The sequence below is a fragment of the Heloderma suspectum genome, chromosome 1, assembly GCF_057233095.1.
Source record: "Heloderma suspectum isolate Gila_16-S chromosome 1, 16-S_ref, whole genome shotgun sequence".
In the NCBI taxonomy this organism is placed as follows: Eukaryota; Metazoa; Chordata; class Lepidosauria; order Squamata; family Helodermatidae; genus Heloderma; species Heloderma suspectum.
Genome location: NC_139458.1, coordinates 246344599 through 246416687, shown reverse-complemented (window position 1 = coordinate 246416687; position 72089 = coordinate 246344599). Strand labels below are relative to the sequence as shown.

The 72089-nt window shown below is 44.1% G+C and overlaps 1 protein-coding gene across 3 annotated transcripts; it reads left to right on the top strand.

Annotated features, from left to right (window-relative positions):
* The first annotated feature begins 32884 nt into the window (after window positions 1–32884).
* On the top strand, window positions 32885–38462 carry TMEM17 (transmembrane protein 17). Of its 3 annotated transcripts, none has more exons than XM_084822991.1 (4): window positions 32885–33416; window positions 34412–34515; window positions 34788–34901; window positions 36597–38462. In XM_084822991.1, exons 1-4 carry the CDS (start codon window positions 33275–33277, stop codon window positions 36948–36950), a joined length of 714 nt encoding a protein of 237 aa, XP_084679117.1. In that variant the 5' UTR covers window positions 32885–33274; the 3' UTR covers window positions 36951–38462. The 3 variants fall into 3 exon arrangements, with proteins under 3 accessions (XP_084679117.1, XP_084679107.1, XP_084679097.1); XM_084822981.1 differs by lacking the exon at window positions 32885–33416 and adding an exon at window positions 33450–33630; XM_084822971.1 differs by lacking the exon at window positions 32885–33416 and adding an exon at window positions 33450–33657.
* Window positions 38463–72089: the final 33627 nt, after the last annotated feature.

The following is a 72089-nucleotide window of genomic DNA, read 5'->3' as shown; positions in this document are numbered from 1 at the left end:
GCCACAGTTTGTTGTGATCCACACAATGAAAGGCTTTAGCGTAGTCAATGAAGCAGAAATAGACGTTTTTCTGGAATTCTCTTGCTTTCTCCATGATCCAGCGAACGTTGGCGATTTGATCTCTAGTTCCTCTGCCTCTTCGAAACCCAGCTTGTACTTCCTTCCAGTAGTTCTCGGTTCACATACTGCTGAAGCCTAGCTTGTAGGATTTTGAGCATCACCTTGCTGGCATGTGAAATGAGCGCAATTGTGCGGTAGTTTGAACACTCTTTGGCATTGCCCTTCTTTGGAATTGGAATGTAAACTGACTTTTTCCAGTCTTGTGGCCATTGTTGAGTGTTCCACATTTGTTGGCATATTGAGTGCAGCACTTTAACAGCATCATCTTTTAGGATTTTAAATAGCTCAGCTGGAATGCTGTCATCTCTGCTAGCTTTGTTGTTACTAATGCTTCCTAAGGCCCACTTCACTTCACTCTCGAGGATGTCCGGCTCAAGTTCAGTGACCGCACTATCATGGCTCTCAGGGACATTCAGATCTTTCCTGTATAGTTCTTCTGTGTCTTCTTTCCACCTCTTCTTAATCTCATCTGCTTCTGTTAGGTCCCTGCCTTCTTTGTCCTTTATCATGCCCGTCTTTGCACAAAATGTTCCCTTGAGATCTCCAATTCTCTTGAAGAGATCTCTAGTCTTTCCCATTCTGTTGTTTTCCTCGATTTCTTTACATTGTTCATTTAAGAAGGCCTTCTTGTCTCTCCTTGCTATTCTCCGGAACTCTGCATTCAGTTGGATATATCTTCCCCTTTCTCCCTTGCTTTTCGCTTCCCTTCTTTCTTCAGCTACTTGTAAAGCCTCCTCAGACAGCCACTTGGCTTTCTTGCATTTCTTTTTCTTTGGGATGGATTGAGTTGCTGCCTCCTAACAATGTTACGGACCTCCGTCCATAGTTCCTGAGGCACTCTGTCTATCAGGTCTAATCCCTTAAATCTTTTCCTCACCTCCACTGTATATTCATAAGGGATATGATTTAGGTCATACCTGAATGGTTTAGTGGTTTTCCCTACGTTCTTCAATTTAAGCTGAAATTTTGCAAGAAGCAGCTCATGATCTGAGCCACAGTCAGCTCCAGGTCTTGTTTTTACTGACTGTATGGAGCTTCTCCATCTTTGGCTGCAAAGTACATAATCAATCTGATTTCAATATTGACCATCTGGTGATGTCGATGTGTAGAGTCGTCTCTTGTGCTGTTGGAAAAGAGTGTTTGCTATTATCACCGTGTTCTCTTGGAAAAACTCTGTTATCTTTTGTCCTGCTTCATTTTGTACACCCAGGCCATGCCTGCCTGTTATCCAGGTGATTTCTTTATTTCCTGCTTTAGCATTCCAATCCCCTATGATGAAGAGGACATCTTTTTTTGGTGTTAGTTCTAGAAGGTGTTGTAGGTCTTCATAGAACCCATCAACCTCAGCTTCTTCGGCATCAGTGGTTGGGGCATAGACTTGAATTACTGTGATGTTGAATGGTTTGCCTTGGATTCGTACTGAGATCATTCTGTCATTTTTAAGATTGTACCCCAGTACTGCTTTTCCCACCCTTTTGTTGACTATGAGTGCTACTCCATTTCTTCTAAGGGATTCTTGCCCACAATAGTAGATATGATGGTCACCTGAATTAAATTCGCCCATGCCTGTCCATTTTAGTTCGCTGATTCCCAAGATGTCGATGTTTAATCTTGCCATCTCATGTTTGACCACCTCCAGCTTACCTTGATTCATTGATCTTACATTCCAGGTTCCTAAACAATATTGTTCTTTACAGCATCGGATTTTCTTTTCACCACCAGACACATCCACAGCTGAGCATCCTTTCGGCTTTGGCCCAGCCGCTTCACTCTTTCTGGCGCTACTTGGAAATACCCTCTGCTCTTCCCCAGTAGTATATTGGACATCTTTCGACCTGAGGGTCTCATCTTCCGGCGTCATCTCTTTTAGCCTTGTGATACGTTCCATGGGGTTTTCTTGGCAAGAATACTGGAGTGGGTTGCCATTTCCTTCTCCAGTGGACCACATTTTGTCAGAACTCTCTGCCATGACCTGTCCATCTTGGGTGGCCCTGCACGGCATAGCTTATGGCTTCACTGAGTTACGCAAGCCCCTTCGCCACAACAAGGCAGTGATCCATGAAGGGGACCCATCCAATACCATGACTTATATTTCTTTGCTACCTCTTGCTAGCAAAACTGCAAATGTCAGTATTCAAAAGGTAAGTGAAGAAAGTCTGTGAACCATTAACTGGATCTGCCCAGGACCCTGGTGAGAAAGTATTGCATTTGCTAGTATAACTGAAAAACTGCTTTTTTCAGACATCCAAGACAAGAGGGTTTAGGATGGGGTGGAGGCTCCCTCCCCTCTGATGGTGGGCAGGAGTTTCACTAGCAAGGAGGCATCTGGCCCAGAGGCCCCATTTATGCCACAGAACGCTCCACTGGTGCAAATCTACCACCAGCGGTGGGTGGCGGAAGGCCCCCAAATGGGATGTTCTGGAGGTGGGTCGGGGGTGGGACAGAGGCAGCCTTGGACCCACTGGAACTAAAGCCCCTTTGCCCACTGGGGGGCCCTAGGATCAGCCCCCCAAACCAGCATGGAGCTGATGTAACTACATTCATCCCCATTGGAACAAATTAAGAGTTGGTGGGAGGAGAAAAATGGTAACAGCAGGGCAGGAAAAAAGGTAATTCTGTCCCTTGCCTGGTTCACATGAGCCAACAGGAAGCACATGTGAGTCACTCTCTTGAGGCCCCCTCTCCACTTTCCCTATATGTGTACAAGAAGAAATAAAATGTGTGTGGCTCTGAGCATCTTAGAGGATACAAGCCTAATACATGCTGATTAATTGCAGTACTCACCTACCTCACAAGAATTTTCTCCCTTCTGCTTCTGGAGGGGAAAAAAAGTGGGGGCAGGGGAGGTGTGATGTAATGGCTAAAGTTTCAAACATAGACCAGGGAGACATGAGATCAAATTCCCGCATAGCAATGAAGGGTGAATTTGGGCCAGTTACTTGGGCATCAATGGATACTTTTTTGTAGCCATGCTGCCCCCCCCCCGCACCACACATACCAAAAAATTTGGTTCTGATTATGCTGGGGAGGAAAGAGTTAATCCTCCCATCTCCACTTGTAAGGAACCCCACCTCAGTGTGCCTGTAATTAGGTGAGGAAAAACTGGATATAAAGCTGCATGTTAAATATAAATACAGTGTTTAATTTGGCCCTGTTATTTCTCAGCCTAACCTATCTCACAGGATTGTCATGTGACTACAAGGGGTCCAGTCCAGGTCCATGTGTGTGGCTCTGAACATCTTAGAGGATACAAATCTAATAAGCACTGATTAATTACAACACTTGCCTACCTCACAAGAGTTTTCAAGAATTGCTGAGAGAAATAATGCATGTGAAGTGCTTTATGCATTTAGGGTAAGTGCCTTATTAATATTAACAACAATAACGACGACAACACCAACGGGTATTCTGGAACACAGGATTAGACCGGTATTTTCCTTTACTGCCTCAGGAGATGAAACTCAAGAGACAGCAGCAATGAAGAGAGCCGGAGGAAAAAAAATGGGAGAGAAGGAAAAGTGAGGCGAGATAGTTTATTTCTTTCTTTAAAACATTTGTAAAAAAAAGGTAAAGGTGTCCCCAACCAGTCGTGTCCAAATCTAGGGTGTAGTGCTCATCCCCGTTTCTAAGCCGAAGAGCCAGCGCTGTCCGAAGATGCTTCCGTGGTCATGTGGCCGGCGTGACTGAACACCGAGGTGCACGGAACGCTGTTACCTTTCCCGCCGAGGCGGTACCTATTTATCTACTTGCAATTTCTTGCTTTCGAACTGCCAGGTTGGCAGAAGCTGGGACTGAAGACGGGAGCTCACTCGGTCACGCAGCACTCGGGTCTCGAACTGCTGTCCTGCCGACCTTCCGGTCTGCAGTTCAGCGTCTTAAGCCACCGCGGCCCATTTGTATCCCACCCTATATCATTAAGATCTCAGGGCAGTGTACAGATAAAATGAACTTAAACAGTAAAAAACAATAAATAATTTAAACATCTATAAAAATATTAAACCATTAAACAAGCTAATATCAATTAAAAAATCTGAAACATTAAAACAGTTAAAACAGTTTCTCAGGGAGATCATTAAACATTCCCCTTCATGGATCATTGCCTTGTTGTGGCGAAGAGGCTTGCGTAACTCAGTGAAGCCATAAGCTATGCCATGCAGGGCCACCCAAGACGGACAGGTCATGGCAGAGAGTGCACCTTCAACACCGTCTAGAACTAACACCCAAAAAAGATGTCCTTTTCATCATAGGGGATTGGAATGCTAAAGTAGGAAGTCAAGAAATAACCGGGATAATAGGCAAGCATGGCCTTGATGTACAAAATGAAGCAGGACAAAGGCTAATAGAGTTTTGCCAAGAGAACACGCTGATCATAGCAAACACTCTTTTCCAACAGCACAAGAGGCAACTCTACATATGGACATCACCAGATGGTCAATATCAAAATCAGATTGATTATGTCCTTTGCAGCCAAAGATGGAGAAGCTCCATACAGTCAGTAAAAACAAGACCTGGAGCTGACTGTGGCTCAGATCATGAGCTGCTTCTTGCAAAATTTCAGCTTAAATTGAAGAACGTAGGGAAAACCACTAAACCATTCAGGTATGACCTAAATCATATCCCTTATGAATATACAGTGGAGGTGAGGAAAAGATTTAAGGGATTAGACCTGATAGACAGAGTGCCTGAGGAACTATGGACGGAGGTCCGTAACATTGTTCAGGAGGCAGCAACTCAATCCATCCCAAAGAAAAAGAAATGCAAGAAAGCCAAGTGGCTGCCTGATGAGGCTTTACAAGTAGCTGTGGAAAGAAGGGAAGCGAAAAGCAAGGGAGAAAAGGGAAGATATATCCAACTGAATGCAGAGTTCCAGAGAATAGCAAGGAGAGACAAGAAGGCCTTCTTAAATGAACAATGTAAAGAAATCGAGGAAAACAATAGAATGGGAAAGACTAGAGATTTTTTCAAGAAAATTGGAGATCGCAAGGGAACATTTTGTGCAAAGACGGGCATGATAAAGGACAAAGAAGGCAGGGACCTAACAGAAGCAGATGAGATTAAGAAGAGGTGGAAAGAAGACACAGAAGAACTATACAGGAAAGGTCTTAATGTCCCTGAGAGCCATGATAGTGCGGTCACTGAACTTGAGCTGGACATCCTCGAGAGTGAAGTGAAGTGGGCCTTAGGAAGCATTAGTAACAACAAAGCTAGCGGAGATGACAGTATTCCAGCTGAGCTATTTAAAATCCTAAAAGATGATGCTGTTAAAGTGCTGCACTCAATATGCCAACAAATTTGGAACACTCAACAGTGGCCACAAGACTGGAAAAAGTCAGTTTACATTCCAATTCCAAAGAAGGGCAATGCCAGATTGTCCAAACTACCGTACAATTGTGTTCATTTCACATGCCAGCAAGGTGATGCTCAACATTCTACAAGCTAGGCTTCAGCAGTATGCGAACCGAGAACTACCGGAAGTACAAGTTGGATTCCAAAGAGGCAGAGGAACTAGAGATCAAATCGCCAACATTCACTGGATCATGGAGAAAGCAAGAGAATTCCAGAAAAACGTCTATTTCTGCTTCATTGACTATGCTAAAGCCTTTGGTTGTGTGGATCACAACAAACTCTGGCAAATTCTTAAAGAGATGGGAGTACCAGACCACCTTACCTGTCTCCTGAGAAACCTGTACGAGGGTCAAGAAGCAACAGTAAGAACAGTAAGACATGGAACAACCGATTGGTTCCAAATTGGGAAAGGAGTACGACAAGGCTGCATATTGTCGCCCTGCTTATTTAACTTATATGCAGAGAAACGCCAGGTTGGATGAATCACAGGTCGGAATTAAGATTGCCGGGAGAATTATCAACAACCTCAGGTACGCAGACGATACCACCCTAATGGCAGAAAGTGAAGAGGATCTTGTTACTTTTGAAGAAAGTAAAGAGCTTCTTGTTGAGGGTGAAAGTGGAGAGTGCAAAAGCTGGTTTGAAACTCAACATTAAAAAAACGAAGATCATGGCATCTGGCCCCATCACTTCCTGGCATATAGAAGGGGAAGAAATGGAAGCAGTGACAGATTTTATTTTCTTGGGCTGCAAGATCACCGCAGATGGTGGCTGTAGCCATGAAATTAACAGATGCTTGCTCTTGGGAGGAAAGCTATGGCACACCTAGACAGCATAGTAAGAAGCAGAGACATCACCTTGCCGACAAAGGTCCGTCTAATCAAAGCTATGGTTTTCCCAGTAGTAATGTATGGCTGTGAGTGCTGGACTATAAGGAAGGCTGAGCGCCGAAGAATTGATGCTTTCGAACTGTGGTGCTGGAGAAGACTCTTACGAGTCCCCTGGACTGCAAGGAGGTCAAACCAGTCCAACCTAAAGGAAATCAACCCTGACTGCTCATTGGAAGGACAGATACTGAAGCTGAAGCTGAAATATTTTGGCCACCTAATGCGAAGAGAAAACTCCCTGGAAAAGACCCTGATGCTGGGAAAGATTGAAGGCAAAAGGAGAAGGGGATGGCAGAGGATGAGATGGCTAGATAGCATCACCGATGCAATGGATGTGAACTTGAGCACACTCCGGGAGAGAGCGCAGGACAGGAAGTCCTGGCGTGCTATGGTCCATGGGGTCACGAAGAGTCGGACATGACTTAACGACTGAACTACAACAACATTAAACATACTTGTACTCAGGATAGCCCTTCCTCTTCCATAAGCAGGCAGGGCCAACATCTTGCTGGTCTCCTCTAGAGGAGGCATATTCTGATGTCCCAGACCAGCCCTGCCTACTGGCAGCACAACCCAGGGCCTCAAGTGAGCTCTGTGCTCTCTGCGTTAATTGCTTTTTTTTTTAATTGTCTGGTCTTCACTGCTCCCCCCCCCCACGACAATTAGTTAGGGCAGGGAAGATCACATAGCAAAGGACAAGGGAACACTCATCGAATTCTGCTGTGCTTTCTGCATGTCCCCTTAGCGGGGCTGGCAAGGCTGCAGCAGGGGTGATCTGTGCCTGTGCCAAGAGGCCACGTGCCCCTGCTGACGTGGGCCTTGCTGCCTCTTCTCTGGGCAGGGCAGGCAGGCAGGAGCCAGACTCTGTGTGTCTCTCTCCCTCCCCACTGAGCATGACAGAGATGGAGACTGAGTGATCCCACAGTGCTGGAGACTTGGCAGCCACCAGCAGCAGCAACCGAGACCGTGGGGTGCTCCAGAGCAACAGCATGGAAGTGGAGGGGGTGAGTAGAGCTGCTTCCCCTCCCTCTCCCAAACCACCAGATCTAAGTGGGGATAGGGCACAACCTGGCTATGTTTCCACCAGTGATTTACTCCAACCTGGTTGTGGTGTAGTGGCTAGAGTGTTGGACTGGGAGCTGGGAGATCCAGGTTCTAGACCCTGCTTGGCCATGGAAGTTCACTGGGTGACTTTGGGCCAGTCACAGACTCTCAGCCCAACCTACCTCACAGGGTTGTTGTTGTGAGGATAAAAATGGAGAGGAGGAGGAGAATGTAAGCCACCTTGGGTTCCTTGCAAGAGGAAAAAAGGCAGGATATAAATGCAATAAATAAAGAGAGAGAGAGAGAGAGAGAGTGCGGTGAGGTCTCTGTGTTTCCATGATGTCGTGGCCATTCAGCACCAGCACCACATTTTAACGCAGAAAAACTGCTTCTTCTGAGACTGCTTATAGTCCAACTTTTCCAGCTTACCACAGCTCCATTACTGACCCGTTTCTACAGCCGCACTGGGTTTGGTATCATAGTCTTGCCCATGGGGTGTGTAGCCTGGCCTTTGTGGGGTGTCACTCAGACCTCAGTGACCCAACCCTTTCCCTCCCTGTTTTATAGAAGTTTCATTGCTGTTTTGGAGCAGGGTGCCAAGGGACCAACTTTTAAAACATCATTGAAAATAAGCACTAGAACACAGCCCACGACCCCAGTCAAGGGGTGTTTTCTCCCATTGTGCTGAATAAGGTTTGCCCTCTCAGTGACCTCAGAAATAACAGAGAAGCCCCTCAATTGACACAGCACATATCAAAGCCCTCAATTCCATAAATGCGATTAAGCGTGATCTCGAGGATCCAGTCCATTGCCTTAGGACATAACTCATTCACAGCCTCCGTACAGAGATCCTGTGCATTAAAATGGGGACTGGTTTCAGTCTCTTTCCCACAACAAACCCATAGTGTCTCCTCAGAAGTAACTCCCATTGTGCTGAATGAGGCTTGCCTTTGAATGCCCACATCAGAACTTACAGAGATTCCCCCTCAATTGAAGAGGCACACTTTTAAGCCCAACTCCTTAAGTGCGATTAAGTGATCAAGTGGGATTTCGAGGCTCCAAATAATTGCCTTAGGAAGAAAGAACTTCACAGCTTCCTTGTAGATATCCTGTGGGTTACAATAGGGGCTGGTTTCTGTCTTTGTGTTATTGCTCTCTTTCCCACGACAAACCCATTACTGTCTTGTGAGAAGTAACTCCCATTGTGGTCAATGAGGTCCTCTGGGTTAAATGGGGGCTGGTTTCCCTCTTTGTGTTCTCCTCCCCTTTCCCAGCACAAGCATATGTGGGTCTACTTGGAAATAACTCCCATTGTGCTCAATGAGGCTTGCTCCTGAAATGCAGGTGCATCTGCACTTTCAGGGGAAAGGAGAAAGGGGGGAGAGGGAGGAAGCCTCTCTTCACAGCAAAGCTGATTCCTTTTTAAAAATCCCGTACTCCTCCATTGGCTTCTCCTTCCGTTGTCCTGGAAACACAGCTGAGGAGGCAGGAACACTGATGAGGGAATCAGACCCAACCCAGACTCCACTCAGACTCTACCAGCCATCAAGAAAATAATTCGATTAGAGCTCAGTGGGAACAGCACAGAGCCCCAGGCTACAGCGATGATAAGCCAGGTCTTTAAGGGCTATGGAAACAGGAAAAAGAGAAGATGTGATTGGGGAAACATCACAACAAAGTTGCAAACAAAGTGAAGCTGATAGCATGGAAACACGAGTTCATACAGTCGGTGCAAGACCTAGTCCTCAAGGAAGTGCAGGGGGCTATGCAGCTTGGGCGGAGAGCAGGCAGAGAATCCTCCAGAGAATCCTCCTGTCCACCCAAGAAGGCTCAAGAGGGAAAGAAAAGATGTAGATGTAGCCATTCTAGAGGCAGATATCGTCACAAAATAAGAAGGGTCGTAGATCTTCTCCCTCTTCCTCCTCCTCCCCTTCCCCCTCCCCCTCTCAGAGTCCCTCTCTTAGACAGTCCTCCTCACAGACTCAAGGTCTAGCAGGGAGAGCAGGGGAGGCAAGCGCAGGAAGGTTCCTCAAGAGTTTACAGCAGCAACTGCTCCTAGCCCCAAGGCAAATAAACCTAAATCTCTTCCCACAAATGTGTGGGACAGGACACAACAAGGTTGTTTCTCAGGTCCTTTCTCAGCTCTCTCCTAATAGCTCTGATGCTAAACCTGACTCTGAGCACAGGGAGGAGGGAGAATTATCAGACGAAGATCTGACTCAGATAGCTCCCAAAGTTATCAGACTTTTCCAGCTGTCTCACTAGCCAGAGCCTGCCGGACCAAACAGCTCCCTGGAGATAAGAAATCTGAGACAGAGGGTGAAAATATCCCATCCCAATCAGGATCTATTCCTCGGGAATAGGTCCAGCCAAGGCCAGGGCTTCCAACCAATTAGCTAACAAGACATACACACTTCCTCAGGAACTCATGGATCAGCTCAAGGTGCCACTGGTGGATGCACCTGTGGCAGCACTTACTTCCACGGCAGCTATTCTTGCAGAGGGAGAAGGCGGACTGCGAGATCCATGTGACAAGAGGGTGGCAGTGCTCCGCAAAGACTTTGCGGCCTTAGCATTGGCTTTCCGCGCAACTGTCACAAACTCCACGTTTGCCAGGGCAGTTTACATTTGGGCACAAGATTTGGCAGAGCAGGAATCCATTCCCAAACCTGTGAAGGATGGGTTACGTAAGGTTACGCATAGGGCAGCGCTCTTGGCAGATTCATCCATGGTTGCAGTCCAGGCTCAGTCTAGAGCTATGGCAGCTAATGTGGTAGCTGCGCAGCTGGGACGTGGACCCAGGCTCCCCGGATAGATTAGCAACCTCTCCCTTTGCAGGGGCAAAACTTTTTGGAGAGCCCTTTGAGAAAGTCCTCGTAGAGGGAAAGGACAAAAAGAAGGTGCTTCCCTCTTCCAAGAAAGAGGAGAAAAAAAGCTAGGGCTCAGACTAATTTTCATCTCTACAAATCCTCCAATAGGTTCCAGGGGTTTTCAGACCACAAGACCAAGTGGCCATGAGCCAGAGACTTGTACAAAAAGTGGGCACAGCCCACAAATACATCAGCAAGCAAGGCAAAGGGACAAAGAAGTCACATTCCTCCTGATGCCAGAGGCCCCATTGGGGCAGACTTCTTCAGTTTGCCCATTGATGGCTATCAACAACGATGGGCGCATGGGCATTGGAGTCCATGTCACAGGGGTAGGCGCCACCCCAGGAACAGATACTGAGTGACTCCAAAGTCCAAGAATCCAAACAAAATCAGCTATTCAAGCTAGCCATTCAACACCTGCTGGACATCCAAGCAATCGAGCCTGCCCCACAGGAGCAGGAAAGATTGGGGGGGTCAACTCCAATTTTTTCTTGGTTACCAAGAAAAATGGGGATACAAGAGTCATATTGGATTTTAAATGGCTCAACAAATTCATCTGGAAATAACACTTCAAAATGGAGACATTGGAGCCATAGTTGCAGCCAGAACGATTTTCTGACATCAGTCGACCAGTCAGAGACCTATCTACATGTGCCAATCAGGTCCTGCATTTCGTTTACCACCACAAACATTACCAATACAGGGTGATGCCTTTCAGGCTGACGTTAGCCCCAAGGGTCTTTATGAAAATTCTTGCCCCATTGCTGGCATACCTGAGACAGAAAGGAATCTACCTAGATGACATCTTAGTCCACTCTACAACCAGAGAAAAGGGGATGTAGAATGTACAGACTACTCTGAACTATCTTCAGGCACATGGCTTCATTGCAAACATACAGAAGAGCTCCTTAGTGCCAACACAGTGCTTGGAGCAGCTGGGTGTAATCCTGGACACAAAGGAGTACAGGATGTTCCTCACAGAGGACAGAAGTGCAAAATTCTTCAGATGTTGGAGGAGGGCAGCACAGACAGAACACATGGATTTGATGGCCTTGGCACAGCTTTTAGGCCTGATGGTGTCCTGCCAGGAGATAGTGAGTTGGTCGAGTTTTCACACCAACCTCTGCACCACTTACTCCATCCCTTCCAGAGCCACATAGCATGCAGGGGACACCTACAGGTGGAGATTTCCAAGGAGCTGCAGACAGCATTAAGTTGGTGGATGGAGCCCTTCTGGCTGAACCGTGGGATGTTGCTTGCAAACCACAACGGAGTCGTCATCACCACTGATGCCAGCCTGTTTGGCTGGGGGGCTCACACAGGGACACTGGTGGCTCAAGGAACATGGTCAGCAAGGGAGGCAAAGAGAAGCATAAACCTACTGGAACTGCGAGCCATCAAGCTGGCGCTGCTGGAATTTCAAGAAAAAAATATGGAATCACCACGATCTTGTGTGCACAGATGATATAGCTGCAAAAGCCTGTGTTAATAGACAGGGTGGAACAAGGTTGGGGGAGTTACACTTGGAAGTGTCTGCAATTCTAAGCTGGGCAGAACACAACCTGGCATTAGTCAAGGCTGAGCACTTGGTGGGGAAATCCAACCTCTTGGCTGATTGGCTCAGCTGAGAAGTGGTGTAGGAAGCAGAATGGGCATTGCATCTGGAGGTTTTTCAACAGATTGTCCAACATTTCGGGCTACCAGGCATAGACCTATTCACCACACTGCAAAATGCAAAACTTCCCCAGTTCATGACCAGAGACCCTTCTCCAGAAGCAGTGGGAAACTATGCACTAGCGAGGCCATGGCCTCAAGGGCTCCTCTATGCCTTTCCACCACTGCCATTGCTACTACAGGTACTTCAAAGGATAAGGAGTTAAGAGCAGAGGTGATTCTGGTGGTGCCCTTTTGGCCACACATACCATGGTTACCGGATCTAGTCAACCTCTCCACCCAGGAGTGTTGGAGGCAAGGTCCTGTGACACATCCTCAGCTACACATCTGACAGCTTGGAGGTTGAGCGGAATTGGTTGCAGGGACTAAGTTATTCATCAGAGGTCCTTACAACTCTCTTAGCATCTCGCAAGGCCTCTACTAATTGGGTGTATTTCAACACTTGGAAGGCATTCCTGTCCTGGTGTAAGAGGGGAAAAAAGAATCCTGAATTGGGGCAGGTGCAGCATATTCTTAATTTTTTACAGGCAGCCCTTTCAAAAGACTTAAGCACTAATATCCTGAAATGGCAGGCTGCAGTCTTGAATAGTGTCCTGGGGTGCAGGAGTGGAGAGGGTCTGTCTTCCCATCCCCATGTCTACTGATTCCTTAAAGGGGTGGTGCTGTTGAACCCTCCACCCATCCATAGGTTTCCTTCATGGAACTTAAATTGGATTCTGACAGCTCTTATGAGGGATCCCTTTGAGCCAATGGGAAAAATTCACCTCAGAGTTCTTACTTTAAAAATTGTATTTTTAGTAGCTGTTACATCTGCTTGCAGGGTGTTGGAGTTGGGGGCTCTTTCTTCTAATCCTCAGCTATGTGTATTCCACAATGGCAAAGTGTTGCTTCACCCTGATCCATCGTTCTTTCCCAAGGTAAACTCAATATTCCATAGGTCCCAAGAGATGGTTCTTCTTTTTTCCCCAAACCCAAACATCAACAAGAGAAGACTTGGCATATGCTTGATGTGTGGAGGGCTCTGCATTTCTTTTTGGATAGGACTGCAGCATTTAGGAAATCTGAATCCTTGTTTGCATCCTTCATGGATACATCCCTGGGGGAAAAGGTGTCCAGGACCACCATTTCCAGATGGCTCAAGGAATGCATTCAGGCAGCATATGTTAGCCTTGGGAAACAAACTCTTCAAGGGGTGACTGCTCATTCTGTTTGGGGAGCAGCCACAGCTGCTGCCCTGTGGGGCAGGTCTTCCATAGAAGACATCGGTAAGGCTGCTACATGGGCATCTATACATACCTTTTCTAAACGTTACAAGGTGGACAAATATTCTTCTGCCAATGCAGCCTTTGGGAGGAGAATTTTGCAACGGGTTGTTCAGGTCTGAGGTTAAGCCAATTGGACTCCCACCCAGGGATGGAACTGCTAAGGATAAGAATATTGAATGCCCTCTGTGAGTCCTGGGAAAAAGGAAATTCTTACCATGAATTTCCATTTCCAGGACTCCCGGAGGGCATTCACCTGCCTCTTCAGTCCAGTTTTTGAGCTGGGGTGGGGTGAAGATTTTTAGGGCCTCTGCCTCCGCCGCACACGTGGGGGTGGCAGACAGTTTTTCTTGGGGGAAAATTCCCATTTCAACTATCGTCTTTTAGTTCTCAAGCTGTGATGTTAACATGCGTGGATTACCCAACTGGTGTTTTTTGGGCAGGAGTTGATGTTAGTAGTATTCTAACTTTATGCTTTCTTGTTTTGGAGGTGGTAGGGTTTTCTGAGAGTGCCTTGGACTGCAAGAAGATCAAACCAGTCCATACTCCAGGAAATAAAGCCAGACTGCTCACTTGAGGGAATGATATTCAAGGCAAAACTGAAGTACGTTGGCCGCATAATGAGAAGACAGGATACCCTGGAGAAGATGCTGATGCTAGGGAAAGTGGAAGGCAAAAGGAAGAGGGGCTGACCAAGGGCAAGATGGATGGAGGATATTCTGGAGGTGATGAACTTGACCTTGGGGGAGCTGGGGGTGGTGACGGCCGACAGGAAGCTCTGGCGTGGGCTGGTCCATGAAGTCACGAAGAGTCAGAAGTGACTGACCGAATAAACAACAAAAAGGGTTTTTTCTGCTTTTCTAGTACCAGTCTGGAAGACCAGGATATCCCTCCTCTAGAGGAGACCAGCAAGACATTGGCCCTGCCTGCTTACAGAAGAGGAGGGGCTATCCTGAAGGATAAGAATATTGAATGCCCTCCGGGAGTCCTGGAAACAGGAATTCACGATACGAATTTCCTTTTTTCTGACATCCCCTCTTCAACATGGTGACAGGCTTTACCTGGAAAGCCAATTGTAATTAAAAACTTAATTTTAAAACTTTTTTTGTTCTTGATGCCAAGAGCAGTTTAGCTCTGGAGCATCTTCCCTGCTGGGCTGAGGGTGACGGTGATGCACGTGTGGCAGGTCACTTTGTCCTACTTCATCCATTCCTGCTTCTGGCTGGACAGCTGCTTTACAATGACTGCACACCTGTTTGAGTCACTCAGGGCAAATATAGCTTTCGGGCACCTTATTATTACTGAAGTGGAAACTCAACCGACATGAATGTTTGTTCCTGGCCATAGGAATTTGTCCAGCCATTATAGACTATGACTCTTTATGAACCTGGAGCTTACGTAAGGAGACATTGAGCCAGTGTCAGTCTGCAACACTGTGTCCCTGCTTTTGGCAAGGTCTGACCAGACACACATGCCCTTGGTCCATAGACATGCCTTCTGCTTTTGCATAGCACTGTAAGGCCACTGTCCTTTACTGAGGTAGGATCCAGTGAGACACTGAGGCTAATGTAAATTACATTGAGCTAGCATTGCGCAAGTGACCTCTAGTGCAACCCCAATAGCATTAGTTAGTGCAACGGGATTCCCTGGAAAACTCCAGAGGTCGCTTATGCTATTGACATTGTGCTAGAGGTCCCTTACGCTAGCATAATGTACAGTCAGGGCCAGAAATATTGGAACAAGGATAACTGTTTTAGCAATTGGCCTCTGTATACCACCACATTGAAGTTGAAAGGAAACACGTCCAAATGGGAGCGAAGTCAAGACTTTCTGCTGTAATTCAAGGGGTTTGACAAAAGTGGGGCACTAACCATTCGGGAAGTACAGCCAGTGGCATACACACACACCCCTTGAATTACAGCTGAAAGTCCTGACTTCGCTCCCATCTGGGTGTGCTTCCTTTCAACTTCAGTGTGGTAGTGTAAAGAGGCCAATTGCCAAAACAGTTATCCTTGTTCCAATATTTCTGGCCCTGACTGTAATTTGCATTAGAGCTCATGTCGCATTAGATCCTGCCCTTTGTATGTATTATAATAGTTCATGAGAGAACGAGATACAGATCCTTCATCGCTTCGAGTCCTTCTCCCTTTGCCAAAGCAACAAGATTGATGTGGCAGCTGGTTGCAGACTGTAAGCAATCCCACCCACCCCTACCCTTCCTCAAAGAAACGTATATTTCATATTGAAATATCAGCATCTTGATATGACAGCATGACAGCATAGGGCGGGGAGTACTCTAGCTGACAAGACATATGTTTTGCTCCTGCCTGCAACACAGTCACTGGCAGAGACAGGCTGGCACTGTCTCATTGATTTGATGTATGCCACATTTTCCCAGATGAATACCCACAGACGCTGCCATGTTTCTGGTTCTGCAGCCTAAACCGCTTGCTGACATGTGTTGGGCGCTCACTGGGGACAGTAAGCACTTTTGACACGGAGATAAATGCTTTATCTTAAGCTTCCTAACAGTTGCCTTTCTAAATGAGCCCAGCAACAGAGTTTTCAACTGAAGCTTGGAATATAAAGAAGCCAGTTTTACAATTATTGCATCAGTAGTTTTCTGTTATAGGACACCCATAATCTGTATGATAGAGCAAGAGTATTTCTTTCTTTGACTGTTGATAAGTACTAAAATATTTTAAGTAACATTTTAGTATGCAAGATTCTTCACAACATATATTTCATGAACCCTTGTCTAAATTACACTGGATTATAACAGGCCCTGGGGTATTCAGGTCTACAAGGGGGCCATGCCTCATTCTGAGATGAGTCACACCAGTGAACACCACCACTGTTTTTTAAAAGAATTTTTTTTAAAAAAAAAAGAAAGATGGGGGAGAGGGCGAGAGGGAAGTCAGATATATATAGCAAAAAATATCAGTGGGACCTGCAACAAAATGTTGCAGTGTAGAGTGTTCCTGTTCAGGTCCCATCCAGCCACTCAGACACCTTTCCAGGATACTCTGTTCCCTCCACCACCCCTGTTTCCCCCCACAACAGACATTTAGTGTTCTGTGGCCACTGAATAGTCCTAAGTCCTCATTTGGTTGTTTTGGGGGCTTTTTCTCCCATAGGGTTTCCCCCCTAAAGTTAGAATATAAAGAATATATATTTAGAATATAAAGCAGTCTTACCTAAACCTGCACCCTCCAGATGTTTTGTACTACGATTCCCAGTTGATTGGCACTATTGCACATATCTGACAGGAACTATTTGTAGACCCAGCTAGAGTTGAGGTGGGGGACAGCTATTGTGTGCAGTTTGTGCAAATTAATATATTGTAAACCCAGGCCAAGTGTTGCTTATGATAAACAAAATATTTGCAAGAAAATGGAAGATGGAGAGTAGAAAAACAAATTATGAAGAGCACAGCGATATCATAAAAGAAGCAGCCTTTCAAAAGGGAGTCTTCAGGTTTGCTATATTTCTAGGGCAGAGGACAATTTAAGAGGACAAAAATATTGCAGACAATAATATCATTTTGGGGGCATGTTTTGTGATCAGGCTTCCCAGTAGTTACCACTTGGCTTTTGAGTGTGGAAGAAGATATATACATATTACTAGTTTACTTTTTATAATCAGGCACTGTATGAAATGTAGTCATAAAAAGCAGTGGGAAAATTCAGGACACACTTAACTGGAGTGAATCAGCAAGCCTATTTGACAGTGAGTTTTGAGAGAACGATACAAGAGAACAGCTCCACTCTAAATACAAATATATAATTCATTACCAAAATGGACAGAGAATATTGCTTTATTTGTAATGAAGTCCTGAGGATTCCAAGAACTCTTAAGGGGAGCCTAACTTCATCCCAAAGACAACAACATCATTATAGTGTATATTATTGGGAGAAAAAGAAAGCTTGGGTCAGATTCAACAACAACTAACACAAATATTTTTCAAGTGTGTGAAGGGCCATAGCTCAGTCGGTAGAGCACCTGCTTTGATTGCAGTAGGTCTCAGGTACAATCACTGGCATCTCCAAGTAGGGCTGGAAAAACTTCTGCCTGAAACCCCAGAGAGCCACTGCCAGTCAGTGTCAACAATACTGGGCTAGATGGACTCAGTGTCTGACTCAGTATAAGGCAGCTTCCTATGTTCCTTTCTAATATGTGGGGCACAACTGGAACTGGAAACGTTGTCTAGGATGAATGATAAGCTTTCTGGTTTTGGCATGGAGACTGCTTTACTAGCCCTAGTGAAATAGACCAGAGGAATATCTCTCTGTTTCTCTGGACGAACCTCTCAGCAGCTTTTGAAACAGGAGACTTCAGAATTCCTCTGGGTTGTTTAGAACATCTGGCAGCCATCTCAGGCAGTGTGCTGCAAGGTCTCAGACATTGCCTTTAATAGCAATTCTGACTAACTCAGGGTTGGGGAATGTTTTTTGGTCTGTGGGCCAGATTGCCCCCTGGACCAAGGAGGCAGGCCAGATGACATCAGGGGATGAGGGCCTGCCTGCAAGCCCCACCCAGATGCCCTGCCCCCTTCACTGACAGTACCCTGCCCATTTGGCCTTCCTCTGTGCAGAGAGAGGCACAGAGCTCCATGCCTCTCTGCACAGAGAAAAGGACGGTGCCTGGAAGAGCAGCTCCTCCAGGTGCCAGTCCAATCAGGTGCCTCCTTTGCCCACTACTCACTGTCAGTGGTTGAACCTGGAACCTTCTGCATGCAGAACCTGTGCTCTAGCACTGAGCTACGGCACCTTTCCCCCAATGAGAGTAACTTGAATCTTACAAATTTCTACTTTCGCCAGTAAACAAGACTGAAAACCCCACAAAACCCTTCGTCTCATTCCTTTAGAAAGAGCAGCAAATTAATGCTTAGCAATATGACATTCTAAAACAGCCATGTACTTGGCAGGTTTCCTCCGCTTGGTCAATGTCTTTACTAAGGCATCTACACAGTTTGCATCAGCAGCTTATTTGCTGGCTTGGAAGTTGTTTCTTCAGGCTTCTTTAGAGAGGGAGGTGTGGGGCTTTCTTTTCCTCTTCTTTTCTGCCATTCTTCACAAGGAACTGCATAATGGCTCTGATGCTCAAGCAAAAATTGACTTTGCCCTTAATTTTTGCCAACTGAAACATGGCAGATGGCATAGAAAGAAAAGGAAAATGTGAAAGGACATACTGTTACTACTTCTAAAGAAAACACGAAACTGCACAAATCATTATCCCACCCAAATTCCCAAGAAGGAAGAAAGGAAAGAACGCATGACAGATGTCACAACATCATATTTAATTATGTGCTGTAAGGCGTTCAAATACTTTTGCATTAAAGGGATGGGAACATAACAGCAAAGAACACAGTGAAGAGAATTTAGTGGCATTATCAGGAGAATAGAGGTTGAGACTTAGGATGCTACTTGTAGCACAAGTCTGGAGGAAGGGCTCAAAGCCAGTAGTGTGTGAAATGTGCGTAATAAGTTTCACAGTAAGCGGGATTGAGATGCAGGACATCTACTGTTATGAAAGGTAGAGGTGCTTTTGATTTTATATTTTGTACAGACACCCAAGTAGGTAAAACACGAGCCTCATGTCAATTGAGAATGCCACATACACATTTGAATTGGTGGTTTTATGCATAAAATACATGAGAGCCAGGGCTCATACATTCTAGGTTGCCACTTCTACGCACTTCTAATTAATTAATTAAATAAATAAATAAAAGGTAGCACAAGAAACCAGTTAAGGAACAAATAGAAGGTTCATTAGTCTGTCATGCCACATGCTACGAAGAGTGTGCATCAGGGTTAATTTACAGTTCATCAGTTACTAGCTTGCAGAAGTGTGAGTTATGCTTCCTGTTTCTGATGTAATTAATGTCCAAAGTGGGAATCTCATGTTCCATCCACAGCAAGATCCTTGAGTTTCCAGTTTGGATTATAAATCAGAAGTGGAAAAATAATTCACAGATGTTTTGGCTTTGAATTAGATAAGTTAGTATTCCTTTCTTGTGGCTTCTTGTGAGAAAAGATATGTTTAATAATAAATTCCTGTTGGAGCTCTGGAATGATTTCAGACAGAAAACAAAAATGTATGAACCCAGTAACTTACCAGAACTGTCCCTGAAATACCCTAAACTCCCTTGGTTGTGTAGATTCTAGACAGGGGATATTTAGCAGCAACTAACTCTGATCAAAGATAGCTACCACTAAAGATAGGGTAGGATGATGCAGACCTGTTTCAAAACTGGGAAAATTTTCTTTGGCAGAAAATTCTCTGGATAGGTGTTGCTTTGATGCTTAAGATAAAACTAAATGTCACATTTGCAATTTTTCTTCAGATTAGATTAGCCGTTAAGGGCACAATCCTATGGCTGCTAGTCAGCAGCTAGACAGCCATAGGATAGGTCGGTTCCCAGGAACGACCTCGGAGCCCACGCTCTGAGGTCGGTTACTTGAGAACCAACCTTCACCCCTTCCTGCACTGCCTTGCAGGCAGTGCAGAACAACCCCACACTCCGTGCTTGGAAGAGGAGCGCGGAGCGGCAAAAACGGGGCGCTCCTGGGGTTGTGCCGGGGCAGGGAAGTCAGAAATTTGGTACGACACATCCAATGTGTTGTCTGGCCGCTGCTTCCCACCCTCCGACTTCCCGCGGCTAGACAGCTGAAATTGGCTGTCTAGGCGCACATACAGGGTGGCTGAAACACAAAGGGGAAGATCCCCTCCGTGCTTTTTCTGCCCTGCATTGGATAGGCCATCACCTAGGAGGCGGCTGCCTATCTTGGTAGGACTGTTCCCTAAATGGATAGGCTGGAAGTTAATTGTAGCAGTAATTGTGGCCATTATGGGCTTAAATTTGTTGTTATGGGCTGGAGCAAGACTCTACCATTAGACTTTTCTGTTCCTTTCTGTTTCTGTCCAGTGTTATTCCAGCAGCTTGCTTTGTTGGCATGCATGTGTTTCTCCCCCCACCCCACTGTATATATACAGAGAGAGAGAGAGAGAGGGAGAGAGAGAGAGAGAGAGAGAGAGTTTTATTTATATATAAAAAGGAGTCCCTACCCAAAGCAATAATTTTTCACGAAGAAGCCCTTTCTGCACCATGTTTCAAAACTTGTTACACTGTGATCTCCACAAGCAGATTGATGCAGTAGCTTGTCTGTTTACAAACCAATTCTGCTTTCCTTGCAATGTACCCATATGTGGGATGAAAGTGTGACATAACTACTGCATGCCGAGATTGCAAAAATAAACTCTTCATGTTACACAGTACTTCTCAAATCCCTTCTCAAATGTTCATGAAGTTAATCATTCAGATAACCAATGGTTATAATGAAGTCTAAGGGTGCAATCTTACACACGTTTAGACAGAAAAAAGTCCCACGACTCCCACCCTTCCCCAGGAAAACTATCTGTATACACAAACACCAGCAGCAGTTTTTCTTATTTGATTGTCTTCATGCTTTTGCCTCTCCTCAATGCATGTTCTAGTGCACTTTCTAAGCCATAGGGTGGGGTTCCCATACTGGACCTTTTGACTGCTTTATATCTATCCCTGAGACAAAGAAAATCTATTTTATTTTTGAAATTTTGATCTAGCCACACCACATTCCACACTACATTCCAGACCCTTCCATTTCTGAAAGTTAAGAAGACTGTTTTTGTCATTCAGGTGCCTGCCTCCAGCACAGGCTCAGCAGCCCCTCTGATGCTATTATGAATTTTATTCATAATAGCATCAGAGGGGCTGCTGAGCCTGTGCTGGAGGCAGGCACCTGAATGAATACTGGAATGGTAACACAGGACAATCAAGATAAAGATGGGGCAGAATGTTTTCACCATGTCAAGTCATGTGCCAAGTGGAGGTGTAGGGCAATCACTATTCCCACTGTTCTTGGCATGAGTTTGTTTCCACTAATCCCAGGCATCTTCAATTTATGCATTCTTGTTTATGCTTAATACATCAGACTGAAATGTTATCATGTTTACATTACAACAAAAGCAGCAATTAAAAGTAGACTATTAAGATATGAGGTTATCTACCCTAGAGCCCTTTCCATGTGTGGGTCAGCTCTGTGGCAGTATTTCTTCAAAATGCAATAGGTTCCACTGCGATACGTGCTAATGAATATGGCACAGTATCCCCTGTCTTTATAATCCGATTGAGTGCCACACAAAATTGCGTAGGATTCTAATTGTGGGAAAAGGTCATGTGAGTGTAGTGGTGTCGCTTTGTGCAGCACGTTTGTGCCACACGTTGTTTTGTGGAGCTTGGGTTGTGTTAGAACTGGGAGGGATGGACTGCTGCCTCTTGTTTCTTTCTTTTTTTGACTCAGCTGACAGAATGCACACCTTTGATAGTGCCCAGCAGTGGAAGTTTAAAAATAACAACTCAAGAGTTCAGCATGGGGAGAAGTAGCTGCAAAACAAAACATCACAGAGGAGGAGAAGGTGGGGGGGAGCTGCCTTCAAGCTTTTTCAGCCTCCTTTTCCTTCTCTGCTCATGCCTTTGGCATGCTAACTGGCAAGGGACCCCTGCTCACCCCCAATGCCAGCTTCCTTTCTCACTTGCTCTTAGCATGGCAGCACCCAGCAAAACAGCCACTTGTGCCCCCCCCCATGTCTCTATCCTCCTCCTTTCAATCAGCCATGTGAGAGCGAGTGAGAAAGGAAGAGGGCATGGGGGATGTGCGTGGGGTGTGTGTGTGTGTGTTCCTGCCCACAAATCCCATAAAAATCAGTGTGAACAAAGGGCAGGGAACAAAAGTATTTGGAGGAGAAAGACATGGGGAGGAGGAGAAGGTGGAGAAAAGCTTTAAAGCCACTCCTACTGGTAAGAGTTATAACACCACTTGGTTGGAACACACATGGCTTTGTAGTGCATGGAAACCACAAGCACCAGAAAAACCGTTGTAAAGGTAGTTTGGAAAAGAACAGAATGTTAAAGGAGAAATAGTGTGAGAAGGACGGGTTGGGGTTTGTGTCATGTGATGCATTAGGCATTACAGTGATGGTAAAAACCCTTCATGGAAATCAGCCCATATAAGGATTTTGGTCCTAGTTCAGCAATTCTTTAGTTTACAGTGAAGGAAAGTAATGCTACCAGGCTATAATGCTTGGTAAGATTGCAAGCCTTATATTGTTCTGGGAAAAATATGTTATTACTGTGTGTGACCATTGGAGTCATAATGAGTATTTAGGAAGGGAATGATCAAACTCAAGACTCTTCAAGTGTCTGTATGAGGGTTGTAACTTCCTAATTATTTTAGGAAGTTCATTCATGGCCCTGGTGCACGATAGACAGTCATATTAATGCTCATGGGAAAGGGACAAGATTGTGTTCTTTCATCACAATCAGCAACTTCTATTTGGTACTGGAATGTGTTTTACTGCAAAGGCCACTATCTGACACTGCCGGTCCACTTGCGCTACTGATGTATCACTAGTATAAGTGATCTCTAGTGGTACGCCAGTGGTATAAGTTTTGTGAGGAAACCTATATGCTGAGTGTCATCTGAATATTAGTGACACCACAGTCCACTCTCCAGATGGCCTCATCCAGCAGTTTCATGTAGATGTTAAACAGCATAAGGGATAAAACAGCCCTGCAGAACCCCAAAGCTTAACTGCCAAGGGGTAGAGCCATAATCCCCCAGCAGTGCTTTGAGGAAATGGCCATCCAAGTAGGAGTGGAACCACTGGAGCACAGTGCCTCCAACATCCAACTTGGGCAGGCTTTTTAGAAGGATTCCATTGTCAATGGTATAAAAAAATGCTGAGAGTTTTCCAAGAGAATCAACAGGGTCATACTCCCCCTGTTTTCTCAGTGAAGGATGACCAAGGCAGTTTTAGTTCCAAAATCAGGCCTGAAACCCAGTTGAAATTAATCTAGAACATCAGTTTCATCCAAGAGTGTCTGGAGTTGGCTGGTAGCCTCACTTCTGAGCACCTTGCCCAGGAACAGGGTGTTAGCAACTGACCTCTAATTGTTTACATCTTCCATGAAGCTCCATGGGTGGCCTTGGGCCACTCAACATCTCTTAATTATAATGCCTTAATTAAAAACAAACAGCTGAAGCAGAGGACAGAAGGGGGTAAAACGTAGTCTCATTTGAAGGGATAGAACAACCCCCTGCTCAATGCAGGAAGCCTGATTCCCAGGCGGTCACCCATCCAACTACTGAGCGGGGCCAGCCCTGCTTAGCTTCTGAGATCAGACAAGCGCACGCACATCCAGCCCTTTGCTTGTTGCTGAGAAACATTGAGTGCTGAGGAAGCTATGTGATCAGTAGCCAGAAGATGCCATGGGGCCGTCAAGAGCTGTGAGTGTGGTGGGCGTGGAATCAACAGAAACAGGAAGAGTTTCTGATCCTCCAATGAGAGCCTCCATCTTTAAGAGCAGGAAAACAGCACAGCGCTCGAGTGTGAACCGAGCTCGCGCATTCGATGAAGCACTGCAACAGGGAAAATGGGTGAGTGTGGATAATCACGTTTTAATGCGAGAGCATTTAACCCGACAGGACACCAAATTCATTGTGATGATGGGCGCAATGTAGATCGGTCCCAAATTACTTGAAGGACCACCTTCACCCATATCAGCCTGCCTGCACTTTAAGATCAGCAAGAGAGGCTCTTCTCACTTGCCCACCTGTGAGGGCAATTAGCTGGGTGAATACATGAGAGAGGGCTTTTCTGCAGTGGCCCCACACCTCTGGAATAAGTTGCCATTGGTGGTCCACCAGGCCCCATCATTGCAGGCTTTTAGGCAAGCCCTGAAAACTGACTATTCTGGCCTACCCTTGACTATGTTTTATTGGATGAGGTTTTAGCTCCAATTGTGTTGTAGGTTCTGTCTTATGATGGGGTTATTGTGACTTGGAACATTTTCTGTTTTTATTACCACATTTTTAATTCTATGAATTTTATTCTATGCTGAGTGCTTCTGCACTGAAAAGCAGCAGAAATGTTTTAAATAAAATAAATAAATTTTCTTTTAAGATGCACTTTAGCTGTAGTTCAGTGGTGAATGATATAGCATAGTATTTCTGAGAACTTCAGTTCCCGCACAACTGCTGTCTGGAAATTGATTGGGTTGATTAAACTTTCCCAGTGGTAAGTGCTCTACTGTGGTAAGTTAGGGTAGGGGGTCAGAGAGAGTGAGAGAGGGAAATGGAATTACCTTTACATTAAAAATGTATCCTATTTCTTATATTTTGTTTAGCGTTTCCTTTCTTGGTGCTTAAACTGCCAATTAAAAATGTCTTGGTGGCTCGGGAACAAAAGATCAGAATCTGTCTACACAAATACACCTTGATGTCTTAAAGAAAACAAAAGAACCACATTACCACCACCACCCTACCACCCTGAACCTGGACATCGTATAGAAAGCATTTTTACAACCATATTTTGTTTTGGCATGGGTTATACTGACCAAGAATCTGGCATGTGTTCCTCATAGGTTCCTGATGTGGCCTATTAGGGTTGTAAGCCAAACAAACTTTTATGCAGTATGTCCTGGAGCTAGCTTGCATTCAATAGTTCATGAAGGCAGCCAAGATCTGCAATAAGGTCAAAGAGTAGGAGAGAGAGTTCTTTGGAAACTCAATAGTCTGTCAACAGTTCTACTGGAGGGAGAAAAAAACCCACAGAAAATGCAAACACACAATGCTATGGGTTACATGGGCCAGCTTCTAACTCCACACCTTCAAAAAGGAAACAGAGATTTCCCTCTAATTTAGCAGGTGCAAAAAATTGAATGGTCACACTTGCTCTGTGTTTCCATTACTGAGGTAATTAAAATTGTATGCATTCACTGCTTGCTCCCATTGCCTCCTTGTTCACAGAGTGTGGTTAAAATAAACTCAGGCAAGATTTATAGAGGAAAGTGACACACATAAAGGAACACGAACATACCCCTACCCGTGTTATGCCCTCCCAGTCAAGAAATTGCAAGTAGATAAATAGGTACCGCCTTGGCGGGAAAGGTAACAGCGTTCCGTGCACCTCAGTGTTCAGTCATGCCGGCCACATGACCACGGAAGCATCTTCGGACAGCGCTGGCTCTTTGGCTTAGAAACGGGGATGAGCACCGCACCCTAGAGTTGGACACGACTGGTTGGGGACACCTTACCTTACCTTATCATATGTGTTGGCCCAAATGCTTGTAATGTTAGCACACCAGTGACCAATAGTCTGGGTGGATACACTGTTGGCAAGCACAAGTGATACATGAGTAGGGCAGTGCACATGGTTAGTTTGTTGAAACAGCGACTGGGAGCGTGTGGACACTTCCATGAGTAAGAGCATTTCCTGGGCCCATACCCTGTATGTATCAGTAGGATGAGTATTTTGGCTACAATCCAACATGGAGTTAGGCACGGTTAAGCCCATCGTTGGATTGTGGTTTTGTTTTCCTCATGAGAGTTGCATCTTGAATGCAAGCATGTGGTTCTTCTTCAGGCACTTGGTAACTGAAATGTATGCCATTTCCATTAAATATGTGTTCTCACAGATCACTGTATCTTATCCAATCAAGCAGCCAGAATAATCCTATTAGTTATTAATGGTCACTTAAGCTGAATGTATAAATCCACCCAATGTCTACACAGGATGTTATTCGAACAAAATGAAGAGGTGAGTAGAGAAGCTCAAATAAACTGTGTATTATAAGAACGCTTAAAAGCTACAGCTGTAGCTCTATTCTAATATGCTTCTGAGCCTCAAGCCCTATTGAGCCTCAGCCATTCTGAACCTGAAGAGAGCAGACCCGTGAAGAGAGGGAGAGCTCCAGCCCCACCCCTCTCTGTCATCACATTTGTCACCCTGTAGTTGTGGAAGTTGACAGTCTGAAGAGGAGAGCCTCCCATATCTGTGGAGGCTCTCCACATGAGCAAGGACCCTGATTTTCCAGTGTTCTGGCTTACTTGGAGACCCTGCATGGGTACAGGGGTCTCCTCTTCAGACTGTCACCCTCCACAACTATAGGGTGACAAATGCAATGACTGAGAGGGGTGGGGCTGGAGCTCCCCCTCTCCTCACGGGTCTGCTCTCTTCAGGTTCAGAATGGCTGAATAGGGCTTAAGGCCCAGAAGCATATGCATTTATTTCAGGGGTGCACAACCTGCAGGCCATATGCAGTCCTTGGCTACTCTGATACAGCCCTTGGACCCATGGGGAAGCTTGCCCAAATTCTCCTGCAGCCCAGCCGACTGTGGGGGATGCTATTCCAGTGCTGCTGTTAGCAGTACCAGGACAGCAATGTTGCTGGAGATTTCTGGGAGAGGCAAATGTCTCTCCCTACACCCAGCAATCCCTAGATCTCAGTGGGCAGGGAAGGGAAATTTAAACCATCCCATCCCTGCATGCTGACTTGTGGATGTGTTTGGATGGGTGAGGGAAGTGTGTATGCATATGTGGGAAGAGTTTGTGTACGTGCACTGTATATATGTACACATGCACACAAGGACATATACAACTCACAGTCCCCCATCTGACACCTGGGGGGGATCTTCACGAAGACAGAATGAGGAGCACATTGGAGTATTATCTGGATTTTCATGGAATTGGCTTTGGTCTGTCAGGGACACAGGAAGTAAGATAAGCCAAATGTACCATACCTTTAAAATCTGGTTTTCAGGGGTCACACAGCACTTGAAAGGAATATACTTCCGGGTGGGGTGGGGGGAGTAGAACTGAACATCATCAAACTGGTAGGGGCTGCTCAGCCAATTAGAGTGGCTTGTTTCCTGGCCCATGTCCAGGCTCCCCCCCCCCGCGTCTACATTATTATGAATGGAGAGCAACTAATTTTTCCCCATGTGTGCAGATTTCCCCAAAGAAGCCAAAATACCTGGTTCTCAAGTACAGCATCGGAAGGCTTCCCCTGAGAACATCCCCCCGCCACATTTCACTGCATCCCAGCAATGTGCTGCAGAGTTATTGCTCCCACCCCATTTTCCCCCATGTGCTCACTGGAAAGCTCAGTGAGGTCATGGCCAGGTGAAAGACACACCCCTGGGCACGACTATCTTGCTGAAGTAAATGAGGAGGATAGGGACACACAGCACCAGACGGGCAGAGAACCTGAATTAAAGAAATCAGATTAAAAGTAGTCTCAGAAAATCCGTCTTTTCCACTGGAAATATCTGGGGTGGGTGCAGATTGGCCACAGCATCTTCTGCTGCCAACGACCTCAAAATGCTCCCAGTTCTCAGCAAATGCCCTGTGAGGACAGCCCCCAGATGTGGTGCTTTGGTCCAAAAAGATTGTGCACCCATGGTTTATCTGATGGGAAGGAAGATAGTTTAGAAGGGAGATGTGCCTTTAGTTTTCTCATAGGAACTGAAAGGACTCAGGATGCTTTTTACACTTTGGGCTGCAGCACAAGTCTAGTGGATCCATGTACTGATTACATGAATTACTGTAAGAATTCAGAGGTAGATCTGAACGGTCATCCCATGAAGCTGATTGCTGGGAGATTCAGGACACATAAAAGGAAGTACTTCTTCACACAGCGCATAGTTAACTATGGAATTCGCTACCACAGGATGTAGTGATGGCCACCAGTTTGGATGGCTTTAAAAGGGGGCTAGACAAATTCCTGGAGGAAAAGGCTATCAGTGGCTACTAGTCTTGATGGCTATGTGCTACCTCCAGTACCAGAGGCAGTGAGCCTTTGTACACCAGGTGCTGGGGAACATGGGTGGGAGGGTGCTGTTGCACTTGTCTCCTGCTTCTGGGTTCCTGGTGGACAGCTGGTGGGCTACTGTGTGAACAGAATATTGGTCTAGATGGACCCTTGGTCTGATCCAGCAGGGCTGTTCTTATGCTATTAGATTCAGAGGACCTGGATAAGGGGGAAGTGTAATGTACTTGTTACCATGTTGCTCTTTCGCCAACTTGGGGAAATTAGGATATGTGTTCACCTCAGAGAAATATTATTCAGCATGGGTTAATGATAACAGTGTTTCATTAGATTTGGACCTCGGAGATCTAGGTTTAAATCCTGATTCAGCTGTAGCATAGAGATTCACTGTCTGGGCTGTTTCAACTTTCAAGACACTCGTGTCTCAGTTTCAGTCTCCCTTCTGTATAATGGTAACTCTAATGATCTCAGTTGTAAGGCTGGGATAAACAAGGTAAGGACTGGGATTTGTGTGCAATCCTTAAATAACAGAAAGCAAAGTGAGTTTTTAAGTGGTGATAAGGTTTTATTTAAGGTCTTATTGGTGACAATAAGACCTTAAATAAAAAATGGTACTGCTTTCCCCCAGTTTGTAGTAGGTTTCCCTGCACCAGGAACAGCAGCCTTGAAAAAGATGTGCTGTGACCTCCTCCAGTCATTCATGGACAACTAAGGACCAAACTAGATGTGACATTAAATGTGTCATTAGAAAGCATGTCAGTTTTTAAAAAAATAGTAACAGCTGCAGAGTATGTACAATTTTAATCAAGACCACAAGGGGCAGGAGGTGAGGTTTAATCCTTCCCTTCCCAGCCGCAATCCTGATGAAAATCCCCCCTGCTCCCACACCACTATTAGATTTTTTTAAAACAACCAGTTTGGGTGCTCCTTGGGATTGCAGCTGGGGTGGGAAGGATTAAACCTCCCCCCCCCCGCCGCCCACATTGTGGTCCTGATAAATATCACCCCTCTTGCACCTGCTGTTAAATTTTAAAAGACCTGACATAGATTTAATGGCACACTTAGCATCATGTATACTTTGACCTGAAGAGTCAGTTGGTGCTGCTCTATGCGGCAGTTTCATAGTTTTAATTATATATGGTTCTGTCATTTCGGATGAAGGTTTTTTAAAGGCCATGTATGTTGTTAGCATTTAACCGTCAACACAATGACGGTTAAATGCAGTCCTCCAAGACTTGGCTTCCAGGATGCAGTCTGCATAATTCATAACATAGGGAAAGCTGGAACACTAGGAGAGCTACTTCTGAATTCCAGCCCAAGTGGCTTATGCATCTTTGGTTCGTGCAGAGGCAGGATGGAACTAGAATTATAATCATAATGCTTCACACTGATATGGCTCTTTGTTTTGAGTATATGCAGCATTTGCCAGCTACCATAAATTGCTAAGTCTCACCAAACCCTTGAGAGGCTTTTCAGTAATCTGTTTTTAAAAAGCTTTTTTTCTGATTAAATTACAGCAATGCAAAAATTCTGCAAGTACATAATTGACTGCTTAAAAGGGATCCAAGATGGACAGTTGAATTGGAGCTTAAAGGTGGTGTTAACTAGACAGTGACATGGAAATTAATACACTTTTGTATCAGCTCCACCAGTCAATAACATTGAGTTCAGTAAGAGCAAGATGGGACCTTTCACTTGCCAACACCATGATAAGTAGCATGTGTTGTATGACAGTTAGGTATTATCTGCAACAAATCAGAGTACATGCATGGGCTCCAAATGGGCCTAATCAGTAGTACTAATTCTTCTGAGCCAGACAAAACATACAGGAGTTAAAGTGCTAGTGACATAAATAGAAGATTGTCTAATGAGCTGATCTTCAAAACACTCTGCTGGCATTAAGCCCATTCTCTTCACAAGTTCTTAACACTGGTGGAGTGCTTTGAGTATTATGTTTTCAAGATGTCATGTAAACCAAGAAAGCTACTTTAACATTATTCTGGCAATAGGATATCAAGCTAATAACATTTTTTTTAAACACACACACACACACGCACACATGCAAACATTAGAACAACCATGATAATTGTAGCTTGCAAAGCTTGGCTTAGGTAACCAGACAGCAGTGTGATCAGAGGTCTGGCACAATATGAGATATTTGAGGAGAAGAGGGAATTTCAACAGGTACAGAGAACCAGTATGAGCTGATTTTGAAGTAATGGTTTTCCTCCATGTGAGGAGAAATCTAAGCTTCTGCTGATGGATTTTGCACTTCAGTATTCCTCCATAGTTATTCTTCTGTTTAATTTTTTTTTTTTTTTACATTTGAACCAAAGACCATTATATCTGTGGCATATTATAGAAGTCTTTTTTTGGCTAGCACATTCATGTATCCCTTTTACAGTGAAAGAGACTCCATTCTTACAAAATATGACATTTGAGACACGTAATATCATACAGTTTACTGGCCCTCTTATTAGTTTTTCATGCAAGACTGGACTATAATATATACACACAAGCTTTAAGTGTTGCTGAGTTATAAATCTGGCTCCAATTCCACAGACATGCTGTGAAAAGTGGGCCTAGACAAGCTTCCTGTCTCCAGCTCCTCTCCAACTTAAGTCCTAGCCATCTGTCCTTCTGATTGTAGGGGAAGTTCAGAACACCCTGAACAGAATCACAGAATGCCCAGTGGAAGAGTTGGCCAACTCCAGAATGACAGATGAAGTAGCCTTGTGATAGTGATTCTGGTGGAACACTAAACTATTGGCTTGGCTGTGCTTAAGTGAGATCTTCTGCTCTTGAAATGCCAAATGTAAAAATTGCTGGGAAGTGCTAAGCTATAGTGCATCTAGTGTTTATGGTTCAGTGTTGTTGCCAGAAATCCCCAGGACATAAGTCTGGGAGCTTGAACAGTGTATACTAATTTAGCTGAACCTCTGTAGATACAAAAAGATGTAATATTCCTCTGATATAAAGCTCAGGGATAGGCTTCCAGAGGCATTTGTTTTATTTGCAATTTGTATGGATGAGGATAAGCAAAAGCAATGGAATATACTGAGCAATTAAAAAAAATCTCCCCCTTCAGTTATTGGGCAGTATAGAAATGTAGTAAATTAAGAAATGTGAAAAGCACAAAACTTTGAAGGTTTTTGCTTCATATGCGCTATGATAAAACACATTAATGAAATATTAACAAGAACTAACTTTTAAAGCTATTGTAAAAATTGGATGCTTATGATGACCATCTGTATAAATATTTAAATATGCATTTTAATGTTTTGCTTCCCCTGTGGCACCATACTGAAATGCTTAATATATAGTTAAATAGGTGCCCTAAAGAATATACACTGCAAAGAAAAGACATCCAAGTAAATTTCCTGCATGTGCATTACACTTGCATGTGAGGAAGACCCCCCCCCCCATACAGCATGTCTATATTCCACATGATCCTCTCTTTGGGGAGACTTTGGGGTTATTAGGAACAATATTAGAAAGAATTCAACTTTAATTTTTACAGGGGGTACTACTATATCCTATCATGAATACATTCACCTGCTAAGTATGGCAGGCTTGTATCTAAGTTTGAAAATCTGGGTCATCATGACAGCTCTACTTGTGTCTTTATCATATTTTAAAAATCCATTGGCCATGGAATCATCCCCAGGTGCAAATCCTCCATGCAAATTGTTTGTAGGCTTCCAGTTGTTTTACCTGTTTTTTTTTTTAAATCTTTCATCCTTTGGGATCAACACAGCAAACCACTGCCTATTAAATGTGCTATTGACATAGATAATTCATCTGGGCAAGACTATGTCACTGCACTGTTTTATACTGATTGTGGCTAGAACATTATTGGCCTAAAACATTAAGCAAAGTGGTGTTAAAGCTTTTGACACAGCTGCAATATCAGTGTTACATTCATCTGCCTTCAGCTATTGGGCATGTCCAAAAACAACTTGACAATATCCTTACTAGTCAGAGGTGGGAAAACAGTTGTGGTACATAATAGTAGAAGGAATCCTACATATACATAGTGAACTCATTCTCTGTGAATCTGTATGTAACCAAAACAGCACCATCCATGTATAATAGGAAGGTATCAGCAGGCTTGGGGGAACCCTGCAGCAGTACTTTCTTTTTTAAAAAAATTCCCCTAAGGAGGGAAAAACCAAACAGCCCAATGAAGACTTGTATGCTCAGTGGAATGCTTGCTGACTGTTGGAGAGGGAAAATGGAGTGTACTGAAGGGGTGTGTGGTTGGCTGGAACCCTGAACAGGACTATGCCACATAGCAACATTTTGGGTGCTTCCAGAGGGCTCCCAGCATGACCAATCAGAAGGCATCATGCAGCTATTCTGTCTTTTCTTCCTTAACTGGTTTTCTGCACTAGAAGTGGTGAGGTAACCCAGCACCTTTCTTGCCGGTCGTCCTTATAGCAGCTCGTTGCTAGCTTACTGCTGGGAGTACTGGTGGTTGTGCTCCTCCCACCTCTGTAGGATTCAGCCATTCGGTGTTAAATTACTGCTGAACAATCCAGCTGTCGTTTACGGTTTCCCTGAGATGCTTGAAAGACAGGAAGAGTCAGTCCAAAGGCACAGGCTTCCCCACTCGAAACCCAACCGCTGTATCTCCGCAGTGTCAAAGTAATAAAGTCTTGCTGAGCCCTTGAGCTTCAGATAAAACCTCTGCTTTAGTTCTGACAAGGCAGGCATCAAACGTGAGCTTCAATGCCATAATAAATTTGTTTATTAAGGTGCCACAAAACTTTGTTTTTGCTGCAACACACTAACACGACTACCTTAGGCTGCGATCCTATACATGCTACCTGGGAGTAAGCCTCATTGAACTTAACAGGATTTACTTTTGAGTAGACGTGCATGCGTCAGGATAGCGCTTTTCGTCTCTCAGAAACCTGTTCAACAGCAGCCCTCTTCACACGTTCTGGCCAAATACGCCCCTCTCTTTTTGCTGTTCTTTCTAACTGCCCAACTGCAACTTCTCTTTTTAGTTTCTGTGGCAGATCATATAATCGGAAGGAGGGCTGAACTGTTGCTTTAAATTCTGACAATTGGATAGCATTGCTTAGAATGAAAGGAGGAGGGCTGAGTTTCCAAAACGCTTCTAATTATAAACGAAGCAAATCACGTTCGTATATACTGAAAGTCAACCTTCTTTTATCTCCTTCGCTCTCTATTTATTTATTTAGTTAGTTATTTTATTAGCCGGCTACCCGGCCACTCTAGGCGGCGCACAATACTACTAACAAATTTCCCGCTCACCAACAGCCCATTTTTTTTTCTTCAAAAGCAAAAACAAGGCGGGAAGGCGCGCGCTCACCCTGTGAACAAAATAGAGGGCACCTTTATGCCAAAGGCAACGAAGACCCGTGTGGCACCTTAAAGGCTAACGTATTTATTATGGCGTTAAAGCGCAAAGCAAGCTTCGAAGCCATGATCAATACGCCAGCCTTCACGGCGCCCGAAGACTTCGCTGGTTTCGCTGCACCCTCTGAGAGCTGGTGCAAGGAAATACAGGGGGTCTCCAGTCGGAACCGGAAGTGTAAGTCGCATGGAACGCCTCCATTATCTCTCTGGGCGCCTGAGCGTAACAGGGCTACTGCAGCTGCGTAAAGCGCCTGAGCCGCCACTTGTTGCTATAGCAACAAGCGCAGCCCGTCCGCTTTGGCCCATGTCGCTGCCGGAGCCCGTAAGAAGGCGGCTGAGCTCCTTCAGCCGAACCGTCTTCACTGACAACAACCGCACCGAGCCCGAGGGTAGGGGCGACGGCGTCAACGTCGCGGGTGAGGGGGCGCCGCATTGTGCCAGCCACAAAGATGGCGGCGGCATCGTCACGCAGGCAGCCGAGCGGCTGTTGCCAGGATCCGCGGTGGAAGGGGCGGGAGCGGAGCCCTGCCGGGGTGGCGCGATGGCGGCCTGGGCTGCGGCGCAGAATCCCGGCTGATGGACGGAGCTCGGGGCGGCTTGGCCGCGCGGGAAGTTGGTGGGGCAAGAACCTTTCAGAGGAAGGATGCCCCCTTATTTCAGACCACCCCACCTGCAAAATTGTAACCCATTTGGACCTCTCTCTCTCGGACGCAGCCGTTAGCATCTCTGTACCCGCAGCCGCACTGAGCGCAGCTGTTTCTGACCTGAGGCAGCAGAAGCTGCCTCCTCAGTTCATCTCAGGGAGGAGAGATTATAGTGACGATATTTAATGGCAGCCCCAAAAGCAGCCCCTATTACCTATAGAAGAAACTTAATAACTTTTAAAAAGAGGCCTCTGGCCGCACAGCTAGGAATGCAGATGTGGACACAGGCAGAGCATTCTACCCCTGAGCTCTGCAGACCAATTTGATGAGGCTCAAAAGCTCAAGCATGGCACAAGGAACATGGAACAGCAGTTCTACAGAAGCATCACTCTCAGCCCAAACCTAGGCATATTTTGGAGTTCAGTGCGGCTTAGTCCGGTGTAACTGTGCACAGGGTTGCACCCTCCAGCATGTAGAAGACAATATCAAGTGGCTGATGGGTGCTTTCCTCTCTTTGTCTCTTCAGATAATGAAATAGTCTCCAGTTTGCCTTTGCAGATGTCCCTCTATTTCAACCTCTGCTTTTTCCCTTTTTGGTGGGTGAGCAGTGTAGTTATGTTGCAACTGAAGGTGAGTCCTGAAGACAGTTGTTAACCTAATATTTCCATTCTTGTTTTCTTACACGCTGGTTATTTCTTGTTAACATACCTGGTAGTAATGGTAGCAATTATGTAACAAGGTTTTCTCTGAGAATGTTTTGAGTGGTGGCATATGTTGCTGATGTAATGGGTTTAGAAGCAGGTAAGTTTTGGTAAAACATGATGAGATTCTGAGTGTGGTGTGGATTCCAAGGCAACTGTGTAAGTATGATTCCTTACTTTTTCTTCCCTTCTCAATTCTAGTATCCAGTCTTACCAGACTATTACAAGTTCATCCTTGTGACAATCATTATATTAACGTCTCTGATTGAGATTATCCGCCTATACCTGGGATACATGGGAAACTTGCAGGAGAAGGTAAGTTTGCTTCATATCCGTGAGGATTACCATTCAAAGAACTGGTTGCAGTGGTTTGAACTGGATGAAGCATGGGAGAATGTAAATTTTGAATTCAGTACCATCTTCTCAAAGGAATTAACTCTTAATATACAACAACCTTTCACAGGTTACAACCTCCAGAACAAAAGACAGAGAATGTAGTAACTGGCCTTAATACTAGAGAGAAGACATCAGACCAACATGCTATTTAAACTAATATAGATTTTGGCCACAGATTCTCTTTAGTGTATTTATTTATTACATTTCTATACTACCCAATAGCCAAAGGTTTCTAGGTAGTTCACAAAAATGCAAGGAACTCATATAGCTTAGTTGCCAAGAGTGTCAGAGCCAGGAAGTCTCTGACTCACATTTGTCCTTACCTACAAACTCAAAAAGTTGGTCACTGCTCTCTCAGCCTCAGTCCCACTGTCTCTTTCAATATAGGGGTAATACTACTGGCCATACTTGCTGGGCTGCTGTGAGATTTATTGAAACAAGCACATTGAATACTTGAAGTACAGTATGTAAATGCTAAGGATTTCTAAAATACAGTGCTAGTACTTGTAAGTGCCCTTTTGGAGTGAAATGTTTTTTTAAATTATAGACTTATTCTGTGGATCTGGAAGGAAAAGCCTCTGAAGTGTACTTGTAATAAGGAATATGATTAAGTCTTTATGAGGACAATCAGGAGTAAGCTCCATTGAACGCATTGGGACTTACTTTTGAGCAAACATGCATAGAATTGCACTGTTGATCTTCCAGATGTCTGACGTACTGTCTACAGTTTCAACACCACTTTAAAGTTAAAATACTGTTCTGTATAATGGTTCAGGCTTCAGTTACACAGTTTCCTAAGAAAAGAAAGGAATGCCTGTGCATAGGTGCGGAGTGTATTTTCCTAGTTAATGAAAAATCAGTGACAGGTTGCATGGACCAGGTTACATACAATGTGATTAAGCATGTTGATTTCAAGGGCATAAATGCGCTTTAAGTATTTAGGATTGAGGTATAAGTGGGGTTTTTTCTCTCTGTCCCTTTTTCTAAATTATGGTCTCTTTGTCCTAGCTCTTGCTGTCTGTAAAACCTGCCTTCCTATCCTGAAAGGTTTTACACAATCAGAACTAGCTACTGCAACTGAGAGCCCCTTCTGTATTGACATGGAGAGAAACAGATGAGAATGTGATCAGTAACATTTTCCCTCTGCTGCTGTTCAGAGCAGCTGAGATGCAATACTTCCTGCTGAAAAGAGACAAGCGAGCATTTTGTATCTATTCCTTCCTTTCCCTTGCTGCCCCCAAGTCCTATTTGTATTCTCTTCCCCTGTCAATGGAATGATATAGAGAATGACATCTGGCTAAGATGTTTGTCTGAAAAATGTGGTAATGATGCTTCACTTTCTTGACAGGATTGTCTTCAAAGTCGTAACAGCAGCAATAGGCCAAGAGCTTTTTCTGCTGAGAAAAAGAGATGGTGTGGAATTCCTGTATTGTGGCACTGAAAAACTGCCCGCTTTCTAATCTTTAAGATTCTGAATTTATATTGTTCATGTTTGCACTTTGGACATTGGTATAGAAGTCTGACCAATAGATTTTCTACAACATTGTGTACTGTGTTTGAATTGACATGCTGTCAGGGTGGGAGTATATTGATACAATTTTTCCCCCTTCATAGGTTCCTGAATTAGCTGGATTTTGGCTCCTGAGTCTCCTTTTGCAACTTCCCTTAATTCTCTTTGTGCTTTTAAATGGAGGTCTGAAGATCCAGCCATTGGAGCGAGCAGTGAATATCATCTTTGTAGCCTTCCTTGCCTTCCAGGTCATCACTGCATTCCTTACCCTCAAAAAAATGGTGAACCAACTAGCAACTCGCTTCCGTCTTCATGAGTTTGACCGGCTGGAGGATAACCTTCCTTCTGATAGCCTAGCCAGGAAGGAAAGGAAGGTAGATGTTTCATGGGCTGTGGGACCACCTGTGGAAGAAATTTGTTCAACCAGTGGTGGCTGGGGCTCTGCAATGAGAGCTTGATGGCCTACGGAATGGCTATCTGCTGATGCTCATTGGTTCCTGTGGCCTTAATCATTTCTGAGAATCTGATTTAGGAGTTCACCTTATTACAGATTACAAAGACCTATTCTTCTACAAGGAACTTGTGAAAGGAGTGTTTCTGACAGTGTCTTCACCGTGGACTGATTGTGATGTGATGAAAAATGTTAACATGTGAAAGAATATGACATTAGGATGCAACACCTGCTTGTGTTTTGCAAGCATGATTCATGAGGATTCATTTTTGCCCAGTCTTGCTCATGTTATCTGTCTTGTGTAATCCATGTGGATGTTGCCTTCACCTGTCATCTTTTAACATATATTTCTCCATGGGCATTCTTCAGTGGAGGAAAAATGTGATAACTCGCATCAACACTCAGATTTCATAATGATTTTGGACAACTGGAGTAGGATTAAGGATTAAAGAAAAAACTTCAATGTGTGTGTGTGGGGATTGTATTCTTAATATTTCCATAAATGTTTCAAAGGAATATTTTGCAAAAATAAACATATTTGTTTTAATACACTTGTTCTAACTTTTTAACTGGCAATAGCAAAATAGCATTTCCAATTGACTTATACTCTGCAAATAATAGCCAGAGCTGTCCCAGTGCAAATTGCTTCTTTATAACTTTGTAAGAGGTCTACACCATCTCTCTATGCCAGGGGTGGGCAACTTGAGGCCCTCCAGATATTTTGGTTTTCTGAGCCTGTCAGCCCTAGCCAGCATAACCAGTGATGAGGGATGATGGGAGTTGTAGGCCAAAACATCTAGAAGGTCATACGTTGCTCACCTCTGCTCTATACCATAAAATACAATTGGCCTGATGGAATTTTCTGGGGAGGAGTTCTATTTTGAAAGAGTTCCATAATTACATAGAGCAAAAGCAGGGAGGTGTGCAAGACCCATAGATAGGATATTATAATCTTCATCTCAAAGGTAAAGGATTCAACAGCTGAGCCTTTTTCTTATGCTTGTTTTGTGCCACTGCATGATAGGAACTTTGCTAATTTCCTCTACTAATTTATTTTTTGAAGTTAAGCCTCGCTATTCAAATTTTCTCTCTGCCCACCCCTAAACTTTGGAACACTTCTAAAAGTGGAATATAAGAGAAATCACATCTTCAATCCAATTTAGAACTATTTAAGGACAGCTAGCTGAAGAACAGTAGCTGAATAGTTTTAATTCATAGCAGGTCACTTGAAAGTTTTCTGATGTAGTTATAAGATAGGAAAAAATTGGTTGTCCAGACAAATGAGCAAACCAGACTGATGAACCAGCAGCATAATATAGTTCAAAGAACACTGTTTTAAGCCTTTTTCATGTGTTTTTTTGTACAACTCCTTTCCCCCTGGCTATAATTTGTATAGGGCTTTGTGTATATTCTTGATATCGACTAGTTGGTCTCTGGAAAACAATCAGCATGTATTCTGTATCAAAAAGTATAAAAATGTGCCCATTCTCCTATAATATCTACAAATAATGACTATGCCAAGATACATACTGAGTATCATTACTTTGCTTTAGTTTATTCCAATAGGTGCAGAAAGGGCAACTGAAATGATCAAGAGGCTGGAGGAACTCCCCTATGAGGAAAGGTTACAATGTTTGGGGTTCTTTAGTTTAGGAAAAAAAGTGAGTAAGGGGGGCAGGGGACAAGATAGAGGTGTGCAAAATTATGCATAGTGTGAAGAATGTGGTTAGGGAAAAGTTTTTCTACTCTCATAATACTAGAATACAGAGTCATCCAATGAAGCTGATTGGTGGGAGATTCAGGACAAAGGAAGTACTTCACACCATACATAGGTAATCTATGGAATATCACAAGATGTTGTGATGGCCACCAACTTGGACAGCTTTAAAAGGATAAATTTATTTATGGATTAGTATTAATTATATACCACTTAATATAATAAAACCCCAAAGTGGTTCACATATACATTTATGAAGAATAAGCAGTATGCATTTGTATTCCAGTTGCTGGAGAACATGACGGGGGGGTGCTATGGCATTCCCATATTACTTGTGGACTTCCCATAGGCATCTGTTAAGCCACTGTGTGAATAGAATGCTGGACTAGATAGATTTTTGGTCTGATCCAGCACAGCTCTTATGTTCTTATGTGCACGGCCGGTCCTGCCCTGGTAAAGGGAAATTCATATAACTGCCTCCTGGTAAGGTATTTTGTGGAAAATGGAGGATCAATGCTGCCCTCTCTCTTCCTACTTGGATACCAAGAGATGTAGGTAGGTGTCCTAGAGACACAGAGTTTCCTGACATGAGATGACTAGATAACTTGCCCTGGTTCCTGCATTTCTAGTATCACTGGAAACTGTAGCCTTCGGAACAAGGGGTCATTACATCCATGAAGCAGATTTCCACCTTGTAAACCTTACTCCGGTAAATCTGCAAATTCAGCAGAGTAAAACTGGCACCGATTAGACTTTCCTGCTTTTTCAAGAAGCATTTACATTATTTAAAAAATCTCTGATTTTATGCAATTAGCATGCCTATGATATACATTACTGGCTGTAGCAATATTTGTGCTATTGCAGTGTTATGTTTCAAACATTAATATATTTCATGCAAAGATGCTAACAATGCTTTTTCAGTTCTTCCTCTATTACCTTAACAGATAATGTTGTGGTTTCCCCCCCCGGACAGGAATTTATTTATTTTGTTCCACACAGTTGTTATGAGAATCAAGTCAGTTTAACTCAGGAGATTAGCATTATGGGGGGAAAGTAAGATTAGCATTATGGGGAAAAGTTTCAGAAGACAGTGGTGCATTCAGTATGACCAATTTAGAGGTTCATTTTCTATTCTCCTTTATCAGTAATGGCAATCTTCAAGGTGCATAGCCTTTTATTGGAAAATGTTGCATTTCTCTCTTGCTGATGAGAAAAATGCAATGCTAACTGTCAAGATTTGATGGTAACCCCTGGCCATGTCTTTGTGTTTTTGACCAGCATCCTGAATGAAAGAGCAGGAAGGGAAGCATCAAGCCTCTTAGAGGTGGGGAAATACACACTAGGAGCCTGAGAAGGCAGAAGGGACAAAATTAAAGGGGGAAAAGCAAATTACAGGAGTGAGTGATAAGAAGGCACAAAAAGGATTAGACAGCCTGGTAGCAGTCAGCAAGAACCAAATGGAACACAATCGAAACTGGGTCATTGAGTTGGGACAGCCCTAGGGTATAAAGGACAGAAATGAAGGAAAGCCCTGGATTACTTTGTTCTTCAATATTGAATTTTCCCCCCAGAATCACCGGGCATGAAATATGATAGTGATAAGCCAAGACTGAAAACAGAGCTGTGAAAGAAAGAAAAAAGAACTCTGCAAGGGGCTGTGTAAAATTTGCTGGAAGAATAATTTAGTTTAGTGTTAGCCATCACCAAGGGTCAGTTGACACAGAAATTATTCTGGACAAAATTCAAATGAGACCCAACCTGCAACCCCAGTCACACTTGCTAGCAGGGATGTTCCATTGAACTCAGTGTAACTTACTTTAAAGTAAACCATGTTTAGGATCATGTTAACTACATGGATCTGGCCTATATAATGCTTTGTAAATAAATCATGGGGGAAATGATATTTTAAATATTTTTAAAGTATGATCTCTAACCATGTATTATGGTTGCTCATTTGAAGGAACAATGCATTCATGTAAAAAGGTAATTTTATAGGTTACTATTTTTACTTTTTATTGTGCTATAAAATACCAAGTAGGGATGAAGGAAATGGAAGGCACATAATTTGGTGTGTGTGTATAACTAGATCCATTACGGAAACCTAATGGGTGACATTGTGGTCAGTGTGCTATGTTGATACAGCCCAATGGGAAATTCAGAGATTTTTTTCCAGTAAGGTTTGCACCACTGTACATATTGAGGATAAAACTGTTAGACCATATGCCATTTTTGCTTAGGTTGCCTTTGCTTACTTTCATCTTTAACTCTATCCTTATAGGTTTCCAGTCTTGCAATTCATCAGCATTTTTACCCCGCAGTCATATAAAAAATTAGTCCTTGCAGTTAGGAAAGTCCACTTCCAATCAAAATAGTCACTGTATGAGAAAGGGACTGACAACATTCTGAAGATATAAATCTTCATAAGGCAGTAATAAAACCCCTGGAATTGGGATGGAGAATGCAGGAATTTATGAAATTTTCACACATTCAGGTGAGATTATGACAAGTAGATGATGAAAGGAATCCCTTCACATAAAAGGGTGTGTGAAGATCCCCTCCTTCTTAGTACATCTTTCACCCCTCTGAGGAGAAAAAAAATCAGTATTGGTCTTAATGAGGGATGGGGAAGAAATTTGTTCAGTTCGCATTTTAATGTGAGCCAGCCTAATTTGCACTTCCCATACCAATATTCAAACTGAAACATAGTTATCCTTCACAAAAGAGTGTATATTAGGGAAAAGTGTGTACAAAAATGCACATCTTAGGGAAGAAAACCGTACAAAAATGCATATTAGATAAAATTGCCTGTGAGAAATAAATTTATTAAGCAAAATTCCATGCTAAAATTGGTATATTGTACATGAAAATGTGTATGAATATTTGTGCAGACTTTGCAAATGCCTTTTAAAAAACTGATGCAGAAATGGGAGAACATGAACTTAAGACTGGAAATAAATGAGAAACAGAGAAAACTAAATGGTAGGAATTGCCCACCCCTAGTCATAGTAACAACAATCCATTTGTTATTGGTCAGTATTGGGATGGAAATTGTGTGGGAGCCTTTGTGTAATAATCAAAATGAAATAAACTCTTATAAGCTCCTCATGAATCTTTGAGTTGTGCTAGTCTCATCATTCTTGAGATGACAAAGACATCAGACTGATGAACATACAAGATTTTCTCATTTAAATAGATGCTATTTAGCAGGCGTGCACACATGCATCTTCTGCCATGGGAATACTCTTCCAGAAATGTGTCTGGGTTCACAAACACTGGGGAGCACATGACAGAATTGTGGCAATCCCACCATTCCATAATTCAGCCTCCTGAAATGGAATTAATGTGACACTCTGAACATGGCAAAAGAAGAAATGTCTTGTGTGAAATATACCTTAAAAGAAATTATTCACCCCATGCTTCAAAGCCTTTAGAGTAGAGTTTCCCAACCTGGGTTCCACAGATGTTTCTGGATCTCAGTTCCTATCATGCCCAGCCAGCAATGGTCAGGGATGATGGGGGTTGTAGTCCAACAACATCTGGAGATCCCAAGTTGGGAAGGCTGCTTTAGGGGGATAGGAAGAGGATCTCATGCTGGCCCTACCATTAGGTAGAGTGAGGCGGTTGCCTCAGGCGGCAGATGCTGGGAGGCGGCAGCAAGGTGTTCAAGGAGAGAGCTGTGTGCCTTGCAGCCTGCTCTGCATCCCTTAAGTTAGCCTGCTGCCTTCAGGTTCAGTGGAGGATGTTGTCTCATCATTAGTGTTGAAGACAGATTCATCTGCCTGTCCAGACAGATTTTGTACATGGAATGGGAGCGGGTGCCATCTTGCCTTTTGCCTCAGGCACCAAAATGTCTTTGGCCGGCCTTGCATGCTGGTGTGTCACCTAAAGCATGGGCTCATTTTTGTCATGATGAGGGGGAAGGGGGAGAAACACTCCAACCAAAATCTCAAGTGGGGCCAACGTGTGGGTGAGGCTCTCAAGTTTCATGGGCGCAATCCAGACCAAGCACTCTTGGCAGATTCATTGATTTGAGGTGTTCCCAGGGCATGGTCTGAAGGCACATGATGAAGCAACCCTGCTGAAGCTGAGCGTGTCTGGTCTGGTCACTGGCTGATGGGAAACTACCAGGGAAACCATGTATGCTGCCTTTGGTTCTATGATGGAAGAAAGGTAGGAAATAAGTATACGAGATAATAAATAGGAGCAACTGAAGAACACGTTCAAGTCAGAAGTTGCAAGCAATGGGACTTAAAGGTGCTTACATTTGGTGCCCTATATTTGTACACAGCATCACTGCTGGTTCTCTCAGTACTAAGGTTCAGGCACGAAACTGCTGTGTTGATGCAACAATCCAAATGGCTGGCCTTACCAGAAAATATGGATGCGGTCTTTTGAAAAGAATTATGAACACAATCAATTGAGCTTGTCAATGGAATTATTCATCTAAGGAGGTTTACAGTATAGAACTATAGTCGGCAGCCAACAGCAGGCAACAAGATAACTGACAGGAGATTGTGGTTGACTGTTGATGATTACATGCATGCATTTTTTAAACAATAAACTTGGGTATCCGGTAGGCAGGGAGATTGCTTTTTAATTTTGCCCTGTGGCCTGGTGCCATCTTACTGAGGCTGTTTGCTGTTTCTGATACTGCTGTTGGTTAATAAAAAACTAGCAGCTTGAATGTTCAGAGCTGGCTGGCGGCCAATTCCCAGCAAAAACCCTTTTTCTTCCAAAGGCTATCTGGTGCTTCCCCAGGAAAAGAAGGGACATCTAGATCCTGCTCCTCATGCCCTAGAGGAGTTGAATTCACCTCTGTGTATGCAGACATTTTAAAAATGAAAGTTAAACCTGAACAAAGAAATATGCATTAAAGATGCAAATGACGATGCATATCAACAGGCTTGAGTAAGACATAGGTTACAATTCTGTTTAGCTCCTTGGAGAAGTGTCAGCATAGAATTATCACTTGCTGCAAACCCCCAAACCTTTAACATTTGAAGGGCAGCATCCAAGTGGGCCACTCCACAAGTGGGGGCCATCACCAATTCCATTCTGCAAGCAGCGCCCTCCGCTTGCACAATGGGGATCTAGTGCTTCCCTTACGCAGCTCCAAAATGAGCATCAACACTGGTTTCTGGATTGGAACACGTTGGCTGGTGCCCTTATATGAGCTCTGCCAACCTTCCCCATTCCAGAAATGAGTGTTTACCCTAATCTCCACTTTTTAGAGGAAATGTTAACTCCCTGTAGCGCAAGTGGAATGGAATTGGTGGTGGGCCCTGCTTGTGTAATGGCCCACTTGGATACTGCCCTAAAGTTAGTTTTCCCCCCACCATAGTAAATTGCAAATGTTTGGATCCAGACTTAGTCATACTTAGAATAAACCCACTGAAATCAATGGGACGTCAGTTAGTAATGATTAATTTAAGTCCCATTAATTAAGTCTGCACCCATCTCAAATTGCTTCATTTCAGTTTTACTTTATTTAAATATAAATCCCCAGTCCCCAGAATTCTGTATTACTTCTTTTCTTTAAATATTTCTGTGGTTCAATTGACTCTTATTAAAATCCTGATCCTTTCTAATTTTCTAGTTGCAGAGAAAAAACTGAAATAATATTTGGACAATATTTGGCAACATATTTGGAAAATGTGTAAATCAGAGCATAAATAAAAAGGGTGCCAGTCAGATGCCAGGACTGCAGGGCCTCCCTGAAGGAAGAGCCCTAGCTGGCTAGAACAGCTTATGTTTTACATACTGGAGGTCCTGGTTTGAATCCAGGGCATAACCCCACACATGGAAAGTGGGGAGGGCCCCCACATACCCAGGTACACCTAAGCTAATCAGGGGGAGTGCTGCATGGACCAATGGTATGGCTCTTGCATAGCTTCACTGTTTATTAAATTTAATTATTTATGCCTTGCTTTAAAAAAAAAATCCCCCAAAAGTGGCTCACAAGAAAAAAAAAATACTACAAGCATAATAACATTAGAAAACAGATTAAAAATAAATCAAACAAATGCAAAGCATAGCAGCATAAAAACAGTAGAAATAAATCATGAAATGCTTGATGGAATAAGAAGGTTTTCAACACCTGTCTAAACTTAGGAAGACATGGAGTTTTACAGACATTCCTGGGGAGAGAATTCTACACCAACCACAGTTGGTGTCACCACCGAGTCCCTAGTACCCACTAATCAGAACATTACTAATGACTGGCTGGAAAGCAATGTTTCTGATGTTGAGCTCAAAGCTTGGGCAGGTTCATATGGGTGAAGGTGGTCCTTGAAATCATCTGGCCATTTAGGGCTTTAAAGGTTAAAACCAGCAATTTAAATTGAGCCTGGAAAAAACTGGTAGCCAATGTAGGATTGATGCATTCTGGCACACACTTTATGTAACAGTGACTGGGTTCACTGATAACCCACCATGGCGTGACATGAATGATAACGCACAATGGGTTAAATAAGCTACAATGGCTTATTTAACCCATTGTGGATTATTGTGTCATCTGTCAGGAATTTTTTTTAACCCACAATGGCTTATTTGGCCAAAATAGCCCACTCTGATAACCCACGGTCTGCAGTAAGGGTTATTTAACCCACTGTGAGTTATTGTGCCATCTGTTGGGCACCGTGGGTTATTTTACTCTCCTACAGAGTTGTGTGGCAAGAGCGATTCAGCTGGCTGCTGCTCTGCTCCTCGCAGGCAATCACTCACCAAGCAGCAAAAATCCTGAGTGCAGAAAAAAAAGGGGGATGTCATTATAGAACCTTGGGGGTTTGCAGGATTGGGGCCAAACTTGACACACAGCTTCTCCTAGTCAGGAGGCACCTGATTCACCATGCAAACCCTGTGCAATTACCCCAGAGCAGTGGAAATCCTTTAAAACTTTAGGGCCAAAACAGAATTGTGCATTCCCTCCCCCCTCCCACTAGGTAAGACTGCCTATGACCTTTTTCCAGATCTTGCAAACTTCCAAGGGTTTTGATGATGGATTGGGTGCCTCCAGATGAGGGGAGGCTGTGTGTCAAGTTTGGGCCCGATCCTGCAAACCCCCAAGGATTTATAACCACATCCCCCTTTCTGCTGCACTTTGGATTTTCGCTGCTTAGTGAGTGATTGCTTAGGGGTTTGATGGTGGATCAGGTGCCTCCTGACTGGGGGAGGCTGTCTATGAAGTTTTGTCTGGATCCTGCAGACTTCCAGTGCCTTAGAGCTGAAACAGAACCACTGCTCGGGCAGGAGGATGGTAACAGAACAAGGGGCGGTGTGTGTGAGTCAAATTACACACAGTAGTTTAACAAGCTACTCACACTAGCTTCTCAGCCCGGTCATGTGGTGGTGCATTGTGGACTATTTAAAAAATAAGCAACTGTGAGTAGCTTCTTAAGCCACCGTGGGTTATCCTGACGTCCGAACATGGCCGGTTACAGTTTCCTAACTGTCATTAAAGGCAGTCCCACAAAGAGAGCTTTGTAGTAGTCCAGGGTGGATGTAACTAGTCTATGAGTAAGTGAGGCCAGATCTGCCTTCTCCAGCTAGAGTTACAATTGGTGAGCCAGCTAAAACGGATAAAAGGTGCTCCTGTCTGCTGATGTCACTGGGGATAATGCTGGATCCAAGAGCACCTCGGATCTGTATACTTGGTTCTTCACGGGGAGTGTGATCCCATCCAAAACAAATTGCACACCTCCACCTAAATCACCAAATTTTCAACCAAGAAACTCTTTGTCTGGATTTGAATGAATGAATGAATGAATGAATCATTCAGGTTTTTTTTGCCCTCATACAGACCAGAACTGCCTATAGACACTGGTTCAGAGTTGCTACCACTTTCCTAGGACCAGATGTCAGAAATGAAAGGTAGACCTGTGTCATCAGCACAAACTTCTGGATGATCATCCAGTGATGTTATGTAGCTGTGAAAAGGTATGGTGAACATGATGGATACCTGCAACAAAAAAGCCTCATTGCAGCGAGGGGGGGGGGATTTGGGGGGGGGTCAGTGCTGGGGTGAGAAGGGCTAATCCTCCCCTCCTACTACGGTGGCCACTTATGAATAGCAAAAAAAAGGAAATACAGCACCAAAAAAGAGGACAAAAAAGGGATACCTTTAGCATATGCTAATTTATACATATATATGCAGCTTCAGAAATTATTATAATTTAAATAGAAATACAGTACATCTCACCACAGTGTGGAAAACCATGCCCAGGTGATCTGTGTGCCTTGCTCAGTCTGCTGTCCAGGTGGTGTTGAAGGGCAATTACAAGGCCCAGCTTTTCCTTTGGATGGTTCTTTATTTTTAACCCAGTCTTCAACTGGACAGCCCTTCAAACAGAGGATTGCCATCGGTAAAACAGAACACATGGCCAACCTACCTCCCCCCTATGCTGTTACCCTGCCCTTAAAAATCACCCCTCCCCCACTGCAGTAAGGTTGCACACACTGATTGCAGAGTAGGAGGGGTGATGTGTTTGTGTGTCTGTGATTGTGAGTTAGTGTGTGATTGTGTGTCTGTGATTATGTGTGAGTGTGTGTGTGTGAGAGGGAGAGCGAGCGAGAGAGAGAGAGAATGGGGTCTGGCAATCACGTTGAGACTGTATGCCAGCAATGGGGTGGCCCCCGACATGCTTGCCCAGAACCAATTTGGCCCTTGGGCTGAAAAAGACTCCCCACCTCTGCCTTAGGGGAAAGGCCTTCTGAAGTCAGACACCAGACAGAACTGGACTTACCTTCTGATTCAGAGTGGCCATTGTCTTAAATCCGAATGCTCTATTACAATGAAGGGCGCCATCCTATGCATGTGTAGACAGAAAGAAGTCCTACAGCTCTCAGCATTCCCCAGCCAGCATGGCTGGTTGGGGAATGCTGGAAGCTGTAGGACTTTTTTCTGTCTACACATGCATAGGATGGCACCCTAAGTGAGTTACCTGAAGTATTGATCCTAAGGATATTTACCTGGAAGTAATGCCCTTGACCTTAGACCTTAGGGTGGAAAACGTTTCTCGAGTATTTAATTATTTATTTATGACAAGAAAGCAACATTGTAAATATTTCTTTCTAAACAAATGAACAATTTGTTCATTTCAATTACAATTTGTTCATTACAATTCATACTCCAACAGGGCTTCGTTTGTCTGTTGATGGTGATGAAAGTCTAACTCCTTTCTAAACAAGGCTCTTACCTATCATTTTTCTGCAGTTTCAGGTATTTTTTACAGTGCAATCCTAGACATGTCTACTCAGAAGTAAACCGCATTGGGTTCAATGGGATTTGCTCTCAGGTATGTGTATTTAGGATTCAAGCTCTATTCTACCACTCTTTCACAGTAGGTACGTCTCAACTTCCAGGGCTGAGAATATATATGATCTTGGTATCTACGAATAAATTTAACATAAGCAATATTATTGGACAATATTATGGTCAGTTATCATTGATATGGTTTAACAAAATATGGAGTGGATCTAACCTGTTGACAACCCTCATGATTTGAATAGCAGTATCTAATACCTGCAACCAACAAGCCTGAGCTTAAGTGTAATTCCAGTGAAGATGAATAAAACTAATACCCTCTGCCAACCCTTGGAATAAAATATTCTGGTGAGTGGGTAGGGCTGGTGGCATAGTCCTCTGAATTAGGGGTGGAGTTGAGTGGGTGGTTTCTGATAGTGGGGTGGCAAGGTAGAACCTTGCAGGTTTTGGTGGGCATAGGAGTGGAACCCAGTGGAAAAGCAAAGCAATCTACTCAGCTAAACCAGTGGTGGACAACTTGTGGCCCTCCAGATGTTCTAGCCTGCAACTCGTATCAGTTCTAGCTAGCATAGGCAATGTTGAGGGACCATGGGAGTTGTAGGCCAAAACATCTGGAGGGCTACAAGTTACCTACCCTAGAAGGAGTAAAGCAGGTGTAGAGCTCCCTTCCCCCTCAAAATAACCAGTGGCTCAGGGGGAACTCTCCCCCTGCCTTCCTGCTTGCTTTTCTGGCCACCAGCCCAAAAGCAAAGGAACAGAGCAGGACATTTTGTTTTTCGGGTTGGTTAGTAATCCTAATGGAACTGCCTTCCAAGCCCATATGAACTTTTATTTCATCTGCATTCTTAGGCCCTGATAATATCTATTTCCTCATCATCCTTACCTAGTTTTAAAGCGTAATGGTACATGTTATGAACTGCACAAAGCAGTCCAAAGCTGTTTCGGCATGATCTGAATGTTTCTGCTTAAGGCATTTTGCTCCAATGATGCATAAATACTACACTGGTTGTTCAGTGCAACAAAAGAGCTGTCAACAATGCAGAGTTGAAGGGTGGTACAGGTTCCCCAGCCCTCCCCCCCACACACAATAAAGACAAAGAACATATTTTTCACCAGCACAGTTTTTTTTAAAAAGCACACCACAGTATCAGGTGGTTAGTTAAAACTTCCAGCTTCCTAATGTGTGCCACAGAAGGAAGCATAATTCCCTCTAGAACATGAAAATAAAAAAGACTATATTGGATAGAAAAGCAAATTGCTTGGATATGCTCCCATGCCCACCTAGAAAAAGTAGAAATGTTGTTTTTAGATATGGAACAACTCTGTTCCTTGTTAATGGTGCAATCCTCTCCCTGATTTACATTCTAGTGGGGTCAGGATCATGACTCCATTCTGTTTTACTGGTAGAATAAGGAGATATGCCAGCCTAGTGAACAGCAATGGTCCTAAAAACTGTTGCTGTAGATTGTGCACATGATGATCTAATCTGAGTGGCTTGTTCAACACTTTTCTTTCTGTGACTGTATCTCTTTTCATTGTTATTGCAAAATTGTAAGAAGCTATGGTTATATGCAAGAAAATCAACTGACTGACAAATATATGCTGATGTTGTGCTAACAGCATGTACTGTTGCTGCAACCCCTATGGCAGAAGGACACTGCCAATGGAAGAAGGAAATTTGGGCCAAGTCAGTCAGGAATGGGTGGGGCCTATGTTCACTCAGGGTTTATTTCTTCCCTGACAACAGTAAGCTGTATGGCAGCAAAAGATGTGGCATGATTTTTTTACCCCACTCCCATCATAACCAATGGAGAGCCCCAGACTGCTGCCCCTTTCCTTCAACCTGCTCCCACAGCCTTGTAAGAGGATAGGATTCTGATTAATTATCAGGAGTTAAAAACATTATAGCACCAGGAACATATAAGCCCCAGTAAAGGAACATAAACCAGACATCAAGATGTGCAGCATGGGGCTATATGCCTCCATGTTTGCAGAACCATGGGTATACTAGTGCAAAGGTAGGAATTCTGAGGCTGGGGTACTTGGTGAAAAAGGGTGCACTTGACCAAAACAGCAAAAAGTCAAGGCTAGTGACAAAAGGGCAGATGAATGACACTTGCCTTCTTTCAGAATTCTTATCTGTGCTTTGCAGCAGAACCCAGACACCCATGAGGAACCTCAACTTGTCTGCTGCAACTCAGGCTGCAAGGACAAGGTGTAGCCGCCGCCATTTGTGTCTGTGTCTTTAGCCGTGATAGGCTATGTATATATTTACGTAGCCTATCACGGCTAAAGACATGGACGCAAATGGTGGCAGCTACGGCGGCCACCATTTGCATCCCTGTGCAGCCCAGTGGCCGGATGTCTGGCTGCGGGTGGCCCCGGCCAGTGGCTCCGCGGAGTCGGCCCAGAGCGGAGCCGGCTGGGGAGGATTCCGGGGGAAGGGACGGAGCACCTTCCCCCCACTGCGGATTGCCTGGTGCGGAGCCGGGTAAGAGTCTCGTACATCCCTAAGGACGAAGGAATGTGACACAGTCAACACGCTGAATTTGTTTTTGCACTCTGATCAGGCTGTGGCATGAGCCATGTTTGTCAAGTTACTGTCATTTGCAGGAGCACCCTATCTATGTCTCTCCTGCATCTCAATTAGGGATGGCGGAGAATTTCGCCACGGATTCCAGGGAGGCCGAATGCAAGTGCATTCGGTCCCCCCCGAATCCATGGCAGAGTGAAGCCCCCCACTCCCCACCCCACGAAATGTGCGCGGAACGGAGCTTACCTGCCGCTGTTTGCAGGTGCTTTGCGAATGGCGGCCGCATCTGCGGCTGCCATTCGCCTCCCCACAAATGCCGTGATAGGCTATGTAAGTATTTACATAGCCTATCACGGCAAATACAGGGACGCCATTTGTGTCCCTGCAGAGGCCGTGATAGGCTACGTAAATACTTATGTAGCCTATCATGGCAAAAGGCAGGAATGCAAATGGTGGCTGCTACACCATTTGTGTCCCTGCCTTTTGCCGTGATAGACTACGTAAGTATTTATGTAGCCTATCACAGCAAAAGGCAGGGTTGCAAATGGCAGCAGGTACGGCGGCCACCATTTGCGTCCCTGCGCAGCCTAGCAGCGGCTGGATGTCACTGCGGGCGGCCCCAGCCGGCGGCTCCATGGAGTTGCCACGGAGTGGAGCCGGCCAGTGAGGATTTCGGGGGGAGGGACGGAGCGCCTCCCCCCCTTCTTCCCACAAAACGAAACAGTAAGTGACATTCATACATCCCTAATCTCAATGCAGCATTTGCCCATTGTACCATATGGGTTATTTGTCAGATCTGGATACGTGCTTTTAAGAGGGCAGTAGAAAAGGGCAGCTGCTAAAACATTAATGTTCACATCATTCCAAAGCCAGATTCCATCATCCAGTCCTGAAGTTAGTGAGAAACACAAATTGTTCTAATGTTTTAAAAGCAAGGCCATTCTTATCTGAAAGGAAGATCTGCCCTTGAAAATATGAGAAAGCACATGCCAAGAGGGAAAGATTTACAAGAATTTACATAAGAACTTCACCTCTGCCTATTTCAAGCTACAATCAAGGTTAGGTCAGTGGAAAGTGTTTTGAACTAAGCTAAACTGTCAAAAGAAAAACAGTCTTTTCCTTCCCCCATTTTAATCATTTGAATTCAGAAAGCTTTGCCTGTTCACTTACCAGTACTTCCAGAACAGTTCTACACATTTTGATAGGAGTATAAAACAGAGAGAGATACAGTGGGTTTCAGGAGAAATTTAATGGGATTTTATAGAAGCTTAGTTTAAGAAATTATGGGGTTTAATGGATTGCCTTTTAAAAATAAAAGAATTCTCTCTCAGAGTTAGAAATTCCTATTCAAATACAAATTACTTCATTGACTGGCAAGATCAATATCTTCTTTCCTAAGTAAAAAAGGGTCAACTCCTTTTCTGGTATAAGTCAAATTATGAAGCCAGGCCTCTACTTTGGAGTTCCTTCCTTTACATCTGTTCTAAGCCAAAGTCCTTTCTTGATCCAGTAGCAAGTTAGGCTGAGGCACCATCATCCTTCTCGCCTTCCTCACAGGATAACATCCGGTGATTCAGAGTCAGAGATGGAGCCTCAAGCTCCATCTAGTCTAACCCATCACTCTCACGACACCTTGTACCTAGCTAATGTTTGATAAATTTCCTAGTCTTGTCCTTAAAAAAAATGTAAATAAATTCTGTCTTGAAAGGACATGATCCATATCCTGACCCCCATGGGTGTGACTGTGCATGTGGAAAAAGACTGGCATAGGGCTGGAGTTTCCAGTGCGGTGCCCATGGGCTCCAACGTGCCCACAGACACCTCTCTTGGTGCCTGCTAGTCCCCCTGTCGCTCCTGATTTTTATCTTATTTCTTAAGTTTTTTATTTTTATTTTTTAATGAGGTGGCTAGCATGCTGCAAAGTGGAGGGAGCTCTCCAGTGCTCTCTTTACTGAGGTTCAAAAGACTGGTTTTGTGTTTGCAAGTTCAGACCTCCATCTCTGCCTTGTACTTAGGTTCTTGGTCAAGTTACTTTTCTTTTAGCCTCACCAGTTTGCCTTCTGGGAAATGTGTATTTTGTGTATGGCCATGTTCACCATGGCAGCCAATTTATGAATGGCCAAGCTCCACCCCATGGCAGCCATTTTGTGAGAGCACCCATGATGGTTTCTCAAAATTCCAAATGTGTCCACTGACTCAAAAAGATTGGAGACCCCTGGCATAGGGCTCCATGGAGGCCTCTTCCCTCCTTCCCCCTCTCCAGCTTGCTCTCAGCTGCTCATACACTATGGTGGGACGTAGGAGAGGGCCTTCTCTGCTGTGGCACCCTGGTTGTAGAATGCTCTTCCCTTGGAGGCCCGATTGGCACATACATTGGTCTCATTTCAGCACCAAGTAAAACATGGCTTTTTACCAAAGCCTTTGAAAGCTAAACACATTCCCTAAAGTAGCACATTGTTATAACTGTTTTATTGTTTTAGATTTTAATTGGTATTAGCTTGTTTAATGGTTTAATATGTCTTTAGCTGTTTAAATTATTTATTGTTTTATACTGTTTAAATTGATTTTAACTGTGAGATCTTAATGATATAGGGTGGGATACAAATGTTTTAAACAAACAAACAAACAAACAAACGTATAAATGTCAGCCATTACTTTCATTGAGATGCCCATCTGTGTCTCTCATCCTTCTGTCCATCCATCCATCCATCCATCCATCCTTCTTCTTGCCAGAGTCCTAATCTGCTGTATCCGCCAGCCCTTAGGTTCTGCATTTTATTATACTCCAGTAGTCTGCCGATGTATTAGGGCTGACACATTCACCATTTGATGACTGTTGCATAATGCATTGACTTGCATTTTGTGAAAACCATCACAGATCAAACACCACAGGTAAGAACTTCCAAGTCACCTCACAGTACTGTTCACTGGAGCCATATCATATATTCAGCAGAGAGTCTTCCAGTTGGGAGGAACTAAATGAGCTAGATGTATGTGTCACACAACTCCCTTCCTTTGCTGTACTGGGAAGGAGGCACATGGGAGATTCATCGAGCTACCTTGGCTGTTTTTCGTCCTCTCTCAGCAATGTCCAGCAGATCACAAGGCTTTAGGGAGTTGATTTCCACATCAGTTGTGTAGAAAAAATTGTTTTGGCTTGCTGATAGTTCAGGAGGGGTTAGTAGTTCATTGATATTGCAAAAGATTGAGTTCATGTTACATCCCTGACTTATCTCTTTCATCTTTTTATTTATTTCTCCTTATCTTGCATTCAGTGGTTTGTTATGTAAATTGAACCTGCTCTCGAGGTAGCCATGTGTTCTATCCAGCTGCACTTTGTAAAGATTTAAAGTCCAGTCTGGGGTGCAAGATGAAATGAGTGAAGCGGGCAAAGTATTGCTCTGTGATTTCTTTTGTTGTTGTTGTTGTTCAGTCGTTCAGTCATGTCCGACTCTTCGTGACCCCATGGACCATAGCACGCCAGGCCTTCCTGTCCTGCGCTCTTTCCCGGAGTGTGCTCAAGTTCATATTCATTGCATCGGTGATGCTATCTAGCCATCTCATCCTCTGCCGTCCTCTTCTCCTTTTGCCTTCAATCTTTCCCAGCATCAGAGTCTTTTTCAGGGAGTTTTCTCTTCGCATTAGGTGGCCAAAATATTTGAGCTTCAGCTTCAGTATCTGTCCTTCCAATGAGCAGTCAGGGTTGATTTCCTTTAGGATGGACTGATTTCCTTTTTGAGATTGTACCCCAGTACTGTTTTTCCCACCCTTTTGTTGACTATGAGTGCTACTCCATTTCTTTCTCCATTTCAGGGGTTGGACTCAATGGCCTTGTAGGCCCCCTTCCAACCCTACTATTCTATGATTCTACTATTCTATGATTCTTCTAAGGGATTCTTGCCCACCGTAGTAGATATAATGGTCATCTGAATTAAATTTGCCCATGCTTGTCCATTTTAGTTCGCTGATTCCCAAGATGTCGATGTTCAATCTTGCCATCTCATGTTTGACCACCTCCAGCTTACCTTGATTCATTGATCTGACATTCCAGGTTCCTAAACAATATTGTTCTTTACAGCATCGGACTTTCTTTTCACCACCAGACACATCCACAGCTGAGTGTCCTTTTGGTTTTGGCCCAGCTGCTTCACTCTTTCTGGGGCTACTTGGAAATTCCCTCTGCTCTTCCCCAGTAGCATATTGGACACCTTCCGACCTGAGGGGCTCATCTTCCGGTGTCATCTCTTTTATCCTTGTGATATGTTCCATGGGGTTTTCTTGGCAAGAATACTGGAGTGGGTTGCCATTTCCTTCTCCAGTGGACCACATTTTGTCAGAACTCTGTGCCATTACCTGTCCGTCTTGGGTGGCCCTGCACGGCATAGCTTATGGCTTCACTGAGTTACGCAAGCCCCTTCGCCACAACAAGGCAGTGATCCATGAAGGGGATTTCTTTTGTAGACATTACTTAATGAACATCTGTAACTAGTGGTTTGTTATACAGAGAGGAAGCCAACTTGACTTATGAATTATAGTGTGATTGAACAAATAATTATGATATGAAACATTTTGGTAACAGGCCCGCTAATGGACAGGATGGCCCAAAAGTCAAACACGGTGAATTTTGATCTCTGCTAAATCATGGCTTGTTGCCTCCTCCATGCAGCAACCTCAGTAGCCCAGGGAGTCGGTGCCTGGTGCCTGGTCCACAGGGGCCCTAGTCTGAGCCATGCATTCCCAACAGATCTTTATTTCTTAAGGTGCACAGCTTTTGCACCTACTGTGGGTAAGATGCATAGGGTGGCCATGTGTCCTACTTTACAGAGGACAGCCCCCTATCTGAAGGGCTGCCCAGTTCAAGTCCAATTCAAAGAGAGAAATTCCAGAATTTATGGAATTTCCCTCCATAAGGAGGGAGAGCAACAGGGCCCTTGAAGCCCCCCATCAACAGTTACACCCTGGGCAGTAGACATACAGGACAACTGGTCACAGACTTTCCCACTAAGGTGAGATGTATTGTACTTTTACTTAAATTATAATAATTCTTTCTACATTTACATCTATACTTATAAATTAGTACATGCACCTTTTATGCAAATATGTGTCCTCTTTTGTCCTCTTTTTTCATGATGCATAAATGGTCAGCCCAAAGTTGCTTGTAATGTTACAGCAAGAAGCAAGGATTCAGAGGCAGATTCAGTTCTTGTATCTTTCCTTTGAACTGCCCAGGCACTGCATGGCCACCAATAGAGCAGCTTGGATTGTGGACGTTTCAGGCTCATGGAGGCCCCAAATCCACACATAGAAAACAGGCAAGCTTCTACCTAACATAGCACTTTTTTGTCCAAACTGAATGTATGTAAGCACTAAAAAAAAACCCTAAAGCACTTTAGACTAGTGACTCATGCCGAAATACCCCTGGATTGAACCCAGCCCTTTTGTTTTTTTGCACCACCATAGAAAATTGGGTTTGCAAAAGGCATTAAGGGTGATCTCAGGACATTCCAGTGGCATGAGAGTAACCTGATGATAAGAGGGTAGTATCCCGCTTCATGCCAGGAAATCCATTGCTCAAGGATGCCACAGTTCTCAGTTCCAGTGTCAGTTCCCCAGGGGAATTGTATTTAGGGTTATGATGCCTGCTACATGATAAGCAGTTTGGCAATGCACAGAAAATGGTACAGATGGATATAGCCTGAACTTGTAATGATATGACTGTATGTGAACAATGGAACACTATGCCTATTTCTTTGTGAGCTGAAAAGGAGTTGCCCAAAATGCAGCTAGGGGATGATCAAGAGAGGCAATGGTACACATTCAATTCAGCAAAGCGGTACTGCCCTTTGAGAAGTTTTGTGCCACTGACAACATGGCAGCATATTTTGCTTTAGGTGGGGAAACAACATCTTGTTTAGCCTTGGAAAAGGGCCCTGTATGTTCTCCAATAATATTCCTGTTTGTACATTATGCCTTCTGCAGAAGATATACAATATGTATGTCAACTTTAGTTCCTCCTGCCAGGATGGATCCCAGATAGCTTCCTCACTTTGATCAGTGGGCAATCCAAAGATATTGCATCTTTACTTACAAAAGAGCTAACTGTATGGTAAAGACACAAGGAATGACTTGTTTCTCTCATTGTCATGCCCACCTCATGGCAAACTGCATTTGAAACAGAGAGGAGTTTCTGAACCAGTTTTAGATATGGCATGGAGGTCAGCTCTTCAATGAAGTGGTGGCAGGGGAGAAATCCACTGGGCTGAGGACAAGCCCTTTGCATGAGCCTAAGCTGCTAGTCAGATCCTGTCCTATAGAGAGAGTTGACATTACTGCCAATGGGGAAAACAAGAGGTGCACTCTAACCTAGAAGCATTCGCCTAAGGCAAAGGAAGTAGAAACTGGAAAACTGATACAGCAGCATAAAAGTGTATGTTGCTAATATGTTAGAATTCTTTGAACATTCCGTTGAACTATGGGCCAAATCAGAATTTCTTTTTTCTTCAGCTCCACGTCTCTAGCACTCATTGTTTTCTCAGGTTCCTGCGTTTCAGGCTACTTACTACACCATCCCATTACCTTAGGCATTCTGCCCAGCCTCTCAGTGTTCCTGTAAATACAGCACACCAGCCAATGGCCAAGCTGGTTGGGGATGATGGGAGTTGTAACCCAACACTGACCATCCTGACCATGAGTTCTGTGGGGTTCTTGAGAGCCCCTCCCTCCTGAAGCCCCCCTGACTCCTTTGCTCTTTTCCTCAAGCCACCTTCATCTGCCATTCCATCAGGTTCCTTGTTCTCTGACCATTAGCTTCTTTGGACCCTTCTGTAGCCACCTCCATGTATTTATCTAAAAGATTTCTAAGCCACCTTTCAGCCACAGTTGCCAAAGCCAATAACAAATGGATAATAAAACAACTTAATACAAATTAAATTAACAAGAAATATAAATTTGCCATAAACAGCAAACAACAGCAGATAAAAGCAGAAAAGAGCAACAATACAAATAAGAACCAGGAAAAAAAAAACAGCTTTATTTATTTATTTATTTATTTATTTATTTATTAAATTTATCGATCGCCCATCTGACTGGTCACCCAGCCACTCTGGGTGGCTGGTCACCCAGCCACTCTGCATTTATTTGTTAAATGCCTGGGGGAATTCAAATCTATCTGTTCTGGCAGAAGCATTCCTCAACTGAGACAACCCTGCTGAAAAGGGACTGTATCCAGTCACCACCCACTGCATTTCTTAAGATGAAAACACCTGGAGCAGAGCCCATGGTACACATTTTAGCAAATGGACAGATTCATACAAGAGACAGCTCTTTGGATATTCTGGTTCCAAGCCTTATAGGGCTTTATAAGTCAAAATCAGTACCTTGAATTGTACCTGGAAACAAACTGGAAGCAAGTGAAGATCTTTCAGTACTGCTGAAATACATTCCAAGCAACCAGCATTAGGGAATAAGCTGGCTTCTACATCCTGAACCAACAGACGTTTCCAAATAGTTCTCAAGGGCAGCTCCGTATAAAATGCGTTGCAGTAATCAAGTCTAGATGTTATGCAGGAACGGTTAAGCAAGGCAAAGCTATCTCTGTCCAATGGGGGCTGCAGCTGGTAGGGAGTGTTTCATGCCACAGATGTCCCTTGGGCCTCCAAAGTAAGGACCAAATCTAACAGCGCTCCCACACTCGATACTTTAGGGGAAGTGCAATCCCTTCCAGAACAGGTTGAATATTGCCTCCCAAATCCATCCATACCAACAGTACCTCAGTCTCATCTGGACTGTGCTTCAAGTTATTGGCTCTCCTCCATTACTAACCCCAGACAACTATTCAGCATCTCCATCACCTTGCCTGATGCAAAATAAGACAGTTACATGTCATCAGCATATTGCTGACATTTCAACCCAAATATCAGAACAACCTCTCCCAGCAGTTTCATGTAGATATTAAATAGCATGAGAGACAGACTCGAGTTGTTTGGCACCCCATCACACAAATGCCAAATCACAAAGCAAAAGCTGCCCAGTACGAGCACCTGGATCCAATGAGACAGGTAGGAATGGAACCACGAAAGCACAGTGCTCCCAGTTCTGACGTCAGAACGTCAGCCCAGAAGGGTGAGAATTTTGATGGTCCTGGAGCTGCTCAGTGGCCTAGGAGAATGAAAAGGAACTCCCCCTGCACTAGCCTTCTCACACAAAGGTTATCGATCAAGGCTATCAATGATGTTTCAAAGTCAATCCCATACCTGAAGCCAGATTGAAATTAAGCCAGATGATTTGTGTTATCGAACAGTGTCTGGAGAGAATGCTCCTACTGGCAGAAAAGAAACTGGATCAAACCCAACATGAGTTTGAAACTCAGACTTAAACCACATACTTCTGATCTAAATTCAATTCCCAATCACTGCCATGTGCTACTCATACATTTCCTCTGAGTCTGTAGAATTCAGAAAAAAATCTCAGCCTCTATAACAGACAGGGTATAGCACCAGATGGATGAGACCAAAGGTCTGATTCAGAATGGTGGTTTTTCTTTAACCTCCCAAGCTCTTGTTCCAGCTATTAAGCCCTCACCTAAGGAGTGTCAAAACCTTGCCACGACAGTATCTGCTTTGTGTAAGATTCATATTTACGCAGCCACCATAGAGACTGTGAAATTCAGAGAGAGTTCTACAAATGTCATGTGATAACAGTTGCCATGAAAAGTACATCTTGTTAAGCAATTTACACCATAATAATGAAAAGCTAATCGCTTGGGATTCAGCAGCCTCTGGGAGAAGTCCTAGTTTACCCGAGAAATCTTTCTGAGGTATTTTACAACTACACGAAAAGTGTGCCTTAGATCAAGGGTGGGCAGAAGGTAGATCTCCAGATGTTTTGGACTTCAACTCCCAGGAGCTCCTGCCACCATGGTGAATGGCCAGAGATGCTGCGAGTTGAAGTCACAGACATCTGGAGATCTGCCACCTCTGCCTTAGATATATGCCTATTGTCTGCTCACAGGCATTCTTGCACTCTGATCCCAAGTCCATTAAAATACTCAGAAGCAGTCTCCTCAATTGCAGTGGGACAAACTAAAAAGTAAGTATGCCTAGAAGTGCAGCTATTCAGCTTAAGCCTATGCATGATTACTCAGAGGTAAGCCTCACTGAATTCAATGAGACTTACTCCCAAACAAGTATGCATGCGACCAAAGCCTAAGGCTACAATTACTTTGCAGCAAGTCCCATTGAATTCAGTGGCACTTATGTCTGCGTAAACATGAATAGGATCAGGATGTTCGTCACAATGATTTCACAGGCATCCTACCACATGTTATAATGAAAGACTAAGACTGCAGTGTGTGCACACTAGTGGGAGGTGGGGGAAGAAAAGCCACTACGGAAGCTTCTGAAATAAAGATGCAGAAAATTCAGATAGGTGGAATATCCTGGATGAAGCCCCTTTTCAGATGTTTGCCAGTGTACAATCCAGACGTGGAGAGGCCGGGGGATTGCACCTTGATCTCTAAGTTTTGACCACTCCTTTGTGAATAAAGCCTGCATAGGCTCTGTTCACAAAGGACTGATAGCCAGTGCTAGGGGTCCAGGGGCAGGGACACCATGCATGACCCCTTTCCCCCTCCATAGGCTGCCACTCATTTATGAATGTCTGAGTAGGGCTAAAGTGCACATAAAGACCATCATTTTTTATTGTCACCTACTCAGGCATTTTCCCTACAACAGCAATGTCTTGTAGATGTATAACTACAGCTGAGGGCACATTCTGTCATGGAAAGAACAGCTTTCTGACAGCTAAAAAGGGTGAACTACCTATATAATTAAACTCATATTTTGCTCAAAATAACTCCAGGGCTTATCCTGTGTTACCTACAATTGTCACCATTCCCAGACTGGCTTGCAGGAGGAGAAAACAAACATGCCTTACTGTAACTATGGGGAAGGGCTGCAGCTCAGTGGTAGAGCAGCTGCTTTGCATGCCGGAGGTCCTAGGTTCAATCCCTGGCTTCTTCAGGTAGGGCTAGGAAAGAACCCTGCCTGAAACCCTGGAAAGCTGCTGCCAGTCAGTGTCGACAGTACTGGCCTAAATGGACCAACGGTCTGACTCAGCATAAGGCAGCTCCCTATGTTCCTATAACTGTTCCTCTTTGAGAGTGGGCCATACATACTTGGTTTTCTTCTGAGTGGTTCCATTCATGCCCACACATATAGGTGATATTTTTGCAAGCTTTCCAAAGGGGAAGGGTTTCACGGTAGCTGCTGACGTGCCTGTGCTCCATTGCTCTAAGAGGCTCTTTGCGCCAATGAGACAATCAAGCCAGCAATAAGCAAGCATCACCAGAGCCAGGTGTTGGCTCAGGAGAATGAGAACAGCCGGGGTCCTGCTGACCCCCCCCCCCAGCATCCAGCACTTGAGGCAGCTGCTTCATTCTATGTAACAGTAGAGCTGAATGGAAAGGCTTTATGGAAATTGTGCCTGAAGTCAGGCCAAGAAGGCAATATGCCCTCAAAATAATATGTACTGTGGGAGCTGTTAACTATGAAGGCTTCTACCAAAACTAAGGGAAACAATGGCTAGGTTCACACAACAAAACAAGCTGTTCTACAGGAGGCATTTATTGTGCACTCGTCATTCCCCACTCATGGTTGTTTACATGACCTTCCAGTTTTGCTTCTGTTTGCAAACAGCGCTTTCAGCAAGTTTTTTTCAGAGCAGAGAAAATGGATATTATTTTTGAAAGCAAAAGAACATGCTGCTTCCACATGTGTATTTGTGCTATTCCACTATACCACAGTGCCATCTAGAGGTTATGTAGTGGGAAAGCAAGAAAGCTGTTTGTGTAATGCTCAGATCTCAATTCTGCGATGAAACCAAAAGTAGATGCAGCAAATTAACAGCCTCATAAACCCACTGTTCAACAAACCACAGTTCAATGACAAACCACACTCAACCCATACTCAACCTTGACTGTGTTTGTGCTGATCTATGATCGTAATAAATTTATCTTGTCTATCTAACCTTGAGTATGGGTTGTTGTGTTGTATGAACCCAGTCAATATATGTGAGAAGAGAGAGGTCCACTGCATATGATGCATTAAATCTTTTTTGGACGGTAAACACCTTGTTTATTAAAAGGTCTTCCTCTCCACCGTATGCATGTACTCACTGCCCAGATTCACATCCTGCAAATTTCCCATGCTCCAGCCTCCTCAAACAGCCCATATTGTATTGGAATATCTCCCATTTTCCAAAGTTCTAGCTAGTATTGGGAGAGAAGACTTTCCTTACAGAAATATATTGCTCATGGGATCTTCTTTGAAGACATCCTATGTAGTTCTCACTTGCTGCCTCATGCACAAGAGGTTCAAGACACCCACACCCTATCTGTATGACCCATCAGCACAACACTTCAAGCATTTTCATGCAATCAATGTATGAGTCACCCTATAGCTGAAGCTCTTGGAGTGATGTACATAATAAAAGAAAAAATGAAAGATGGGATGCAAATGGTCAGGACTGTCTAAGGGGGACCTGAGGGGGAGGGGGCAACTGGAACAATTTGCCCTAGGCCCCTGTAAAGCAAGGGGCTCCTTGCCTTAGCTCCTGCTATGTGTACCACTGCCGTCCTGTTCCTTCCCTGCCATGTTGCTCAGCAAAATTCTTGCTATTAAAGTTCTCTCTCTCTCTCTGCCTAGCTGTCCTTGCTGTAGGAACAAGCAGGGAAAACTTGCTTTTTCCCAGGACAAGGAGAGGCCACATGCTACAATTTTCCATGTGTGCAAGAATTTTCACATGTGATCCTCCAGTCTTCTGCACACACACACACATCCTTGTAGGGGGTGGGGGCAAAAGTAGAGCCCCCAGCATCGCATCTGCCCAGCCCCCCAAACTCTCCAGGTGGCCCTGCAAATGGGCAAATTCTGTGCTTGCATACTAGCAAGAGGATAGTGTTGGTTGGTGACACACTGGTATGATATTTACAGGGGGGTTAGTTCCAGGCTTAGGGCACAGACTTAGGGCACAATCCTATGCGTGTTTAGACAGAAAAAAGTGTCTCTTTTCATGGTGGCTGGGGCATGCTAGGAGTTGTAGGACTTTTTTTCTGTCTGAACATGCATAGGATCACACCGTTCATCATTCTTAGAGTAGCCCCATGAAATCATACTGCCCTGCCTTGTCAACCGACCAAACCTTGAACATCATAGTATGGATTTAATCTTCATTTGAGGTCGTTTTATCAAAGAACTCTGAGGGGGAAAAGTAAGACCGAGAGCAATCTTGTTTTTTAAATTTTGTTTTCCTGTGGAGTTTAGCATCTATTTGAAAACATCCGCCCTCAAATTGCTCAACATGTGAAGCTTTGGGTGGCCTCTCAGAAATGGTCAAGTGCCAAAACAAGGTTGTTTTTAAGTTACCTTCTATTATTTCTGTTTCTTTCTACACTCTTTGTAGCATCTTTTTCTTAGGGCCCAAAGCTATTAGCAAGTCGACTGTTCTCTGCTTGGGACAGGAGATTTATGACTAAATTTTTTGCTGCAGAACATGCCTTAAGCAAGACGCTATCTTTACATAACAAATACATTCTGTTATTGAACTATTTTATCTTGTGTCAAAAAAGACATGTCCTATACTTGGAGAAATTGCAAAAAGAAGGGCCAAAATCTGATCTTATTGAGCTTCTGTTTTGAAACCCAGCACCCAAACTCCAGAGTCTGTTGCATTGCCCAGAATCTGGTTTATATCCATGTACTAATACACATTTGTGACTAGAAGGGAGGAGCAGAGGACTGGGGGTGCAGCCAAAGGCCATTAATTCTGGCACAGCTTAATTTTTTAGAAGTGCCTCCTCTATTTGCATTCAATATTCATCCTTCTGTGTGCTTATACAATTTAAAATAGTAAAAAAAACCAACCCATTTTTGGAGAGCACTTGTCTTCCCTCTAGTGGTTGAAGTCCATAGCAAGGTTCACTGGCATTTCTTTTCATCATACATAATTTTGCCCTTTAAGATCAATCAGTTGTCCAACCCCTTAACTCAAATGCTGGACAAATAAACATTTGTCAGACTACAGAGCATCAATCACTACATAAACACCATAGGATAAATGCCACATATTTTCTATATGAGGTTTCACCCTACAACTCCAATCACCCTCGCCATTAGCTATGCTGGCTCAGGCTAATGGGAGTTGTAGGCCCCCCAAATGTGAAGGGCCACAAATTGCCCACCCCTGCATTAAAAAATAGGCATACCGCAACATGAGATTGGCTGTGGTAATATATTTGCTGCAGCCCCCAGCATATATTTTGGAAGCCAATATCTGTTATGGAAACAGATATTCCATCTGTTATGAAAACATAATGCTCAAAAAGAAAAGGAATGTGAGAGTCAGCCCACAGTTATGCTTAAACTGCACAATATACACAGGCATGACCAGTTCATACATATGACTATATATAGATGGCACTTCCTTTGGCTGCTGTAGCATTTGAGGTTTGAAGAACCGCTGCTGCTCCCTCAGTGCAACATTTTCCTCCAGTGGAATTCTTTAGTGAGATCAGCCCTAGGTGGAGGCAGAACGTTCACAGTAAGAGAGTCTAACCTCCCTTTTTTTGGCACTGCACTGCATAGCACTTCTGGAACAGAGCCTAAACATTCCAAATCAATCCAACCCCCATTTTAAGGTCTTACAAACAATGCCAAACAACATCCTGCGGCTTTCAGTTGAATGATGCATTCCAGAAATATGCAAGTTAGTTGTGCCTGCTGAAATAATGTCAATGAAAGTTGTGAATAATTTGTGCCATTGATTTCAACACACAATTAACTTCCTCTGGACTGAGACCAGGATTTTCCAGTCACACACACCTCTCCAAAAACAAGTTTAAATTCTTCTTGCAGAGGAAAGTTTCAAAATGAACATAGTGTGCACAAAAGCTTCAGTACAGCCTAGGGACGTCGGAGAATTTCTCCATGAATCTCCGGGAGGCCGAATGCCAACGCATTCGGCTCCCTGAAATTGGTGGAGAAATGGTCTGCCCCCCTGCCCCACCCGGAATGGGACTTACCTTTGCCGAATGTCCCTGGCGCTGGCGGCTCTCGGTGGCGGTTCGGCGGCAGTTCGGCAGTGGCGGCAGCTGGTCTTCCGACCAGCTGCCACCGCCGCCATTTCCAAGTAAAAAAACAACAACAACAAGCAAACATGATAGGCTGCATAAAGATTTATGTAGCCTATCACGGCTAGATTTTCAAAAAACATCGTGATAGGCTACGTAAATCCTAACGTAGCCTATCACGGATGACTTTGGAAAAAAAAAAAGCGCGTACGCAAATGGCGGCGCCCATGGGCGCTATTTGCGTTGCCCTTATTTTCGCCGTCGTCTACCTAAATGTTTATGTAGACTACACGTGCCCAAATAAGGAACGCAAATGGCGGCGCCCATGGGCGCCGCCATTTGTGTACGCGCTTTTTTTTTTCTCCCCAAAGTCAGCCATGATAGGCTACGTAAGGATTTACGTAGCCTATCACGGCTGACTGCAGGGACACAAACAGCGGCGGCTACGGCCGCCGCCATTTGCGTCCCGGCCGGCCAGGAGGATTCGCGGCCAGAGGGACGGGGCACCTCCCCCCGGGCCAAAATTTCGGCCGGAGGGACGGGGCACCTCCCCCCCGGCCAGAATTTCAGCAGGGAGGAACGGGGCGCCTCCCCCCCGGCCAGAATTTTGGTGGGGAGGTATGGAGCGCCTCTCCCCCACCGCGAAGCAAGCTGCGGGACCAGGTAAGTGACTTTCGTCCATCCGTAGTACAGCCTACTTCAGATCGACTGACTCAGCCTGCAGTACAAACATACTTTCCTGGGTGTAAGTCCCATTGAATGCAATGGGGTTTACTTTTGAGTAGACATTGTAAAGGTGCATAATGGTTTATTGGATTGTGGCTTGTATATAGAATAGAGCCAGAATAATCCAGATAATGGGTTGGATCCAGGTTCTGCCTTCCGTTGATGAAAGGCCGCTACTCGTGGAAGGTGCCCCTGCCCGATTTTGGAGGGGCCCCCCGCACTACAGCTCACCCCAGTCAGCAGGAACCTCTGAATTTCTGTGTAGCATTTTCAGGGGGCAGGAAGGGCTGCTGTGGGGAGTAAGGGAGAAGAAGTCCAATTCCAGGAGCCCAGTTGCATGCACCCAAATCTAGACCCAACCCATTATACATTATATCCTTACACCTGTAAGCTTGGATAGAAAGGCTCCCAGGGATATGAGGGTAAATGGGCAGGTTACAGCCATTGGAGCACATCAGATTGTGAATAGAAGTCACATCCTTTGTAGACAGTATCATTAAACTGTGACACCTAATTAAGAATTTCTTAACATTGATGATGGGGATGTCTACCCAGTGTGCAGTAGCAAAACAGCAAAGGTCACAAAAGAATAGGATGCTCTTAGTAGACTAGGCAAATAAAGAAAAGACAAAGGGCTGAGGGTGGGGGGAGACTGAATTTTGTTCAAAAGAAATGTAATACCCACAAATAATATGAACAGATTCTGATGCATATATACAAATACAAGCAGATGTTTAGTTATACAGCGGCTCAATAGTGCCTTATGCTGCCTGTCATAAAGCAATGGTATTAAGGTTAAATCTGGTCATGTGACAAGGCCAGGGATTAAAACCTTGTTTCTTGCCAGCATTCCTTTCTGTCAGAGTTTCATTCTGTTTCTTCAGCTGCAACAACCCATCTGTTAAGTACTACATTGATTCCAGCCCAGCCCAGAACTTTGAGCTTAAAAGCGGCACATTGCATGTTGCCTTTGTGATACAGATAAGCACAAATACTGGCAAAGAAATCCTGTGGTGATCTCTAAGCATTCATACACAATTTGTATGGAATTATGGTAGAAGTTCAGTCATGAAGATTAATGCATGCTTGCAGTGCTGTTCCATTGTCTCTACCATTATGTTGGCAAGAAAACATCTCAAACATTTTAAAATACCCACAGGTTTTTGCAGGGGAGCCATGACTGGGGGCACAGCACCCCCAAGTGTGCATGCATGACATTCATGTTGCATGAAACCAGTGCACCTGTCACAATCATGTTTGTCATATAATGTGTAGAGCCATCCTCACTGCTGACAAAACTCCACCTCACAGAAGTCTCTTGATGTTTTATTGATTCCCTGTTCCTCATCTGTCATTCATTGCCTTGGTTCTTGTCTCAGCATTTTCCTCGCATCAAGAAGAATTGCCAACTCTTGAGGAAAGTTTATCTTTGGGGTCCTGCAACAAAATGCCCTGACCTTCTGGAACTTTCTGAAACTGGGGTCACCATTCTCTCTGTAATATCCCACCCACTTTGGCCCAAGACATTTTGCTACCTGAGGGAAAGGACAAGATGGCGCCCCCTCCATTCCATGTTCAGAAGCTGATTGGACTGGCAATTCAATCTTACTCCAACACTGGCAGCAGGATAGCATCCTCAACCATACCGGAGGGCAGCAGGCTAGTTTAGACGGTGCCGGAAATGGCTGAGCAGCTCAGGAAGAATGGCTGGGGGGTGCCCCCTCCCACCAGCCCTCTAGCACCTGCTGCCTTAGATGATTGTCTCACTCTGCCTAATGGCTGGGCCATGATATGTTAACCTATCATAATCATACTTACTTGCAAATAAGTACAATCAGGCTTTTCCTCCTAAGGAGCTGTATTTTGGATCAGTGTTCAAGGGCAGACATACACAACATGGCTATCACATGGAGGCGGTTTTAAAAGTCTCCCCATGCTGTGTCACATGTCTACACTACAATAGTAAACTGGTTTAATAGACATTCCCATTCCATCTCCCTAAGGAATTGTTCTTTGGGGTGGGGAGCTCTAGGGTTCTCAGTGCCCTCAGCAAGCAAGCATAAAGCGTGTAATGTAAATACACCTGAAGTGGCAAGCTAGTCACATACAGTGGCTCTCCACTGGGAACAGAGTTTTTTTTTTCCCTTTTGTGTAACACTTCAAACCCCTCTTTGGAGGGGGTGCTATGGTGACCTTTAGGAAAGCCCTTACTTCCCAGTGATCTGCTGCACAGGAACCACTTGCCATGTAGTGTTAAGCCATGAAGTGTTTAAAATGTCCTCAGTGTGGCAGCCGTAGCATGAGCTGAAGGCCCAGGCAAGTTCTCAATTTGCTTTCCCCCTTCCGTACTCCAGCATTCCACAGCATGGCATTAAGTGCACTCACTCGTTCTAAAATAAATCTGCCAGTGCCATGTGGTGGTGTCCTTTGTTTGCAGACCAGCAAGGGCCATCCCTTGGAACGCAGTTGGAGATTCAGCTGAGAACAGGCTTAAGCACATTCCTTTGGCGCCACTGCAAGTGATGGCCTGAGAAAACAGCAGTGTCACATAACGCTCGTCCTCCCCACTCAGGCACACTCACGAGGAAGGAAATGGGGGATTTTAAAAATTGATTTTATTTGTTCTTGGCAGGTGCCTTTGGCAGTCTCTTCTGTTTATGGTGTGGAAAAGAACTATTGTTCACTGACCTTTCATTGTTAGCATGCAGACATGATGCTTAAAAACCAGGCTTCTCCCACAGTTTAAGAGAAACTGTAGAGGGAGCTCAAGGAAAATTGCCTTTGATGAATGGAAACCATGAAAAAGCCTAACTGAACGCTAAAGAAAATTAGGAAATTGGTAGAAAATGCCACATCTTTCAATATCACTCACTTGTCAAAGGCCATCCCTATCTCCCAAAACATTTTCAAACACCACTTGAAAAGACAGAGTATTGAAGGCAAATGTGTGTCTGCAGAGCCCACTGAAGATTTTACATACTTTAAATGTTCATAATAAACATTATTGTATGGATCATAATCTTTAGCCAACACATTTGTTGGCACATTCAGGTTTCTTGAGAGAAATTCTGGGCCAAGGGGTAGCCAGTTTCTAAAAGAACTAAACGTGGTTTGCTGAAAGAATCCCTTTCTAGGACATGCACATACATTTCTTTTGTCCCGCTGTTGCCTCTGGTCAAACAGGTGATGGTGGTGGGTTTAAAACAATACAGTAACAGAGAGACAACAGTGAGATGAGTGTATACACCATGAGCAGTAACCCCTCTTTCAAACCTTCAACTCTTTGGGGGAAAACCTTGTGTGTTTCCAGCCTGGGAAAACTGATCACAGCAGGGATGGGGAACATGCTGCCCATGGGCTGGATACAGATGGGTTCCCATCGGGCCCGCAAGCATCTTCTGCTGTTATCTCCAATCAGTGATCAGAGAGAACAGGGTATTAAACTTTAAATACCCTGCATAGAACTGAGTTCTGCTTGGCAGTTATGAAGGCTGTTAGACTGGGGCAGGCTTCCAAGTAGACTTACTTAGCATTGACCTGTGTTTTGTTTGCTTGGTGGGAAAGTGCCCAAATGGGTAAGAATTACATTTGTCCTTAGCCCCCGCCCACTGTTGGAATGTGGGCCCCAAGACCCTCCCCAAATTGGATTTTGGACTTTCTGCCAAAAAAGGTTTGCCACCCCTGGATTACAGGCTCCCCCTCCTACTGTAGTTAGACTGCCCGTCATGTTACCTGTGTAAAGTTATTGAGCTACTGCTGGTAGAACAGAATTATGGTCATGGAAGATGTCAGTGGGAAGCCAATCCTATTGGTCCATTGAAATAGCCATCTGTAGACAGGGACAAGCTTTCAAAATCTGATTGCTATTCAATTATTTGTGGAATTGTACTCATCACAAAACCCACACATTGATAGCAGACAGGAAAGAATCAAATTTAAAACAAGTAAGGAAGCATTACTTTTTATTTCAGTTTATTATCTCAGTGGTGCTCTGCTATATTGCTGAACTATATCTGCAGGAATAAATAACAGGGATATGGGGACAAACCATTAACGGAAGATAATTCCACATAACACAGGATAGCAAGAGATTCCAGCTGTGCCTCTGCATTAAAACAAATTCTTTTTATGGAGAGTGATCTGTTTATTAACCACAATACAGCAACAAAAGTGGTTAGAAATAAACCCGGAGATTACTTTTTTGAGCACTCAAGAATACTCTGAATGTTGCATATCACGCACATGCCATTTTCCTTTGCAAAGACAATGCAGCCAATCTGATATCAAACAATTGCAGAGAACAATACTACAGACAGAGCCGTTGTTGCATTCTGTGGGGCAAACTTTACTTACCATTGTCATTTAAATTTGAAGACGGGGCATCCCTACATTCATGCATATTTTTTGTCAACTCTCATACAGGGTGATGCAAAACTGTAGTTGTGATCATTCGTGAGTTCTAAGCACTCATAATATCCAAGCATTCCCAAGCTTATGTTACGATGAGAAACTGAACTGTACAAGTCAACCTTGATTTTGATGGCATTTAAACATGGACCCTGGAACAGGGAACCGGGGGGGGGGGAGCAGCAAAGGTGTTAGAGCCTTCCTAAGATTGGTCAGGGGGTCCTGACGCCTGACCCCTGCAATGATGAGGTAGAAAATATTGCTGCTGTCTTCAAGGCTTATTCATGTCCTACAAGTGTTCTATAATTTTTACTTCAATCAATTACTAGTTCTTGGATTACTTTTGTATTTATTTGAGTGTACATATGATGTGGACAGGCTTGATAATCAATGATTTTTTAAAAAATAAAATAAAACATGGATTAAAACATTTAAATTGGATTTTTATCAGTTTGAGATTTTTTAAAATTTAAATCAGATTTTGAAATTTTCTTAAAACAATTAGTAAAAAAAGAGCCTAGGTCAAAGATATCATCATGAATAATTATACAGCTTTTAATTATATTCCATGTATATGTTAACAGGAGTTTATGGAGACGGGAGATAACCTGATCAGTCCTAGTCTGCACCGCAGGTGCTGAACAGAAGTGCATGTGCCCTCTCTCTCTCTCTCTCTCTCTCTCTCGGCCTTGCCTCTCTCTAAGTGCAAAGATAGAGAAGGTCAATGAATAGAGAATTTGAGGAGATAGGGTAGATCTGAACAAGAAGGAAGAGTCTGGAAATATATGCAAGGGACAGGGGAGGGTAATAGAAAGTGAGACCAAAAGTGAACAGAACACATTCATGCAGTCTTGACTCCTGAGGAAACTTCTGCAGCACGTATCCTCTACTGTGTTTGTTGTTGTTTATTCAGTCAGTCGCTTCCGACTCTTCATGACTTCATGGACCAGCCCATGCCAGAGCTTCCTGTCGGCCGTCGCCACCCCCAGCTCCCCCAAGGTCGAGTCCGTCACCTCCAGAATATCATCCATCCATCTTGCCCTTGGTCGGCCTCTCTTCCTTTTGCCTTCCACTTTCCCTAGCATCAGCTCTTCTCCAAGGTATCCTGTCTTCTCATGATGTGGCCAAAGTACTTCAGTTTTGCCTTGAATATCATTCTCTCAAGTGAGCAGTCTGGCTTTATTTCCTGGAGGATGGACTGGTTTGATCTTCTTGCAGTCCAAGGCACTCTCAGAATTTTCCTCCAGCACCACAGTTCAGAAGCATCTATCTTCCTTCGCTCAGCCTTCCTTATGGTCCAGCTCTCGCAGCCATAGGTTACTATGGGGAATACCATTGCTTGAACTATGCAGACCTTTGTTGTTAGTGTGATGTCTCTGCTCTTAACTATTTTATCAAGATTTGTCATTGCTGTCCTCCCAAGAAGTAAACGCCTTCTGATTTCCTGCCTGCAGTCAGCATCTGCAGTAATCTTTGTGCCTAGAAAGACAAAGTCTGTCACTGCCTCCACGTTTTCTCCCTCTATTTGCCAGTGATCAATCAAGCTGGTTGCCATACTCCTGGGTTTTTTTAGGTTTAACTGCAACCCAGCTTTTGCAGTTTCTTCTTTCACCTTCGTCATGAGGTTCCTCAGCTCCTCCTCGCTTTCAGCCATCAAAGTGGTATCATCTGCATATCTGAGATTGTTAATGTTTCTTCCAATGATTTTAACTCCAGCCTTGGCTTCATCAAGCCCAGCACGTCGCATGATGTGCTCTGCTTACAGGTTGAATAGGTAGGGTGAGAGTATACAACCCTGCTGTACTCCTTCCCAATCTTAAACCAGTCCGTTGTTCCGTGGTCTGTTCTTACCGTTGCTACTTGGTCGTTATACAGATTCCTCAGGAGGCAGACAAGATGACTTGGTATCCCCATCCCACCAAGAACTTGCCACAATTTGTGATGATCCACACAGTCAAAGGCTTTAGAATAGTCAATAAAACAGAAATAGATGTTTTTCTGAAACTCCCTGGCTTTCTCCATGATCCAGCGGATATTGGCAATTTGGTCTCTAGTTCCTCTGCCTTTTCGAAACCCAGCTTGTACATCTGGCAATTCTCGTTCCATGAATTGCTGGAGTCTACCTTGCAAGATCTTGAGCATTACCTTACTGGCATGTGAAATAAGTGCCACTGTTCGATAGTTTGAACATTCTTTGGTGCTTCCCTTTTTTGGTATGGGGATATAAGTTGATTTTTTCCAATCTGTTGGCCATTCTTGTGTTTTCCAAATTTGCTGGCATATGGCATGCATCACCTTGACAGCATCATCTTGCAAGATTTTAAACAGTTCAGCTGGGATACCGTCATCTCCGGCTGCCTTGTTATTAGCAATGCT

Coding starts and splice junctions, on each gene's coding strand:
- TMEM17 (XM_084822991.1), top strand. CDS start 33,275: ATGGCGTTAAAGCGCAAAGCAAGCTTCGAAGCCATGATCAATACGCCA. Junction 34,516..34,787: donor TAGTTATGTTGCAACTGAAG/GTGAGTCCTGAA, acceptor TCTCAATTCTAG/TATCCAGTCTTACCAGACTA. Junction 34,902..36,596: donor TGGGAAACTTGCAGGAGAAG/GTAAGTTTGCTT, acceptor CCCCCTTCATAG/GTTCCTGAATTAGCTGGATT.